The following is a 72,089-nucleotide window of genomic DNA, read 5'->3' as shown; positions in this document are numbered from 1 at the left end:
CACATTTATATACATAGATATAAATATACTCATATAATATTCAGACTTAAATATTGTTTTCCATTTTTTGTCCTATCATTCAATACTTTTAAAACAAAATATGTATTTATGTCCTTAACACTTTGATTATTTAAGGCGTATTGTGTAAGGGGAAGGTATAACAGGCACATGGTATAGCATAATGCAGCTAAATCTCCGATAAGGTCATAAAATGCAATATGCATTTCGTAACCATATTATGATTTGTCTCTCCATTTATCCAATTTTTGATCTCGCTGCCACGGCATATTTATTTGTATTAAAAATGACCTATTCTTTATACTCACGTTATTGTTACAGACTATAATAACGACCACCTATACTAGGTATTCATAAAATATAGTATTACTTTTTGTTATAAAGTTATTTATAAAAACTCATGCAGAGTAAAAATAAAATTGATCTTATCCTTTTATTAAAAATAAAGCCAAATAAAATAATGTTCAATACTTGTCTACGTCTTCGTGTTATATACTTTGACCGTATTAGTGGAAAGAAATATTAATAGCCCTTTGATGTTTATAAAAATAACAATATATACTCATACGTACATACTTATATATATTAGTTTTTCTTTTAATCATATACAGCTGTCATGCATGGTCTAGTGGTTGATATAAAATATTAATTGGAAAGTAACAGAGCTTTATACGAAAATACTTTTAGTTGAAGTTAGATCCAGATTTTTAATATTATAAAAATTATTTTATTCTTAGAAATGAGCTGAGGTTTCCATATTAGTTAACAATATTACAATCATTATTATTAGTCGGCCGTACCATAATATCCTACCAGACAAGTTATCACCATAAAATATAATAATCTTTCGGAATGTCACTCAACTCGTACGCAGCTTATATTTTTTAATTAATTGGTAAGAGGTTCGTTTTCCATTTAACTTATTTCAGTCTTGTGATGTACTAATAAACCAACTGTTATTTATTATAATATGTACTAGTTTTAATCAGTGTCATGATAATAGGTACGTGTAACTAATAATAATATTATTATTTTTAATTATTTAAAAACAAAAAACAATAGACCATATTATAATATAGCTACCTATTCTGCAGATATTATATGCAGGGAGATTTATCCGTCTCGTTTCGATAATTTTGGTGAAGGATAGTGGTGCGTATGACGTTCAATTTTCTGATAGCATTACAAAAATAATCACAAAATTGAATATTTTTAACTTATCATGACAAAACCAATATCCACATAAAATAATGTAAATATAATATTCTATACAATATATTTTAATTGAAATGTTTCTAAAAGAATAATATATAAATAATTGTTGTAAAATAAACGTGCCACACTTATCTAGACTATGATGGCTCTATGGCGGTATTGTACTAAATGTTATTGTAATACTTATAGGTACGTATTAAACTTCTTGAATAATTTATAGACAAATTTAAAATTCATGTGTAAAGTAGAAGTTTCGCAAGTTTTGATTAATATCTAGATCCTGACGCAGATGGAACAATTTCATAAGACCGGTGATCAATAATTCTTCTACGTCGCATTGTGGATAGAGCACGGCTGAAAAATAATACCACTCTAGGTATAGTACCTATGCATTTGAATGCGTAATATTCAAAGTTCTCCTAATCATTTGTTTATTGTTTTGATCTTGCTGACAAGTAAAAAAAAAAAACAGACGGCGGTGGCGGAATGCATGTATTAGATTTGCTGCGTTCCATACAGACTAGAGAAACTATTGTACTGAAATCTTAATAGTGTCATGGAAAGTAAACAGACAAGGTTGTCTAGATGTCAATGGGCAAAATATCTCAGTGCCTATATTTCATAGTAATAATTCGTGTATTTATTTTTTTTTCACTACGTTGTCTAGCTTAGTGATATACATATTTTTTTTTTTTAAATATTAATATTAATTTTTTCACAACGTATTCAATAAATCGATCGAAACGATTGTCCACTCTGCGTCGTCTCGCATTTCATCCGGTAGACCTATTATTTGTATGCATCTCGGAAAAAAAAATAATACGTATAATATGATATGTATGTATACTATTTTCCAATTAGAGTAACAATAGTCTATCTGACGTCCATCGCCGGTGCTCTAAATCGCATTGTCTAGACTCTAGACTATGCCGATTATGCGGCCGTCACTGACGCAACGTACGCCAATGCAACGTTGGATTATACAATATTGATACACAGAATACAGTGATTTGTTGTTCCGGTTTAATATAATGCATATTATGTTGATTTCGTTTTGTCTAGTGCTTATCTAAAACCATTATATAATAGTGTCTGCTCGCTGAGTTCATTTAAAAATTTATGTACGTGCGGGCATCCAGTGTTGCAGCAGACGTACACGAATTTACATTACGCCGGAGTCAAAAATCATTGTTTTAGACGCTTTTAGCATAACATTATAGCTGTATACCGTTTGCATAGCATTCTATAAGTGTTTTTACTATTGTAGTAACGATATAACAATAAGATTCGATTTTTTGCAGTCACTAACTATTTTAACGATTTGGAGATTAAAAAAAAAAAAAACTTTGTTTTATATTTATAAGACGACAAATCTCTAGGATACACTCCCCAATGGCCCAATCGGTATATACCTATGCATTTACCATGGATTAAGATGGCCTTAAATCTTAGGACAAAAACGAAATCATAACTATATAAAAAAAATTAAATTTTATCTACGAAAACAAACAAACGTCAATTGCATAATACATTATTATTATTTTTATATTCGTACATTCACTTTTATTTTTGGTTTTTTTTTTTAAATAGATTTCAGATTAATATGGGTAATAAATTAAATCAGATTGTGTCTTGGTAAATGGGTATAAGCCAATTTTAGGCCGTTTTCGATTATTACGCTATCTATGAGACGGTTTTTTCGTTTCCTGAAAATTAGTGGTTTTGATTTAAGGGTATTCAATATACCTATTGAATTTTAATCACATGCCGTATAATTATTATATTTATACTAATAGCTTAAAAAAATTCTCATAATGTCTATACTATCTAATTAATTAAACTTGAAAAAAAAATTATACACAGTAAAAATATTTAATTAATATAATATTGTAGGTACCTACACAATTTTGATTATAAACTCAAAAACTACTAATTTGTATTACTTATATTATCTATTATACTTTTATATTTTAATTAAGACTTCTAAACCCATAACTTATTACTAAATTCGTGTTCATCGACTATTTTTACTTATTTATTACGTTCGAAATCAAATTTCATAACTAATGCCTAAATACATAATTTAAGTTTTTACAAAATTTTTAGAAAGTACTATTATAATATGTATGATATACAGATGTAAGTATAAATAACATATTTTTAGATACTTAAAAAATATAACATTAGTTAGAAAACATTTATTTATACCAACATAAAAGAAACTATTTTTTCAGTAGGTATACGGTAAACATTTACATCGTTTAATTTCTAAGGAATAAAATCAATCGGTTAATTATAATAATAATAATGTTAATTTAAATTTAAAATAGTTACCTTACTTTTCAAATTGTAGAAATGCATTTCGTAACAGCTTCTGACGCATTTCCGCTACATGTGTGGTACTACAAACAGAAAACAACTAACTTCGTTTAAAATAAATATAATTTACATGACAATAATTTGGCACAACACTTTTGAATTAATTAAAATTAAAATAAAGCAAATACTTGGACGAGCGACTGCACTTTATCAATTTACGTCATATATATTACCATAAAATTGGAGACTCTTGACATTAGTAGCCGAAGCGTAAATGAGAATTGCATATATGTTTAAAACACGATGCATATTTAATACAGTGACCCGCTTTTAAAAATAAAAATATATAAATGTAAAAAATGATATAAATTATAAATACGCACTTTGAATCTAGGTATATAATAAGAATAAATATTATCAGAAGCATGGCGAGTATGCAATGGGAAGGAAGTGTGATGAACCTTGCAGGGATCCAGTAATCCATTGGCATTATACATTTTTTGTATTTTCTGTTGTTAAATTTATTATGATAACAATTTATTTATGTACACTGAGATTCTTGGGGGTGTCTTATACGAGTTAGGTAACTGAGCAAAAGTGTTGATTGACGCAGTTTGGCAGTTTTAAACTGGTAACTTACTAAACAATGCTTTTATATAATATTTTAATACAAATTCATAAATAATACAATTAATTTAATATAATTAATTATAATATAACTCATTATTCAGCATTTTCACTTCACTACACCATTTAGCTGATAACCAATATTTTCCTAAACGGATCAATATAAATATAAAGTTTAATAACTAATAAGTATTAGACTAAATATTATATTATATAGTATGTATTATAATATATACAACAATTAGTAAAGACTATTGTTCTAAATGTATACATACATATAATATTATAATTTAATAACACTTTTTTGAATTTTTATTTAAACGCATTTTAATTATGATAATTTTGTCTCATAATAGTTACAATATAAATTACACTAAACTATACAATAAACTATTCACAGTAAAAAAAAAGGTGATTCTCGTTTGAAAAAAGTAATTTATTTCACCAAAGAATTTTCCTTAAATATATCTTTTTTTATTTTATACGAAATTTATTCAGTAATTTAAATAATTATAACTTTAATTGTCTAAAAAATATCGAACAATAATATCTGTTTATTAAATATAATAGCAGCGTTTACACATGACGTAATAAAATCACATCATCCGATGTCTCGTTCTAAAATACATTTCTTAAAACATTTTATACTTCTTAAAATATTTGTTATTTTTCTTTACATAAAAATTATTTCGATATAGATATATAAGGGTTATCATTTTAATTAATTAATTATTAAATGAACATATAGGGTTGAGCATGTTTGGTAAATTACCTTGTACCTATATCAACAAGCCAGATTATATATTTATATGTGAAATACGAGTGTTTGGTAGAAAATAATAAATATCCTTGGGTCTTAGGGAATTTGCTTATAGATGCCAACATCCATTAACAATGTTTAGATATTTTGATATTTGTATGATAACGCCTTTCGTAAAGACCAATATGGTTATATATCGTAATAATATGCTTATATACCTATATTTTATTGAAGAAAAATAACAACATGCCATGGTGGTGAATGGTAGGTAACAGAACCCAAACCCCTCCCATCCTAGCTACGCCACTGAACATGTCAACAATATACAACAATAAAGCTATCGGAACTACGCAGAACCGTTGGAAAAATGCACTGTAATCGTTATTGGTTATTGCGTATCCGACGGTTTGTGGGTAGCTGTAATATTGAAGCGCGCAGTACCCTGCAGAGGGTGGACGATCGAAGTCGGCACAATGATCGACATACGACAACGATGATGATGATGATAATAATAATAGTAATAATAATAATAACTGATGATGAGGGTCGTCATCGTCACCGTCATCATCTTCATTCCCACGATGTAGAACGTCCGTTCTGATTTCTCAGAATCGACCACGGTATATATTTTGAGACCGACCCCGACGCCACCTAAGCGAAATGATCCGCGCCAAACTTTTGTGTCTACGTGTTGAATATAATATTTAACAACAATAGTTTCCTTCATCCGCATACAGGACTCGAACTGTTCGATCTTAAAATTACAATTTACTTATTATCGTTATTTTAACACATTTTTGGAACCCAATAAGTATGTTATTGACTTATTGTGTATAATATTGTACATTAATATAAGTTCATAACATACTATATAGAATACTCGAGATTATCGTTAAATTGATGCCAAAAGAATCTAATCGATCGATATTCATCCGGTACGGTTGTTGTTTGGACAAAATATTATATTTTATAATTTGATATTTATACCACTTTTTTGGGTACGCGATAATAACACGTCTTGTCATCCCGAGTACACCGTTATCATAATCGAAATTAATACTACCTGTGGAGCAACGTGGGCAAAGTTTTCATCAGATCTTCCGTTACACAAGCATTTGTCATCTGCCACCGTGAATGCCATTTGTTTGTGGGTACCAAAACCTACATTGATTACTACGCATTTATCTCAATAATATATTATATTTATTGTTTAATCGTCTTTGATACGGCCCCACTATGACGCAAAAGTAAAAAAACAAAGAAGCATATTAGACCAACAATGCTGCATTGTCTGTAATAAAAAAAAAAAATTCGCATAACGTCGCTCAAAAGATCTAGACTAGAATCTAAACTTATTCATAGAAAATTGATATCGTCAGCGTAAACATTATACGTAAAACGCGTTGTAACTGCTGTAAGTTGTCCGTAAGACGGAATTAATTTAATGGCTGCAACGTGAACACACTCGTTGCTCAATCTCATATAATAATACAAAAGTAAATCAGTATAGTTATATGTTTACAGCCTTTTGAATATTTTATGATAGAACTGATAGAGAAATACTGTTTTATAGTAAAAAAATAAATCTTAAGGTATTACGGTCGAATCTAAGAAGTTTAGAAAAAAAGTAAGCTTATGGAAATGTAAGAAATGTTAGTACCCATAACTCACGAGAACATATTTTGACTATAGGAAGTCTTGAATTTTAGTATATGAGATTTTTATTTTTCTTAAATTATTCTTTTGATTGGCATATAATAGTTATAGATTATGATCATACAAATTCATACAATTTAGTTTAGTTACATATACTGAATACTGATATACTATTTACACAAAAACTTTTAAAATGGAATTATATAATCAAAATCTGACTTGGAATAAATATATGCGAGCTCGACTTAAATTCTAACATTCTAAATGTACCTATATTATTATAGGTATGTCAAATATTGAGCTAAATATTGATACTTACTAAGATAAAAATTAAATAGAGCCGTTCGAACATTCTCATTTAGTACTTCTGTTGTAAAATTCAAACAATATTATACACGTGTATTTTACCTAATACATAGGAACTACACATTACACGTTAATATAGCGTATTAGTGTTATTATACATATTATTTTATTGATATTCATGTGTTTAATTACAAAAATAAATAGTAAAACAATGTAATAAACGTATTTAAGCTAAGCAAACAACTACACTAATCATTAATCAATGTAAATGTAAGTATAATTGTTGACTAATGACCTAACTGTAGAGGCCAGAAGCCTTTATAACTAATAAAAAAAATTAAAAAATACAAGATTATAACATGAATAACATCTTGTTTTTAATATCATAAACAGAAAAACAATGAATTCGTGTGCCAAAACAATTAAGTCTAGTATTTATAAAATAAAAATGTACTGCAAAAAAAAAAAAAATTGAAATACCGGAGAAATCGTTCTTCTGTATATTATGTGTCTAGTATACGTCTTCATTACTAAATTTAATTATATCACTGTAATGGTTGTGTTTAATTTTAATTGAATGAAAAACAAGAGTATAAGTCATAAGACGAAAAACGATTTTTAAAGGGTTTATCAGTTTATATTTCTAAAGAAATTGTATTATATATTTATTGCTATTAGTTATGTATTTTTCTATAAGTAATATGATACTTGGTAATTTGAACTATTCTTACCAAAAACAAATATACAAGTATTATATATTATATAATAATAACAATTACGTTGGTTTATACAATATTACTATCTATAGTTATTATTAACTTATAAGTCAATTCTGACGCATTTTGTCGAAAGATATGAATACCTACTTCAGCAATACAAGTTGCTTAAAATTAACCTAAATATTTTTTTAATGTAAATTTTTAAAAGAAAATAACTATGTACGTAATAGTACAATATTTATCAAATCCATAAAAATAATGTTTTTAAATTATAAGATAATAACTAATATTGTTTGAGGATAAATCGTTATTTTACATTTGAACGTCGATGCAATTAATCATAATTTTAACTACAATGTTCAACAACAAAATAAATGAATAAATAAAAAATAATCTATATCTATATTTAATTTTGACTTTTTAAGCCTAGTAATTATAACTTATGAGGAATTTTTCGTTCAACTTTTGAGCATAAAAATAGCTTTTAATATTTATTAAAAAAAAACCAAGTATATTTGGTAAAGTTTTCAAGGAGATATTGTTCATTTTTGAATTAGGTAAAACAAAATAATAAAATCAAATTCGTTCTTATATAAATATAAATATTTATTAGTAATTATTGTGTATTAGTTTTGTCTGATATTAAGGAAAAGTTTCATGAATTTTTATAATTTTGACTCCTAAAGTTTTTAATAAATAACAAAGAAATAAGTACATTATTTTAAAGCCAATACATTAATTTGTCACAGTCTTAAATTTAAAATACAACGATGATGACAACTTTCATTATAAAAAATAAATAATGAGTTTATGTAAATATCGTTTGACTTAAAATTTGTAATTACTGCAATTGCATTGTAATCGTATATATTATTATCTACTATTTTTTCATGTTTATAAAATAAAAAAATAATAATAATTACCAAACTTGGCAAAGATTTAGGTACCTATTGAACTATTACTTAATTGATTTGCAAACTTAATATTCTTTTCTTTTTGTACCTATAAAATATTTGACTGGTGATTTAAAATACCTGCAGGACACCAAAAACTTCAAAATCCTTTAACTAACATGTCCTCGGGAACCATTTATCCCGTCTTAATATTGTAGAAGAAGAAACGTCTATTTACCAATTCGGTGACAAGACTTCGATCACGGAAAAACAAATAATAAAATATACTCATTATACTTACAAAGTAATAGAGGATATAATTCGTTGACCGTTGTTAAATCCACCTGATGGCTGGTCGAATGTTTTGTTGTCTGTACTCTGTTTTATACATACTAGTACAGACTACAGACTCATAAATAAATGTATGTACCTATATCGGATTCCTATAATTTAGTATATGTATGTGCGTATTATACAACCTGTATGATTGTATATATTTTGTTAATACTGTGGATAATACTTGTCGTTGCATACGTAACAAGGTACACATTAATTTATAGGTAAACAATATTTATATTTACCTTTTCAAAATGTGTATAATCTTTTATCTGCTCAAAATGAATTGTAATCTGTAAATCATGATAATCAGATAATCAATTACAAGTTAATAGCCTTGTAATTATTGAAGCTGATGACATAATAATTAGAAAATAAAAATATTTACATTTAATTTAAAAATTAATTATTAAATGGTTTAGATATCATTTCATCATAATTGTTTTGTTCATTTTCCAATTAATCGATTTTCATGTCTACGAGTATTTATAAGTTCATAAAAATTTAACAGCGATGGTCAAGATATACACTTCGCAATGGCGTGTTAAAAAATATGATATGTTGTACGGATGTATATTTTTCTTGTTTAGTCCTTTGTAAATTGTAACACGGTTATAAATTCTATATAAATAAGTAATTTGCTTAATAATTATCGTTTATGATTAAAAATATCGACCCATTAATATATTATTTCATAAGAAAGTGGAAAACAAAGAGAATACGACAAAAAGTATTTTATGTGCAAATGGCCAATCACTGACCATCGTGGTGTATCGTGTAGGTATCTGTGAAATTAATTAACTTAAATAATAATATTATTATGATTGATCGGGTATTAGTGCCTTACCATTATTTAATTTTACATATTTCAGATCAATTAATAACTTAAAACTTACCGAACATAAAGAATTACTGACAATAAATGTCACTTTTTACTAAATACTAGTTTGAATAATTAAACTTAAGCATTAATAATAACACATTAATTAGTGTTAAGTTAATTTTAACTTAAACATATTTAACAATATATACTATGTATCTATGTACTATCAAAAGGAAAAAAATGTATGCATTGTCAAATACATACGGTGTTACATAAAATTATGTTAAATCGTGAAAACATTATATTTAAATTACCTAAAAATATTTTTCTTATAAATTATTTAAAAATAATATTATTTTTCAGCTAACAAACAAAATTAAATAGTTATAAACCTTCTTTGATTGTGTAGCCTATCGTGTAAAAATGCATTTATTCTATTTAGATATTTAAAATTTAAATTTAACGTTCTATTCAATATAAATTAAATAGGTATACTGAAGTTTGTTCAAACACTCTTATTTAATTTAAACATAATAGGTAATGACTTATTGATTAAAAAATGATAGTATTTTAATATTATAAAGGTAATACATTATTATAATCATATTATTTAAATAAGTGAAAATTGAAATATTATAGTGCGTAATAGTTATAATATTAATTGCATCATAAATGTTCAATAATGAATATGTAATGGTACATTCACAATTACCGGTTATTTTACGTTTTATGTTAGACGAAAAATTGGGAATTCTATTAATTCACAACTAGCATGCAATAGTTGTTAACGAATTTGACAAGTAGCCAAATTATTAATATATAATATAAATGTTTCTATGCATATTATGTCATTGACAGGTACCTACACCAATACTCGTGCGTTTCCTTTTTGATCAAAAGTTTTCAAAAAACAACCAAGTGACAAATAATTGTACATAAGTACGCTATTCTTTCCACGTAACAAGTATATTGATAAGTGGCAAACAATAACTCTGAAGTATACCAATCATGGGAACCCAAGTATTAAGAACCCTAAGTACTTAAATGATATAGAAATATTAAATAAGACTCTTTCGGACGGCACGCGTTATTGTAGTACTACGGAATTCAACTAAATATAAATATATTCAATCAGTCGTCGTTATTGTTATTTCATATCATATATTATCTTGTGTAGGTGGTGTGTCTGTATATGTGTACACACCGTGTCACTCAATATTTTCTACGAGTAGGACGTTTTTTCGAACGTTCCACCGCGATCTAGACGACGGCGATTGACGACCTATTCTCAAGCCTGCGAGCTGCAGCAACGTCTTTATTTTTGACGTTATATCCGAGAAACGAAAGGAAACCGATCGGATGGCAGTTCGTGCGGGCGTGAGGTTAAGACCAGAGAACTGGAGTAAAAAACAATGTCCCCATGATACGAAATCGGTAGTCGGGTAAAAATAACGTACCGGGTAGTCGCAGAGGCGGAAAGAAACAAATTAAATACTTTGACAGCAGCACACGACCCGTTACTATACGGGGGACTGAAAAGAGACGAAAAAAATGTCTTAAAAACATATTTTCAGAACACGGTTTGTGTTCCGTGGGAAGGTCTGCGAAAGGCGAGACTGGACCGCTACCACCGCGGGGACAATATAATATCATATTATTATTATTATTATTATTATTATTATAGTCTTTCGCCGAAAAATAAATCAAAACACGCACTCGGACACATCGCATACACACACACACACAGACACACACCCGCCGAGGACGTATATCCCCTGGTCCAAAGGGAGAGTCTGCGACGAGCGACAGAGAGAACGATCCATTGTCGCGCGTATTGCAACTCACACGCATCCCATAATAATAATAACATGTATATGTGATCCTCCGCCGTCTAGACGATTAAATGGTATTTTTCGCCTTTTTATTTTCATACCGATCGTACCGCATTTATACATCGGATACGCACACCACACGTGTGCCGTTTGCTCCATTACACACACACATATATATATATATATATAGGTACGTGTAAAACGTATTGTTGTACACGCGCACGCGCACGAGCGCAACAAACATGCACATTATAACGCATTTATTATCAAATATATATATATAATATATTTATTTGTGTGTGCGTATAAATCCGATCGGTCTGCGCCGCGGCCGAGGCACGCCGACGACAGACGCGTTATTCGCGGACACCCCGAAAATTCCAAACGCTTATAATAATATTATTATTATTATTGTGGCAGACCGGCACGCCGCCGGCGCGTAGTATTGTCGTTATAATAGCGCCCGCCAGACAGACAGACAGAGACGGTAGCCGAGTGAAACGAGAGAGAGGAGATGGAACGAGTGAGAGACGGAGATAATAATAATTCGTCATCCGCACACGATGTGTAGTAGGTTTCCATTTTTATCCGAAAAACCTTTTTAGTTTTCGCGCCCGCGCGCATTGTGTGTGAGAAAACGTATCGCCGTTTTGCCCACAATGAATGCGCGTCTGTGCGGTATGCGCCGCGCAGTTACCGAGAAATCGAAAATTCTCGGAAACCTGCATCGCGTACCTGCAGGCTGCAGACGCCACTGCACCGACGCAGCAACATCAGATGCGCCGAAATAATAATTAATAACGATAGTCGGCGGCGGCGGCGGCGGCGGCGGTGGCTGTGGCGACGACCACCTTCGGAGAAAAACGTTTTCATCTCGTCCGGGGCACCTCCCCGCGGTGTATATATAATATAAATAACACGTACAATAATAATATAATAATGTGCACAAACCCCGCCGGTGGCGGCGGCGGCGGCGGCGCTGTCACGACGCCCGTTTAGTAAAAATGTTGTGATCCCTTTCATTTATAATAAATATTTATTGTTATTGTCTTTTTCGCGTTTTTCCGCCCTCCATTCACAGAAAGCAGAAAAAAAAACACATATACACTCGCACGCGGTTCTCATTGTATTACATATCATAGTCGGCCCGGCGGCGTGCCGCGCATACCGTCGCACATATACGAACGAGAGAATACACAATAATACACCTATATAGTATATATGCGCACCATATACGCGGTATATAGGTACGCACACGCTCATTGACGGCGGAAACGCTCAAGGTTGGTCCCGCGCACGAGACTAGGTCGAAACCCGAAATAATAATATTATAATATACCCGGCGTTTTTAAATAATGGATGTAACGCGCGCGAATATTACCATCGTTTCCGGCTTCGAAAATAAAACAACGCGCGCGGTTCACGTAACTATAATAATATTATAATATATAATATAATATAGGTATCATGTCGCGCGTAATGTGGATTTCCGTTCGATTGCAATCGGTTTTCATTTTTTTTTCCTCTTCCCGTCGTTTTCTATTCCTGTTCTCAATGGTGCTATACGATATGTACTATACCTAATATATATATATATATTGTGATTATGTACGTTCAATAATATATTACGGAATAGGTATATACGTCGGTGTCGGGACGCCACGCGAAAATAGTCGTCAAAAATATTCAAATTCAATGCAACGCGCGTTATCGTAACCCCATATACAATACACTACATATTATTAAAATGAAAAATTAAATTGCCGATATCCGAACCCGAGTTTAATGGACGTGGGTAGTATACTATAACTATATTTTACGGATCGCGCGTGAACGATTCAAAATGTCCACGCTCTATTAATGATAATCCTAACCAGCCGACCGTATAATATATTTTTTATCTTATCGTACTATAATGTACCTACGGTAAAAAAATTTCATTCATAAAAACCGTGCGTGGTCCATTAGCATAAAAATGCGTGTATCTATAGTATACGCGGCACCGTGTTTGCCACAAATTCGACACCCAATTCATTCAAATCTCCCGCAATGACGTCATTGGCGTTTTTCGGCGGCGGGCGAGTTATTTTCGACGCTAAATCGATGCACACGTCAAATACGAGATCGACGGTAAACCACGTCGTGTCCGGTTCGAATGCTCAGTCGAATAATTCTTATGTTAAATTCATTTATTTATTTCCATTATTATATAGTGTGTATGTAATTGTACTGGAATTCACGCTACGCGTATAGACTGATGTAAAAACCCTTTGCATTTTGTTTTTTTTTTTTTTGTTACATAATACGTAAATGCTGAATAAGAAAATAAATATTTTATATGAAAATTCTCGCAATCTAAAATAACCGGTAGGTAAATAGAATGATTTAAAATGTTTGTCTTGATGTAGTTTATGTAGCACCTTCTTACCTAAACTAATATACCTAAAAATATATGTTAATTTATAACACAAATTTGAATGACAATTTATAGCTAAAAAATGAGAGTTTATGAAATTAAAAATTTAATTTGATTTGATTTGATTTTAACCTATCAAACCTTTCTTCAACTTAAGAACAATTTACAATAATATAAAACACTCCATGATGTCAATTTCAGCCTTCGTCTAATTGCCTCTGCGATTAGAGACTGTTTTTACAGAAGTCACAATTTGTCTTTAAAAAATGAAAACAACAATCAATTTGAATTTTTAAGATTATCAATAAATAGGTATTTAAAAATTAATTATCTAATTTTCACACAATATGAAGACGTGGGTGCAAAAATTTTACTAATTATTAGTAAACGTTCGTTATTTTTTTCCTGAACTTTTTTGATAGCGTGTTGTGAACTATAGTAATATACTTTCTAGTTTTTAAATTCTGTTAAATTGTTACTGTAGTATATTTAATTATTAAGAGGACTTCGTACCTGCATTTGTTGTCTCCATCTTACATACTTACGACATGGTAAATTTTCATTCACCAGTTTTATTAATATGCTATTAGTTTTGTAACTAGAGTGAATAACCGATCTTTTAAGTAAAAACATTATCCGATTTCTCTCCATGGTTTTTTAAAATATTTTACATTGTCATACCTCACTTAAAAATTAAAATATTGTAAAAAACTAAAAAAAAAACCATAGAGAGAATACAAACAATGTTCTTGCCTAAAAATTAGATAATAGATCAATTCACTCTATGGTCAAAACTAATAGCACACTAATAAAATTATTAAGAGTTTTTTTTTTTTTTTTTTGAATGAAAATTTACCATGTCGTACATGTGTAAGACGGAGAAAAACATATGTGGGTAAAACGTCCCCTTAAGAATTCCAAAAAGTAATAACATTTTTATTATGTATTTAATACACGATCATCATTCATCTAGTCTTCAAGTAGTACTATATTACATAATTACATCAACTACTTGCTTTAGAGGATGACAGCGCAGTATATATTTTATCTCTCAGACCCACGCGCGGAATATAGATAAAACGTATTCAAGTAAACCATTAACATATAACATTTGTTATACCTATAACAAAAATTATTGAAAATTATGTAGTCTATAGGGTTATATTTATATTATTAAAGGCTTCATATTCAATTTAAAATTAAGAAAAAATGTGTAGTTTTAAATGGATATTCGTATATTACGTTGTTTTGAGACAGACAATATTCATACAAATTAATACATTATACCCTCTTATGTATTATTCTTTATACTTTTTATACCTAATAGTGGATTTTATTTTAAGCTTACCCAAAAACAAATTAATATTTTGCGTGAATGCATTTAATGTACGTTGCGCGTAAACTAGAGAAAGAAAATAAACAATGCACTGTTATTCCTCTTAATTGATATAATTTTATAGAATATTGATCGTTAAAATACCAAGATAGACACTATCTTAATAACGCTGATTAATGATTTTGATGCAACATATGAATTTTTATAAGCATAAATGTATAACATAATATAACATATTACAAAACATCAGTATAAGCAGGTATTTTAACTATTTCTTTTAATGAATATTTAAAAGAAACTCATTAAGTTATTTGAAATTTTACAAATTATAACATAATATTTTAAGACTGTTGTATTTGAAACAAACTTATAATTATAAAATTATTATTTTAAATTTTATATCTATAAGCAAGACATACGTAACTACGTAAGTTATATTATGTTCCCGGGCCTCAAATAAAGAGATAATTTAAATTATGAATTTATCAGGTTGATAATCGTTTTATATATCCGCATTTTAGTCCATTATATGTATATTAGGCCTACCTATCTTATAGTGGTACTTAATATTATTATCTATAGGCTTTATACACCCAAAACTTACGTAATATATAATATATACATTATACATATCTAATATAGTTATGTAAGGTGTATACCTCATAGAGCATTTACAAATGAAGTATATTTTAATGTATTGTTCTTCGTTCATACTTATATTTATGTATTTAGAGTATACTATTCTTAGTTTCCATTTTTTACAATCATAAATTTAATAAAAAAATTTTGTGGTTTATTAAAATTAATTTTTGATATGATAAAATCGAAACTCAAAAAATATAAGTACATAATATTTATACATATTTAATGAATGAATATTGAATATAATACTAAAAATATAACTAATTTATGCCATTTTAACTAAAATACTTTACCTATATCATATTTATTATAAAATTTAATAATTATTCAACATAATATATTTATTCATACTAAAGTTTATCAATAGGTATTAATTAATAATACAATTTCTCGAAATTTCAGTATATTCAAAATATTGTATCATATTAGAATAGATAAAAATATTAAAAACTAGTTACGATTTAGTTTGAATAATGTATTTGAACAATAAGAAATTGAATTGAAGTACCTATAACAAAACAGCTTCACGAATAATTGACTATTGTAGCAGTGACAAGTTAACCTACAGGAACATAAAATGCATATTTTATTCAAATATTTAAATATTTGTAATAAGTAAGTTTTCTGCGTTTTATTGATTATTTCTTGTTAATCATTATTTTGTTGAGACCTATTAAGATAGTTTGATATTTTATCAATTAAGAAGTTTTTTGCTATATTGAAAAAATGTAAGATATTTTTATTCGAATTGAATTGAATTTATTACTATGACATTTAAGTATCTTAATTTATTTAAAATTCTGATTATATTGGTTTTACAATGATGTGTATTTTTTTGTGTATACACCAAAAAATGTCGAAAAATTCTTCAATTTAAAACTTTAGGAGTGGTTTCAGATGGAAAATTGAATATCCTTGGTGCATGCTTAAGTAAGAAGTTTCCAGCAGCTTTCAAAAAAATAGGGTAAAACATCAAAAAAGTGACAAAAAATCAGTTTTCGGTAAAATTGATTTTTTTTAGTTGTAACTCAAAAATGAATTTTAATACCCTTTATACTCTTAAAAATCTAAATACTTGAAATTCTCACTAATTTTTTATATTATCGTTATTTTATAAACAGGTAAATTAAAAATAAAATATTTTGGCTTTTGTGCATTTATAGATAGCTGAAGTTTTTGATTTTTCCCTAGTATTTTTTTTGAAGTGTCGATAAAAAAAAAATCAAATACCGTTAATCACAATTTTTTTTATAAACGTTTAAAGTTTAAATTTTTACGAATTTTATCAAAATCATGAAAATTCATAAAATGTTTAGTACTTATATCTAATGTTAAAATATTCAACAGAAAGTTTTCCATTAGTTTTTCTTCAAATAAAATATAAGTAATTAGCTATAAGTATATATAGAGAAAATTCAAGCGTCATTATAGAAAAAAATGTTATGAACGTCTGAATTTTAATTTTTTACGAAATCGCGTAACAATAACGATTTATCCTTAAACGATTTTAAATATTTGTTATTATTCAAGAAGTATTAAGTATTTTCTGTACATGATTTAATTTTGGGGTATGCAGATCATTAAAACATAAACCACCTTTTTCACCACCAACCGAAAAATATATCCAAGGCTGAAAAATCATCTCCATTCAGAATCGTTTTTCGTATACAATGAAACCTTTCATTTTTTTTTTTTTTTGCTATTAATTACCTTATTAATATATTTTACACATAAACTCAACAGTTATAACTATATTGTCAGCTGTCTGATTAGCAACAGTGTTTTTTTTTTTTGTATAGTTAGAACTATATTATTTAGGCAGTTTCGTAGTTTGTATATAATAATTGTAATATTATTTTAATCATCAATTGCAATCATCAATGCATGGATTTATTACATAAATACATTACAATATCCACAGAGGCAACCATGAGTAAAAGAAAACACAAATACAACAACCAAAAGAATGTCAACGAACACTAAACTTGTCGTTACTTGTGTGTGATAAATTTTAGACGGAGGGCGCACTCATAATATTAATAAAAACATGATTTAAACTCCAGTAGACTACCTATACATGGTTTACGTGTTATTATTTAACGCACCGTGACCGGTATTTCATTGAAACTGAATTGAAGAAGACGAAACTCTACACCCGCTCTACATCCTTTTGCCGACGTGCGTATATTGTTGTTTTCGCGTGACAATACGCGATTCACATTATATACATTATTATAATATAAATAATGTCTCGCCAATATAATAATAATAATAACATTATTATAATAAATAATAATATATTATCGTCATCGCGTGTCTGGTGTCTCGTCGCTCGGTATCCAGGCGTCTGGTCGAATAATTGAGGGAAATTTTTTTCGACACATCTCGAAACCGCCAACTCGATAAGAACACGGCAGCGACAGTGGCGGCATGTGGTCTACTCGGACGGGTGGGTGAATGAAGCGCGGCGGGCACGATGTACTGGAGACTCGGAGTCGTCGTCACCACCGTCTCCTTCGTCCTGATTAATTATTGAAAAATAAGGTATTCGCCTTATCAGCAAAACGAACACACGTAGCGTTGCAAAAATACGACATCACATATACCGCATATTATTATCGTTGTACCTAATTGTAAACGTTTTTGTATTTAATTTAACGTACATACAGTTATAAATTTCAGTTGGCGAGGTAGCACCTGCCCTGCGACCGGTAACTTACGGTGGGAACATTTTGTACAATAATGTTTATAGTTTGGATAGTAAATCTTAGCGTGTTCAGAACGTCATATTTATTCGTTTTAATTTAAGATTAAAAGCGTTGAATGCCTAATGCAATTTATTAATTTTTACAGTATTCTATGACAAAATTCAGTTATATATCTAATATTATATTGTTTTGTAGCGTTAGCCTTAGTACAGATAATGGAGACCAAACTATGAAATCTTTTGACAACGTGAAATTTTACTCTAGTTCTCTTATTTAATCTTCTTCTAATACCAGATCTGATATTTTTCCATTTGTAGGGGTTGTTTTAATTTTTCAGTAAATCGTATTATATATATAAAAATAGAAACTATACTTGGGTCGTCTACTAGTTCTTATAGTTTTTATTTTAAATGACAATGTACACAATTTAAATTTAAGGAATTATTAATAAAATACATAAAAAGTATTTTTTTTTCCACTCATTATTTTACTGGTAGGTATACCTACTACAACCAACATAGACACTTATATACCTATATATCTATGTGTGCTCCTATTATAAATGTATTGAGTTTTGATTTTAGAAAATTAAATAAGTTACATAATATGTATATTACCTGTAAAATATATAAAAAATACAATCACCGAAAATAAACTACACTTGTGATTAATGAGAAAATAGACGTCATGTTCAATAAATTTGAACATTATTGTACCATAGTTCCACGCACCTCATCGGTGAATGATTGAAATTGAATCTACTGAATGGGCTGTAGCCTCTAAACAGTTTTTGAATGTATATCAATAACACTATCATTATGATAATAATAATAATATATGGGTAACTACAGCAGCACAGCAGTAAAGAAAAAGATGCAATATCGGATTAATGGAAGTAGTATAAGACAGAGGAGAAGAAGAATAAGGCAGGAATGAGAGTTAGAAGAAAAAGAGGAGGAGAAAATAGAAGAAAAATAAGAAGAAGAATAAGAAGAGGAGAAGAAGAAACAAATCAAGTAAAAAGAAGAAGGAAGTGTGGCGTGGCGCGGCGCGTAGGTATACGTGACGTAGAGACGCGCGCCGCCGCCGGGTCCAAGGGTGGTGGTGCGACGGCGGCGGGGGCGGCGGCGCGGTGTATAAATGTAAACACTAAACACACGGATTTTACACACGCACGTCAATGCTCTCGCGCTCACGGGGTACACAACCCAGCCGCTACACTCACGCGTCTTCTAACGACAACGACGACGACGACGACGACGACGACGCGAAGCGCCAGAACGACGTCAAGTGCCAGAACGACGTGTGCAATCGCCTAAGCCGCACGGACAGCGACACATTAACCACTACAATAAAACATTAGTGTTTGTGTATTTTTTCTGTATTTTTCGGTTTCGATTCTATCGCGTCTTCGTTTACCGGTGTGCGCTTAGCCACCCCGAGCCATAAGCTCCCTCGAGACTTCACCGCACGATTTTTTTGCAAACGACAAATTTTCAATCAATTTTTCACACTATCTCACCCTCGCAAACCCACTGCTGCGGTAGAAGATTTTATAGTGATATTTCGATAATACATATTATTGTATTGTCCGGCGACATAAATTATAAACACCACCGTCGTATAACATAACACGTCGACGACGGTCATATTCATAACCGCCATAATGATGCTGACACCACGGTTACTTGTCACCATAGCCGTGCTGTGGCTGATCACTGTCACGGTGCAGTCCAGGCCCACCTCCGATTCCGGGGAACCGGAACTAGACGAGTCCGCGGAACCTTCAGTCGATCCCTCGGTCCTAATGGTGCCGGCACGCGTGCTCACCGACCCGGAATCGCCGTTTGGCAAGATGTTGCGCGATCGACTGCGTACCATGTCCGATCACGACCTGTCCGTCCTGGAATCAAATCTGCAGACCGGAACCAAAACTACAGACCACTTGGAAGACCAGGATATGATGATGGGGGATATGCCGTCGGTGGACGATCCGCAAGACTCGTCGTCTCCGGCTCCTTCGCTTGGACTAGTCACAGTGACGCCGGACGATTACACCGACGAGTTTTCGCGCAGAGAAAGGTAATAATATAACACAGCTATATACTATACTATAGTTAAGCATATAAATACAGCAGGTTTTACTGGGGTAGTTTTCACGGGTGGTTAACGGGTTAACGCACGTGATCCAAAATTCGAAATATTTATTACACTTCTACTATGGGTTCGTACCATTGATATCTTGATATCGTAATTGCTGCAGTTATATGGTTACAAAAAGATTTATATGCCTATTTACACCCGCAGTGCTAGATTATTTAGCGATAATGCAAGGGAGTGCATTTGTAATGGATATTTTTTAGGGGCATTATAGATATTTAAAAGTAAAATTTTTCTGCCTAGTATCAATGATCGATAATACTGGTTTTTTTTATAAAAGGCCTCCAATATTATATAGTAGTCTCACCCTGAACCTAGATTTAGCTCTGGCGATTTATTTCCTTGAAACATCTTATTCACTATCGTCCGACCGACTATATTTCGTATTCTATGAATAGAATATTATAACTATATTTACGACCCAAATCCCACGTGTAGGTATACACGCTTTAGGTGGTTCAATTTTATCATTATAGTTAATATGTTTATTGGCGTATTACCAGTATACCGTCACATCACCCTCGTGTTTGTCACGTTGATGGAATCAAACTTCATCTAATGCGACAGCTTACGTTTATTTAAAATATTGTGTTTGCGTCAATTAAAAAAAAAACTGAAACGCAGCCGAGAATTTACACGGCTTAGTTTTCGGTTTGCCGCAAACACACCGAGTTTAATCATACTTGAGCCCATATGTACATCGGACACACTAAATTTAGAGCAAAACCTCTCTGGGCGTGTCCAGACAATCGCGTGAAAAAAAAAACAACTTAATTCGATAGGAGTAAAAAAAAAATATATATAAAGGGAAAATGCGCATAATATACATACATAAATAAACGTTGGACAGTCAACAAAAATGAATCACAGTTGTGTACTTATATCACTACAAAGCAAACATAATATATTTCTATATTTCTTTTAAAATAACGTAATTTTCCAATGTCATTAACTTCATCTTAATTCGAAAAAACTCTACCAACCAGAATATCATATTAGCTCCTAAAAATAAAATTGAATACAAATATTGTATTATACCTTTTACACATTAAATAGAAAATCTAACCTTAGCCAGTAATCTCTGAAGAAATATTAAATACGAAAATTCAAATTCGAAAATGTATAGAATATTTAGCTGAGTAGAGAAAATATGTAAAATATTAAACATATTATCATCATCATCATTATTATTATTTAATAAATATGCTCAATAATTTCCATAGATCTAGTAACCAATATACCAATATTTCAAGACAATTTAACTATATATTTATTATTAATGTTATTATACATTCAAAACATATTATGATAATCAATTTAATAATATAGAATATAAAAGGGTTATTTTGTTCCAGTTTTAAAATCATAATATTATATTAAGTTATTTACATTTACTTAATTATTAATAATTTTCATAAAAACTCAAAATAATCTTATATAACAGAGATTATGATATCGATGATTAATTAATTTTTAAAAACAATTTTCATGTAATTTTATGTAATTATTTATAAAATATTTTTATTTTTTTGTCTGCAAACACAATTATCTTAATATGTGAAAAATAAAATAACGCCACTAGGTGTTAAACATTTACAAATATATGTATCAACCAAACTAAAATGAATTATGTAATTGTAATTTAAATGGAAACTCGTAAATTAATTCTACCTAAAACATCCGGATCAGCAACGTTGTTATTTTTAAGTTTGTGCATTATTCATTAATAATTGAATGTCTGGTTGATACCCAAAATCGATTTCCGTTACAGCACAATCTTATGGAATATCTAATTTACCGATTTCCAAATCATAAGATATCAAAAAATATTCAAATTTTCTAGTTATCCAAAAAAAAAAACTGTATAGTTATTATTATTACAGAAGGATAAAAATATTAATGTATTATTGTAATAGTTATATACCTATTTTTATAATGAATATACTAAGTACATATTATATAATTACAAGATCAGAGATAATTAATTTATAAACAATAGGCGCAATATAAAAAATGTTCCATTTTTTAAGTAAACACAAAAAACTAGTAAAAATAAATGTGGACGGATAAATTAAAGTTGTTAAAACTCCAACTTAAGCGAAATTTATTTTTATTTTATTTTTTAATGAGACCCCAGACGCCCAGACGCTCTCTAAATTACAAAATGTTGGGTACTTGTACAGTGTACAGTGTACAGTGTACATCGTACAGGTAATGTTTGACGATTACGCGTGTATACGATTTAATTTTTTTTTCGTCTCGGCTTCTTAATTTATTCGTCTGGACCATTATGTTTTTATTTATTTTGAACCGAAATTTAGGGGGAAATGCACTTGACGACTGCATTTCCAGACAGATTTTAATGCGTCTGCTCGGACGTTTTTTAAACGATTACAGGTTTTGTTGGTTTCGGTTTTTATTTTTCGTTTTTGGTTTCGTTTGTGACCCGGTTAATAAATCGAGACAAAAAATAAAAATAAAAAAACCTAAAGTACACGCAAGTAAAGAGGTGCATTTACAATAAATCTGACTTGTTCTCTTGGCCGGTAATTGCGCGACGATCTCGGTTTAATGGGATCCGTCTACATCTCGGTCTCCGGCCTTGGGTCCCAGACAGAGCTTAAAACGTGACCATTAATATTTCATATCTGATTTATATTTGCTCACGGAGTTTAATAATTTTTCGCGTCATATTGTACTAACACTGTTAAAATATTTGGGGTTGGAAATTATCATAAACAAAAATGATATTTTATCGTTCACATAACACTTGCATTTATTTTTAATTTAATCGTTTATACTCCAATGAAATTTATTTATTCACAGCCCTGAGTCTGCAGATCCTGAGGTCAGGTATGTTGATTCATCAACGTCGTAAGTGTGCGTGTGTTTGTGATAGTATTTATTTTCTCCTATAACCCGATGTTTTGTGTTTATTATAATCAACCGTAGCTAGTGTACTATTATTGTTATTAACACGTAATATAATTACCTGTATGCTATCATTTCCGTTGTTGTTTTATCGATTGCATAAAACCAAAACACTGTTTAATGCATATCTCGCTTTGTTATTGTAGTGATAAAAATCTCAGAATTGAAACCATTCAAAATCAGATGATAAACTTTATGGGGACAAGGTTTCCTCAAATACTCTCGCCAAGTCCAATGATGAAGACGGGTCCGAATCCAGTAATACCTATTCAACAAAGAGATGCCATAAGAGTATTTTACAACAACTTAAATAAATTTCCAACCTATCCTTCTGATACGTATATTGAAAAAACGCAAAGCTTCTATCCTACTTGTAAGTTAAAATTTTATGTAAAATTTTTGATTTGGTACTTTAAACCAGCACAGTATGACATGTGACATTATATGTTGTGGTTTAAACTATACGCAGGTGAATTACCAAAGCACACAAGTGAAGGCGTCTGGAATACAAAGGAATCAATGAATTTAATGTTTAACATTAGTTTACCCAAATCGTCTAAGGGAATATCAATAAACGTTAACATGGCTAGACTCAGACTCTACAAACAATTCGTAGCTTGTTATTCACAATCGAGTAATGAGGTATGTGCTCATAGATTTCATTATTATTTTTATTGTTATTTTATAGCTAAATGTTTTAATTTTCTAATCTCTTTATATACAGACCGATGATTCTCAAGCATGCCCACAGACATTTTATGTAGAAACTATGAAACAATCCAGCACTAATTTGTCTACAGCTGGTGTAGTACCGCTAATAATGGACGAGAGACAAATTCGCGTATCAGTTTATGCGTACACCAGATCACTTAAGAGGAAGAGAGGTAAAACAATTTAATGAGTATATTTTAATATTTTAAATTACTTTTAAACTAACGAAATTCATTATTTAGCAGTAAAGAGGAAATTGTTGGATAGTCGTATGGTGCCATATTACAGTGAGAAATGGACAGAATGGAACATTCGTAATGCAGTAAAGATTTGGCATAAGAACCCAGTTCGTAATTACGGAATCAGTATTGAAGTTGAAGATGAAGATGGCAACTTGCTGCCGGTCAGCAAATTTTTCAGACCCATGAATTGCTCGGGCGACGCTCAAATGAGTAATAATTTATTTATTCTCCCATTATAATAATAATTAGCGAACCAAAAATGTATACTATATTAATTTTATAATAAGCATTTTACTATCAAAAAATTGTTAGTGAATACAATATATAAATATATATGAGAACTAAACTAATTTCCTCAAAAGATTTATGTTTTTCGAAAAAAATATATATATACGAATAACTGTGCTCATTGTGTTAGCTATAATTGTGCAGCTCAACACAACCATAATAGTATGATACTCGCATTCACACTGATAGCGTCTTGTCTATATGTAATTTTATTTAATGATTATTTTCTGAAATGTTATAGTAATTCCGAAGCCGGTACCTGGGTTCATAATGGAGGCAGTGCACAACGGTTACTCGGACACCGTCACGACTAACAACAGTAACGCCAACACGGTCGACGCGTTCGCGCTCAGCTTCAATATGCACCGGTATCCGATAATGGACGTTACCACGGTAGAAATGCCTGAATCGGAGGTGAACAACGCTATGCTTTACCAGTACGCGAAGAACGCGTTTGAACAGGTGGGCGACAGTGGCACGGCGGCCTACTTACCCGAGGAGCAGGAAGACCAGGGTAACCAGCATCGGATCCGGCACGGTAGCCGGCAGCACCGGAACAACGGAACCATACCCGGAAGTCTGTCCAGAGATGGCCACGAGCTCCGCGATCAGATCATCCCGCAAGGCGTAGTCCAACTGCACAAACCATCGACCACCGAGAGCCCGGACAACAGATAATTATGGCGGAATTGGTCGATGATCAACTGCTGACACGTCGAATCATAATATATTATACGTGTGCACAGTGTGTTTTCAAAACATCTATTTTAGGCTCGTCGGTGCAAATAAGATGATAGCTGGCTTGGGTAAATTTTAACCACTGCTACAAACAAACAATTATTTAACAGTAATCTTGAACCGCCTACCATCCTAAAAAATAGTAATTTGCGCTATTTTAATTTTGTAACTTATTAGATATATTTAATTTATTTTAAAACCATATTTTTTTAAATAGTATATAAATTGTTAAAGCCCAAAAACTGCCCCAATAATTGGATAAAATATTGTCTGCTTACGATTGAAAAACATTACTCTATATCCATGTACTCGTATAACACATAATCTAATATAAACACATCAATATAATATGATACATGTGCAATTCCACTTTTTGGCCTATTAAAACCATTAATTTATGTAATAAACATCAATTAAGCAACCGATAGATCAATAATGTTTAGGTGTAAAAAACACATTTTCGAGCCCTGTCCGTTTTGACCTAAGTCCGTATATGACAAACACACACACACGTTTCTTTTTATACATAGCATAAACACTTCAAACCCAATGATAGATTTTTTTTTCGTGTTATATATTATTATATTGTTGAGGTGGAGGGACATAATATTATTTATTGATGTATGTACATACGTGTACGTATAGTGTGTCGATTGGAAAATAGATTTAGTATAACTTTAATTTATATTATTATTATTATTTTTACTACTATTATAATTGTACTAACACTATGTAAAATGTTCCTATAGTTTTTATAATTAGTGACGACCAATATAAAATCAGTTATGTTTTAATTTCGTAGTCGACCTATATCAACAAATTAGATATTTAATTTGTTAAAATCTTGACTACGCCATCAGTGAAATAGAAAAATACAATAACAGCAATAAAAATTAATACTCCCCGCACCATTAACATTGTTGTAATAATCCATGCCTCGATCGTACACATTATTCGTTAGGTACCTACATATTATTATTATTAAATTATTCAATTTATTTTAGTAATTTATTACATTTTGTTAAAATATTAATTTATTTCATACAGACTAAGCGACGTACGTATTTTTCTTTTTTTATGAACAATAGGTATTTATTATATTATTTACCGGTACCCACTAAGTACCCCTAATTACGTGTTATGTTTGTTAATGCGCAATATATTATTCATCTTATCTAGAGCGATGTCTGCGGACATCCGAATACTATATTTCCGCATACTTCTATCAATAACATATTTGAACTATTAATTTATTTATTAGTCTTAAGTTTTTTTTTTATTTTTGTCTTTTTTTTAAAAAGCTTTCATTACGAACATATTCGTAATGTGTTTAGACATAATGCTTCTTAACGATGTACCCTTCTTTTACATGTAAATAATCGCTGTACTTTGTTTTATTTATATTTATATATATATATATATTTATCGTATATTATGTGTGTATGTGTTTTTTAATTTTTTTTTAAATATATTATAATATAATTATTACTGTAAACGAATAGAGCAATTTTATTGGTTGTAATCACCGTGCATGCACACTTTCGTAGTTAACAAGTAGCTACATAGTATGTGTAGATGCGTTAGTCCTTGAGTACAATGTTCGAAGAACGCTGCATAATATGCTCACTTAAGTACTGACTGTTACGCTGCGCGAGTACCTATAGTTACACAGATATTTCATGAATTAGTTTGTTTCGACGACCGGTTGAATCGACGACAGTTTCAAATATAAAGTTCGTTTTAATTTTTAAATGTTTTTGTTTTGTATCAACAACTTTTATTGTGCGCTGATGACTACGTAATAACCAATAACTAAGGTAAGATATAGTATGCATAATAGTATAACGACTTATACTATGTATTATACGAAAATATAAAAGAATCACAAATTTATTTTAAAATTAAATTATAAGTAGATGGATATTCTGTTTTTTGATATAATCAAGAAAAATAAATAAAAACAACTTTGGTTTTACACAAAAAAAAAGGTAAATAAATATAAACTCAAGATGAGTATATATTTATTTTAACTTTTATCTAGTTAATAAAAGCAGCAAATTTTATAGTTTTAAAAGAAAAAATAATTTATCAAAAATACATGAATATATAATCTATTTTTTTTTCTTTCGTTATTGTAAGCTTAGAATTTTACCTCGACTTAATTTAGTGTTAAATAAATATTATTTTCAAATAAGTAAAAACAATAACAATTATTAAAATGTATATACATTTAACAAATTGATTATGATACCTTCTTCATAGATATATAATTTTAGAAAAAAATACTTTCATTCGCTCTTTTTATTGATTTAAACCAGGTAAAAACGAATTGTTTTATCTACTAAACATTTATTTATTCAATAAATTATTTTATGACTTCTAAAAATAGTAAATTTTCAAGTATTAATATGCAATAAAACTTAAAAAATATAATAATTCCATTATTATTAATACACTTTGTCACTAGATTTTTTACAAGGTTAACCTAACCTTTTTTTCATTGTTACGTATATTATAAAAAATTTAAGACTATTGGGTCAAAAAAAAAGTTTTATGTGGTAAAAACGTAGTTACGTAAGTTTATTGGCTTCAAATTGAGTAAAGAAATTCTTTTCATAAGTAATATTAAATAAAATAAATTGACATTTTATATTTCACTAAGTAAATATTAATCAACCTGAGATGTGTAAAAATAATTTCAAATTTTTAAATGCACAAAAATAATATGATTGTTCAATATTATAGGTGTTGTATAATATTAAATAATGCGTTATACTTTTGTGTTTTTAATTCTTATAGAATGTAAATTCGAGTGCCTAATCTCAACTATACTAACCTACCCGCAATTACCGTCAAGTAATGTAATGTTCTATTTTATTATGGTATAACAGAACGATGAAAACAACGAGGCTATAAAATACTAATAAAATCATTAGATTATTATACATATAAATAATTTTTGTAGATAAAATAGGTACAATTTCAATAACGCTTTTTTTCGGTGCCCGTGTAATATAGTGCCTATTTAGTTTTGTACTCATACAATCATGTTATTATGTTATTATTTTTCACCGGTGGCTATAACATTTCATCTGTATCATCCATAGCCACCGTTGCACGGTTTTTGGTCTATTTCGGTTTCTCGCGCTCGTCGCGGTCCACTGTACGTCACAATCCGTTTTCGAACTATTCTTCGTCGAGTGACAGTTTTCTATTAGTGGTCGGGCGTACTACAATGTAAGCTACCTACGCATAACACCACAATGCATTATGTTATCGTTTTTAACGTTCGCCGTCTTTCATCAATGCAATATAATGTTATAATATGACTGAACTGTGTTGTGTAGTTCGACCTATATTATTGTCGCTTTTGATCAAAAGTGTAATATTATTATTTAATATCACATGACTGAGACACCCGTTTTCGTGGAGTTTATCGTTTTGATTATTTCCCACACGTGAAAATAAGGTAGGCACACAGCTTTAATCTCTATAAGCTACCTCTTATACTAAATACATAGGTATATTCGGTATAAACGTATTGTATGAATCACGATATATCTAATATTTCTATTCACTCGTATTTCGTCTGTTTGTTTGCTTGTTATTATTATTATTATTTTTTTTTTTTTACTCTCCAAGGTCGTCTCGTGTAGTAGGTAATATTATGTGTGTCCACAACACATTTAATCGTTGTCAATAATTATATTGCTGGCATATCATAATATTATTAAAATTATAGGAAAATGTCTTCATACTTTTACTAAGAAATTACGGCGCTTACAACTACGAATTACAATATTTGTGAAAACCGTTTATTTCAATGTACTATAATGATAATATAATCAGTATTTAACGTTAGTGTAACTGTAGTGCTTGGAATTAGTGTTCTTTTCTTTTAGTTTTAATTATTCTGATGTTTGGTAATTGATATACTCATTTATTTTCTTAATATTGTATGTGGTAGATAAGTACCTATGTGCTCGATAACTATATAGGTTTAAATTACCTTCCATACAATTCGAATTTTTTCAACTATTGTCTGCTTAATAAACAGGTATAACTGATATGTGAATTTTTCATTATACAAAAAGCAAGTATAGTATAATGTAATATATATTATTTTATAGTAGTCAAAACTCGATGTTGACAAAACAGATAAATATTATAAGTATATTTTAAATTTTTCCAAGAACTAATTCATTTGGTCAAGTTTATTAAAATATTTTTACAGACGATCAATACGATTTAATCAGAAATTAATATGTTTTTGTAGTATTATCGTGATAATATAATATTTTTCTATTATAATTTTTTATTAACTATTAAATCTCACACCTATATATAATCAATTTACATTTAAATAAATCTCTATAGCGTTTTACATTTACTGAGAACAGTTTAAACTATTTGTCTGTTTTATCTTACTTCTCTGTTTACAGACCTATGTAATGTATATAAATAATATACTAATACACATTATGCATATTATGAAATTAAATCAACATTTATAGTTTATAAATATATAATTTAATCGTATTATAACGTTACATGTTAAATGTACCATAAATGTTATAATAAATATGAAATATTAAAATAATAAACTCCATATAATTTGTGTCAAGTAAAATAGCGATACACAATATAATATTGTGTTTTACACATATTTTTTATTTACATTTGGTTGTACTTACCTTACGTTGTACAACAGCTGTTAAGAATTAAATTCCTATTTGAACACTAAAGTATAATGTTATATTTTCCTCGTATTAAGCAATTTAGCGATTGAATACAAATCAGGTTGTTTTAATAGTAAATTAGTAATTTTTTATGTTACATTAATATTTAATAGTTTTAACATTGTGTTGTGAAAAAACTAATATAGGTAGGTACCAATAAACCAGTGATACTCTATAATTAAACACTTAAATAATCTTTTCGATTAAAATAGTTTGTTTTAGGTATCTCATCAATTAAATAGGTAATAAAAAAAAATTATAGATGCTTACATATTCTTGTTTTATACTATGCAATAAAACCAATATATTCATAATATTTAAGGATAGAAATATAAAATATCATACTAAAAGTACAGTAATTATTAACTTTATTACCTAGCTATATATTTGTGGTGTGGAAATAAGAGATTTGTTTTATCGATCCTTAAAGAGATTATACTTTTTTTTAATATTATTGATTAAAAAAATTCCACTTCAATTATTAGAATTAGTTTTGTTAAGTTGTAATTACGTTTATAATTTTTTGTTCTGGGAATATTAAAATATTCCATTTTGGATAGAGGGGATTGGCTTAAGGTGCTATAGGTATTTTATATTTCTAGTTTATTTATTGTCACTAAATGCCTCTTTCCTTCACGTCATCCAATCATTGTAATTCACACAAACACAGATTTGCATTGTTAAAAGTTTTGTCTTTAGTTACCTATTTAATACAAAAAAAAAATATAATAAATATTTTACAATTATTGTCAATTTTTTCCATTTATATGGGATATTTTGATAGTATGTGCTTTATAATAAGAGTTACTTCACATATTTCGCATATTGATGAATCTTTTTTGGGCATAAGAAAACGATTTCTATAAATATGTATAATTTTTATTTTATATAATATATACCTATATATTATACATATTTTATTTAATAGAAGAATGCAAAATTAATTAACAGTTAACCGGTGTTAAAATTATATTTACATTTAAAAGAACAGAAAATATAAAATACCGATTTTAAGGTTACATTTCGGTTTTTTAGTAATCATTTTATAATAGCGTATAATATAGCTACGTTGATTCGGACAGTATAGTAAGTGCAATGACTTACATGTATAGATATAGGCATATAGCGATGATTGCATGATAAAATGTATATGTTAAATAACGTATTGATCAATACATTATGACTAAAAAAATGAAATTATCTAACTACTATACAATTCTTGCAAGTATATCAGAGAACATATATTTTCTGATAGCGGTATAGGTACCTATTATATGATGGCCCCCTCATATGAGGTTTGAATAATCTTCTTTCAATACACAACATCAGCAGGTGTCTTTAACCCATAACGGCCGGCCTATCTTTATTTGCAGACCACCAACACATTTTAAGCATAGCATGTATTTTAGAATACATTTTTTTAATCATTTAATGAATGTTTTTATTATGAATTTACGAATGTGGTCTGCAAAATTTAAAAAAAAAATTAAGTGACCCGTGGCTTTTCATAAAAGTTAATGACTTATATATTTTATAATAGATAGAGGTACATTTGTACTTCATAAAGAATAGTTATACGATATATTGTACCTATATAATTTTTTTTTTTTAAGAAATAAAATAAGTTAATTTAGAATATTATTCGATTTCCTAATTATAATGGAATAGTGTAATTTCCTATTTTATGAACAAATAAACAATACTATATTATGCATTTATTTTAAAACTTTGTACACCTTTTTAACTGATATTTTCTTTGAAAAATAATACAAGACACATATCATATTAAATTGTTAATAACTGTATAATTGCATAAATAATATTTAAGTAATAACTACTATTATTAATTACAATAGGTACAATACAAAAAATGTAAAATATGATTCTTCGACATTTTCACCTGAAGTTGTTAATAATTGCTATACTGACTAACCAAATTTAAACTGTAATATTATTAATATTTATTAATCATAGTCCAACGTGTACACTGAAATTTTTTATCATTGTATATTTTAGTTTATTGACTCTCAATGGTTACAAATTACATATTGTTAATGATATAATTTTATTCTACGACTTCCATACAACATTGATGCATCGATTTGGGATTCATAAAGTCCAACCATATTAATACATTGTAAGTATTACACTACAGTTATTTATGTAATAATCAATTTTGTTTTTATTTAATCATATGCTAGTTCAGTTTTTCGAATAATTCCAACTTATTAAAATACAGAATGACCGGTATAGTAAATATATTTTACGTAATATACGAGTACTGTATTACACAGATGGCATATTATATCTATACTATATAGTATATAGTATACGGTATTATAGTATTGGTATCAACCATAAACATATCATTATATTAAAAATGTGTTTATGTTTGCTTAAAAAATTCTCGAAATAATTCATTATTATTTAAACTAAAATTAAACATTTTATAGAAATATGTTGAAGACTTCATGATTATATGAAATTATAAACAAAAAAGGATATATTCACTTCAGTGCATTTTCAAATATCTAAATGTGTTAGATGAGTTTTACACGATTGATTAAATCACAAAACTTTTTAAAATCGTGTTTACTTAAACCGGTAGAACACGTGTATATACAGTACTCTGTAGTCGATAGATAACATTAGCTTAACATGGTCGTCCAAAATTTTGCGTTTGGCGGGGATTATGATTTATGAAATCCCCACCATTTTTTTTTTAATTTGAATATTTGCATGTTTACAGTGTACACTAATACCGTGAAAGTGATTATTGTTATAGTGTTATACTACTAATGTAAATACTAATATACTATACTTGTTGCTTAGGATTTATTACGCATTTCAATATACTATATTATAGTATTTAATTACTAAACGTATATCTATAAATTTATAAAAATAGTAAGTATAATATTAGTCTTGTAGATATATATATATATATATATATAATATATTTCTTTTTTTTTTTAGTAATTATTAAGTCTAATCATGGAAATGGCGACAAACACAGATAATAAAACAAATGTAGACGAAAGCAATCAAGGCTGTACCACCATCTCTTTCGAGACCCACGTATGTATTGAAACAATTTATTTGTAATTTTGCATAAGATTCTAGAAAAAATAAAAATTGCACATGGATTGTATATAGGTACAATTATATGTAGGTACATTACGCACTATATTTCATACGACGTTAATTTTTTTATTCATGAATTATGATTAGAACAGTATAAAAAACAATCTCTAAGAATGTACGTAGTCATACACTTAATGTATCTTCATAAATTCTTCAGGCCAAGTCCACATTATCGTGTTTGACATGATATTATGACTAAATTAATATATGTTATTTATTTACCATAATATACAATGAGCAATTTATGTACGACTTTAATCAGTCAATGTTTTACTTAGAACTGAAAGATTAACATTCACGAAATATTAGTTACAAGAATATGTTAATCCAGTCGTTTTATTAAATTTTATTTTATTTTTATCATTTTGAAAAATGTCACAAGTATAAACTAGCAGACACGCCGTTGTGTATAGGTTGAGTAAACTTCACAAACTGTGTGATATCGATGTAAACATGATACAATAGGTTTAAATAATAAATAAGTTCTTTTTAAGTGTATATAGGTAGTTACCAGACGTGCATTGAATATAATATTATTAAAATTGAATTGGTTTGGCTGTGTTTCCGAATAAACTTATCGATATTGAACAGCGATAAAAACGCGTTTATTATTACAGAACACAATATTATGCAGCTGAAGGAAACATAATATATTTTTATCGTGGTTATACATTTTTTTAACGATACGATTTAATATTACATTTCATTTTTGTTCACGTAATACAATCAATTATTTTGATTTTTTTTATAATTTTTATCAGGATGATAAATAGAAAAATTATTTCCATAAGCTGTTATGTTTTTAATTTGTTAAATTCGTAGATATATTAACATATTATTATTAAAGGAAACTCATCCGAAAACGTGCAAAGAAGGATTCGACAACAAAAGAAATTGGCTTTTTCCACGATTGCTGATAAGTAACAACAAACAATTTGCACTAAAATGTCTGTGCCATGGAATGGTCTTGGCTTATATATTAGCTGCCATCAACCATTGGTATTTAAGCGGTGTGTACCTAATCACATATATATGCGTATGATGTATAATAATGATACAGCTTTTGTCATTGTCGTCATCTACGTGTTACAGACGTAAAAGACGTCGGCTGGAAAAACGGATTAGGTCTACTGATCATCGTGACCACGTGTTATTACGGTATACAGCCCGTCAGATTCCTGTTCACGTTGATACCTACTGTGAAGGTGTTACCTCACGCACACTTCAAGTAATACTACCTACAATAATACATTATTATTTTAGAAATATGTGTACAGTTATGGTTTATCAGTAATATTATCATGTTAATCATTGTCACCTACCTACTTCTATTAAGTGTTTGTTTATAAATACTTATACCTATCTAGCGATCCTTTTTTTTTTTTTTAATTAGCAGGTTATATTTTTGAAATACATGAAACGATTTACTAATTTTCGTACTCCTGAAATATGTAATCAAAAATGTATATTGCTTTAGTAATGAAAAATTGTGTTTTCCTAAATGCGTAGATATTACAGGGACCTGGGACATCGTAAAATAACCTAATTTAAAAGCAAGGTCATTCTACAAAAGTATCAAGTGTTGTTTTTGACTTTAGACACACTGAACCTATATACAATGTATTATACACGAGTAGCTTACAATTACTCGATTTATTATCCACGTCAAATCGGCCATGGTCAAATTTGTTGCCATGCGGTAAAAACTCGGTCGTTTGAAAATAGTAACTGATGTGTACGTGAAAATTATGTTAATACGCGACGAAAATCTTTCAATACCATAGTAAACTCCATACAGATGTGATGTTGAACAAATAAGTTAGGTTACCATACCATAGGCATAATAATGTAAATACCTACTATCTTTAGCATAGTGACTAAAAAATAAAACAGCAATAACCTTGTAGTATACGGAAATCTATTATTATTGAATGCATTTTTTTAAAATAGATTAAAAGCTTTAATGTTTAATTATATATTTAAGAAAAAAAATTTTAATTCATGATTTCGTTATTTTAATACATTTTTTTTTTTTTATCGAATAATATTATTATTTTAGAGTCAGAATGAATGGTATGTTGTGTTTACAATGATTATTTAATTATTATTTATCTTTTTTCTAATTACGCTGTTTTTAAAGAAAATGATTAAAGGTTTTAAATAGGTAGTATTATAAACTAATTGATTATTTAATCTTGTTAATAATTTTAAAAGATAATTTTTTAGAATTCATTGTCCATTTATCTCCCTAAATGTGTTACTTAAAGATAAAACAGTTACTAAGTAATTATATTAGTAATTATATTATTTATTATAAATAAAAATAAAAATAAAATAATTACAAATCACAGTTAACCAATCAGTTTTATAAATTATGATTTGTCATCTACTATCTATAAAAAAAAAAAAAAATTGGATTCTAGTCATTGTATTATTATGATGAGTGTGTATTTATATGTTACACTTACACAATATTTTTAATGCACCTATCTATAAAGACATAATATAAATTAAAATTAAAATATGAAATTAATATAAATATTTTTTATCACTCATAACACTTCGTAGATAGTTTTAGTATTTTATATTTATAGCTAACCTTTCATGTTGTTTATCAGATATTGTCTTGAACGGATATACGTCACAGTATATCCATATCCTTATAGCCCTGTATATTAAATGATGACAGTTCAAGAGTTGTATGTCATCCCACATCAATGTGAGCTAAGGAAAAAGAAATCCATCGTTTGAATAATTATATTTATGTTATTTTTAACTGTTGATAAAACTAATGTTCTCTGTGCCAAAATTCTTGAAAATTTAAAACAAAATCACATATAAGTTGTTCTTGTATCTATATTATGAAAATATTAAAAATACATAGACTCCATTATTTTATATGCATTTAAAATTCAAATTGTATATTCAAAGTTGAACAAAATCATATGTTTATACGATAAATAATATGTTCTTTGATATATTTCATAATAGTTAAAAATAATAGTCTTTTAAAATTTAAAATTTCTAAATTTTTACATATACCTAAGTACTATAAATTTTACTTTACGCAATGATAATTAAAATATTTTTATTTTAAACATTAATTTTGAGATATTACTTAAATAAGTTATTTATTACAATGTAAGTATATTATTTAACACATACCTACATTATCGTTACTCACTTGACACCTGCTATACAATAGAGCTACTCACTTCGCAACTTTTTTTTCATTACATTCTTTTGGGGGTATGAACTATTCCTTGTTTTCATTAGTTATTAGTGTTACCTACAACCTACCTATTACTTGTCACTTATTATAATTTTTACTAATATGAAATAATTCGTGCGTTATTTATATTTTTTCTCATATAGAATCGGAGTGCTGTGTACTTTCTTAGGATCATTCGTTTTATTCATTTTCTTCGACACAAAAAATAATCGACATAGGCTAGTGCCATTGGCTGGACTTAGCGTATTTATTCTCCTTGGATTCATATTTTCCAAACACCGTAGACATGTGAATTGGATCACAGTTGCGTCCGGATTAGCCACTCAGATAACTATAGGAATGTTGACAATCAGATGGCAAGTCGGCCGATCTATAGTCCAGGCAGTTGGAGAATTGGCCGATAAGTTTTTCTCCTTTGCGTACGTTGGTGCTAAGGTGACGTACGGAAATGAACTAATCGACAATTATGGTGTATTCGCATTTAAGGTTAGTAATGTATGATAATGTGATAATATTTAATTTGATTCATTAACAAACCATGAATCAAATTTAATTGATAATATGTACACTATAAAGGTACCACTGTAAACTTTCAATTTTTTGTATTTAAATTACTTATTGAAACACTATAACCTCATTATTTTGTATCGTTGGTCAGTACGCATGAGTTTATAATGAAATATTACAAAATTATACCTATTTATAGAAATTAATGCTCAATGAATATTATACATTGAATTTTAGACTCTATAAGCATATTATTTCATCTGTAAACACTCTGCTGGAAGATAACAAAGCTTCACGTATATAACAGTATAGCACCGATACAAAAACGTTTTTATATTATATGATTAGGTACATGATTTTTTTTAAGTGATTTTTTAAATATCTTTCTATGAAAACACTAGTACTCATTATTTTTCTTTACAGTTCACCTATGTAGCGTTGAATAGTTATTATTATTCGACGAATAATAATATCATAATTTAAAATATTATACACAGATTGAACATTTTAACTATATACTGTAACATTTTGATTTTATTACAGGTGCTTTCAGTGTTATTTTTTATGTGTTTTATAATTGAAATACTATTTTACTATGGAATCATACAGACGGTAGTTATAAAATTAGGATGGTGCTTGCAAAAATTACTAGGAACGACAGCAGCCGAATCAGTTAATACCTGTGCTAGCGTGTTTTTAGGCATGGTAAGTGAATTTATTAAATACGAGAAACTATAAACTTATAACGTTAGATAATAATAGACATACATTTTTTTGTTTCTGTGGCTATTGGACGTGAAATTACATTTTGATGGATAAACATTATTTTTTTTATAAAAGTTTTTGTTTTAAAATTTTGAATATTTTTTAGAAATTCGAAAAAAGTATTAATCAATTAACTGTTTTTATAATAACTACTTTTTTTTGTAGTTTATTAAACTAACAAAATAAAAATAATCATTATTCGTACATAATATATAGTAGTATAATAGTATAGTATAGACAGTATAGTAGTTATCTGTTTAGAAATTCGAGAAACATATTCACATGTTATTAAATTATAAAGTACGAAATATTATAAAATATACCGTGTTTTTTTAAAAAAATATGGTTAGTATGAAATATATGTTCGAATTATATTTAAAATATTTATAATTAAATATAATTATATTATAATTATATTGCACGTAGTAAACAAACAATTTAAATAAAATTCTTTTTATTTTACCAAATCTTGTAATAAATAATCTTTGATAAGTATATCATAATCTTTAAATGGTAGTAAAATAATAAAAATAATTTTAAACATATATGTTTAATTAAAATTTAAAACGTTTCATAGAAAAAATATTTATTTTTATTTAATTTAAAGTGAATAAAAATATAATATTTAGTACATCTATCTAAATAAATTTTAAATTCGTCGTGACAATTCTTATTAGCTATAAATTGTTTGAATAAAAATAGTAATGAATAAATGAACATTGTTATTATCGTGTTGGCTTCATTAAATTAAATATGTTAAATGATTAAGGAATTAAAAATTTCAATTAAATCAATAGTAATGAATTAATAACTGCTAAATGGATATAAGAATACTATATTTTCAAAATATAAACTTTTGTTTTATTTACTTAAGAAAAATTGTTGACATCAATACATTATACATTATTACAACTATACGACGCATTATATTACTTATAGGTACTTGTATGTGATATGACGTCCTTTATTGGCACTTCATTAATCATAAGATTATTTTATTTGACAAAAAAATAAATCACGTGCATTAAATTTCCTTTGATGTTTACTTATTTATTTACTGAATTGTTGTATCTATACAAATAGTTTTACAAATAATGTAAATATCACAATACGGTTCTCACGTGCTAATTAATATAGTGTCTTTCAAATTTAGCTTATAAAATACCGGTAAGTTACCTAATGTATAAAAATTACAAAATTTGAGTAACGTAAATTAAATTAAATACAGGAAATGTATAAATTTATATATCCGTTAAAAACTATTGAAGACAATTTTGTCCACGTGCAGTTTAAAATTATATTTTTTTATTAAATTAATTCTCAAGGAAATCTATCAACTTAAATAATGCTAGAATAAAAAAAATATTTTATGTTAAACAATAGATCAACAACATAATATTGTAATAATCATGTGCATTGAGCGAGATAACTATTTCGTATACAAAAAAAAAAAACATAACCAGTATTATTTTAGATAAATGTTATGTTAATATTATAAATGAAATATTTTGGGTAGCTATTGGTTAACATATTATTATACTATACCACTTTAATCAATGACAATATTTGTGTAACGATTTCAATACAAACTAATTTTTTTCTTTTATTATAGTCAGAGGCGCCTATTATCATCAAACCATATTTACCTGATTTAACAGAATCTGAAATCCATACCGTTATGATGGGAGGATTTTCAACAGTAGCTGGTATGATTAATCTTATTATAAATATTGATGCAATACAAATTGGGTCTATCCTCAAAAAAAAAAAACATAAACAGCGAAATTGTTTAATGATTTTTACTTTTTAATGGACATTCAAGTTTTAACTTCTTATAAAAGTGTGTTTGCTGATATTATAACATTCACATTAGTTTTATGTTTTATTTAGGCACTGTATTTGCGGCATATACATCATTCGGTATAGATCCGGCTTACTTAATTACAGCATCAGTAATGTCAGCTCCAACTGCGTTGAGTTTCTCTAAACTGATTTTCCCAGAAACTGAAAAATCATTAAATAGTATAGATCAAATATGTACTAAAAAGTAAGTGTACCTTATACGTGTAACGATGAGGGTGAATTGTTTATTTTGTCGGAGAGTCCCATTACTAAAATTTGAAGAAATAAATCGTTTTTTATATAGAGGATAATAATTGTAAATATTATAAGCGCTAACTAGCTCATTTTTGTATTAGAGTCTAAAACAAGAATATTGTTAAATAATATTATTTTTTTCATGAAAAATTTACAATATTATAACCAAAACTACTCATATTACAATGGACCCATTATTGATTTTCTTTTAGTTGTACTCGCTTGTTTATATTACTGTTCTGTGAAAACTGAACCTATTATTCTAATCTAATTCTAATACCCTTCTAAACATTATAGACTATAGTAATACCTTTTTTCAAATATTTTTCAATACCTATTCAAGTCTCCTATAGTAGTTGTTCGCACTGTAGTTACATTTATTCTATACATTTCAATTTCTGTTTAAAATATTGGTATTATTTTTTCGATTCACCTTATACTTAAATTTGCCGTGTGAATATTATTTTTTGAAATACCAAACAGTTTTATTATTTTTAAATAACATTATTAAATACATGATAATATTCTAGTGATTGATGACTACAAAGCTTTTGTTTTAATATAATATAGGGCTCGAATTTTAAAGCATATAATATGCTTCTTTTTTTATAAATGAGACAGAAATCTAATTTTTATACATAAATTCTTTTCACGCGTCATTCTGATTCCCAATAAACCAATTTATTTTTGCTTTTTTTCAATTATTCCAACTGTAATTTTTTATATGTATATTATGCTATTGTAATAATAAAAATAAAAAAATAATTATTAAGAAATGTAAAAACCCGAAATATGGGTATTGGATTATTATTGTATTCGTTATCGGCTTGTTTATTAAATGTATTAAACGTATAGATTATTGATCTACATAATATTATACCTACCTATATCTACCTATACGGTCAGTATACCTATAACATCAATATGGAACATTTCAAAATTTAAGATTTAGTGTTGTAATTAATTATCACTTCAGTGGATGTAGAAAGTTCGTTTTCTACGTATAATAATATTCTGTTCTGATAATAGAGTCAGTTTCACTATTAAAAATCTAGGGAAATACATGGTAGTAAATTCTTTTTTTAACTTAAATTTATATTTAAAATTTGTTTATTCATTTTTAACTAGTCCATGTTAATTTTTGGTCATGCTTTTTTTGCTTTTTTTAAAACAAACATGTTTCTTTTTTTATCAAAACAGTCGTGTGCTTTTTATTTGCTTGTTGTGCTTTAAAATCCGAACAATATTTATATAACATATTAGCTGGACCACAAAATTAGAAATTGTAGATACAAAATTCAATATTTGGTTTCATAAATCAGGTATATCAACAATTGTTAATATGTAAGCAATATTGCCAAGATCAACTACAAAAAAAAAAAAAAATGAATCCTCACATATTATAGTAGTATTATATTATTATGATTATTAACGCCGTGTTAATTTTGTATAATATTTTACAGGACTAACGACGAGGGTAACGTGATGGACGCGGCTTGTAAAGGAGCCCAGTTTGGATTGAAAATAATCGGAGCGATTGTCGCCAACATAGTGGCGTTCGTGTCGTTTGTTGCGTTCATCAACGCAATAATAACGTGGTTGGGACATTTGGTCGGATTCGAAGATCTATCATTCGAGGTTAGCCAAAAAAAAACATAATTTGGTGTATAAATTGTATCGATTTTTGATTTGTATTCCATTTTCCGATTGTCCACAGTATGTATTGGGCAAGATATTGATACCTGTCACGTGGCTGTTGGGCGTTGATCCTAGCGAATGTGAAGCTGTCGGCAAATTGATCGGCTTGAAAATGACAATTAACGAATTTGTGGCGTACAAACAAATGGGCGATCTAATTAAAGAAGGCAAGCTTAACGTAAGTGTAATACGGTCGTGCATTGTATTTTATAGACATCATATTCATATTCCAATATTCCAACTACATTGAGAGTAGAGGGGGGGATTGTAACCAACTTTCTTAAAACACCTTAGGCCTGACAAAAATAACACGAAAGAGCCAATATGACTAAATTTTGATAATAATTAATAAGGTATACATTTCCCTGGATATATATTTGTAAATATATTTTTTAATTTTCAAATACAATTTGCCGTGGTTCGACTGTTGACCAACACTGAGTGAAAATTAAAAACAGTTATAGTATACATTATAAATTAATAACTTAAAAAAAAAAAAAACATAATTTAAACGTCTCAAAATATTGTTGTTAAAATAAATTATAACCACGAGCTATATACTAATAGTCCTAATCGTTAAATCGTGATAATAAGAAAAAACAAATTAATAATTACTTCTATCTACCAAAATGGTAAAGTATTTTTTTTAATCAATCTAAAAATAGCACTCTCAGTCGTTTATATAATTATATTTCAAATACCATCGTATATTTTATAATATTATCACAGATTAAATAAAAATATCTGTGATATTATACCTATGATATAACTATTTCGAGTAAACAGTTGCCTAGTAATGATTTTATAATGGCCGTAAACATTTTGGCAATAACAATTCAAAAACTGAAATGACGCACTTTACTTCGGTGCGAGACTATAGTAAACTTGATTGGTTATAGTCATGTACCTAAATAGGAACCATGGTGTATTTCTATCAAGCGTATTGCTTGATATTTACATTTTTAATTAACAGTCACCATCCACTCACTCACTCACTCGCTCACTTACTCACAACTCACTCATTTGACTGAAATAATGATGGTTTCAATGTTTTTTGCCGAATCAACAGTGACTTTTTTTAACCACAGCCCCAGGGATGGGTGAAATAGTCGTAGGTCTTTAATCGATTTGTGCTGAATCGTAAAATTACGAACGTAAGTAACTTTAACGATAATTCGTCTACGGGTTCGGTCACGGTAATGGTAGTACTATCTTTATAAACACTAAACAGTGAGTGAAAAACCTCTTATTGCATATTATGCTCACCGTTAGATAGCGCTGTTGTACTTAATATTTATTTGTTTGATTTTTAGTAGTTACAAGTTTATAACTAACATCAATGATTCTTCTTTTTCCTATATTTTTAATTGAGTAATTGACTAGTATAAGGTATAAGGTATAAGCTTGTTTTTATTATGAATATGACAGACATACCTACTTCGCTTATTTGATTTCTAATATGAAATTTCCTAAATCTTACATTGAGTTAACTTTATAACTTTAATAGTATAAATTAACTTTATACCAACCTTTAGAGGACGCATGAAGCCTGCGTGTTTTCTAACCGTTTTACAAACGTACCACAAATACAAGTTTGCGTTCCTCAAAATCCATTCTACTTGCTGACAATCTATTGTATAAGAGTAGTTTTTTTTTATTTCTCACATATTTGATATGTTGCGATGTTGTCATAGGTATTTTAGACGTTTGCAGTTTTACCGCAACCTTTTCATACAATTTACAATTTTATTACATATTATGATTACGTTTTACGTAACACGTTTACAGCTAGAAAATTTTAAATTTCCTTAATATTTTGGAAGGGATACTTCCTCTCCTTTTGGCTACATCCCTGCCGGTGCATCCGAATAACATGCCAAATAAATAATCATAAATTATAATGCCTAAATTTCACCTCTTGAAAGGTATGTCTGAATTGCATGCTATACATACTTTTTACTTATCACAACTTAATTTTTTTATTTTCTAATTTTTCAAACAACAAACTATAAATCAATCGACATTTTTATCAATATATTTTTTTATTTATTCAAAATATAAAATTTACCTATTAATTTATTAATTGTACCTAGATTTGTAAACATAAGTGCATGATAAATAAAATTGTACATGGCATGTAATTCTAACAAACCCTTGAAGATGTGGCATGCAATTAGGACAGACTCTAATAAGAGGTGCCGTGTAATGCAAATGTGACCGTCATTGCGTTTATCGATTTATTTTCACACGTATTTGATTTTCAGCGCAAGTCGGAAATCGTCGCCACTTTTGCTTTATGCAGTTTCGCCAATCCAGGATCAATTGGATCGATGATTGCCACATTGACGACTTTGTGCCCTACACAGCGATCATCGATAACCAAAAATGTATTTAGGGCATTTCTCGGTGGTACGGTCACTTGCTTTTTAACGGCCGCTATTGCTAGTAAGTATAATATTATTATTATATTAGATATATAAATTTAACGGTACTTCATAAGTTCAAAGCGAATGAAAAATAATACCGTTTGTTATCCCCTCCTCCTCCCAAACACAATACCACACCGTATAAAATGTTTCTCTCTAACACCATCTGTTGTATCCAGACATTTATTTATTTTCCGTTACGACGTGGTGTTTGGTCGACAAGTAATAACTAATCAAAAATGTTATTTTCCAGGTTTATTAATGCCCGACGAAGGATTACAAAACTAAAAGCAATAAATTATCTTTGTAATTTTTGTATATGTAATTTTTTATATATATATATAAATGTATGTGATGTATTATTGCTATCTACATAATAGCAAACTTACACATACCCATTTATTGGTATAAATTATACCAATTATATTTTTATAAGTAATATAATATATTTTATTATTGTTTTGAACATTCATCGACGAAATTCTCATTTTCTTTTGTTAATCATGACTATATTTTTATATTGTTAAATATAGGTACAAGATTATACTTAATTGATAATATTATGTAAATATTTATAAACACAATGTGAATAATATTTTTTTAATCAAAAACCAAAATCGATAGTATAAGATAACTAAATATTATAATATGAAAACAAGTTTCACTCATGTGTACTATATATTATATTATATTTAAAAAATTGTTCTATTACGAAATATGTATAAAGTTTAGGTACCTAATGTAAATATGATAAAATAAATATACATTGTTACATCGCAATAATTACGAAGTGACTATACTATATTAAAGTTACGAGTTTTCAGACGTTCATAAATAAACATTATAAACTATCTAAAAAAAACATTATTTACTATGGCGGCGTTGTAGTAGGTCTACAACCCCTAACGGCCTATAATTATAGTATCTAATATAGTAACTAGTAGAAAAAAAACTAATACACATATTATTTTGTAAATGATTACTAATTAAATCCACGTATTAGTCCACTGTGGCAACATCTAACCTCATATTCATTTTGTTTTATTTTTTTTATAATTTTATATATTGTTATTATATGTAATTATAAATTAAATAAATATTTTACTGGACTTATTTAATTACACAATATTTTAGAAATCATTCCGTTACCTTTATGTATTTTTACTATGCTAATATTTCACTGTAAATTTTTGTTTCCTAATGTAACAATTTTTTATGATAAAAATTTATCAATAACTTTCATAAACATTTTATCATATTTTCTATACTTACTAAATAATAATATGCTACTTTAAGGAATATTATTATTTCTATTACTACCCTGTAGAGTGTAGATAGTTGTATTACTATGTTTGTTATATGTATAATGTATATATTATACATATTACATATATCATGTTTCTAAATATATATTATTAACTTACATAAATTTGTATATTCTAAGAAATACACAAGGAGAACAATTTTATTATCTTCTTGAGAGTATTGATCTTTTTAAAGTCTTTTAATACTCGTGTTCTAGTTAAGGAATACAAATATGAAATTATATTTAAAAAAAATATTTTTACAGATTGTCTTTAAGAGTATTAGAAACTAATTTTTTTTTTCTTAAGTAGTTTCATCAATATGAATGTAATTATATGAATGCACCTATGTGAACTTTTTAATTAGGTATTTAAAATATAATTTTTATCTAAAAATTAAATAAAAAAAAATTCTCAAATCATCGTTTGGTAAAACTCAAATTATTTTATTTTTTTCTAAAACTTTGAGACACAATTGCATTTTTATCATCATCACCTTTTGAAAATAATGATTTAAGTGTGTATTTAATGTTTTGACCACCACTTTTTTTCAATAACTTAAGCATTTCAGTGTAGATAGGACATCAGTGCTTAGCTTCTCCATTCTTTAATAATCTTCAAACCATAGCTTATTGCTCAATTTGAAAATTTTAACTATAATTAAAACTGTAATCTGCAAGTAACTTGTTATATGATTCATGAAAAATTTTTAAAATTAGTAAATTAAGTAAATTATGAATTTATAATTATTAATTATTGTAGTTTTATTTAAGTATTTAACTCTATTATAAGTTATTATAAGTTGTAGTTTAATTTATAAGTGGCTATGATACTAATCTTACGTTTAATAAGCTAACCTTTAAGTTACCTTTTTTACTGTCACTAGTCCAACACTTAATATATGAAATAATTTAATTATTAAATATAAAAATTTACTGTATGTGGTAAAATAATTAAAAATAATTTAGTAATTTCAGTATGTATTTTATGATTTTGATTAATTAATATATTACCTATTGTGTTTAGACTTTAATACAAATAAACAAAATAATTATTTTTTATGTTACACAATGTGTTTATTTTTATGTACTTATAATTTGTTACAGTTAGATGTACCTATATTATAATAGTATTTATATGATCCTCCTTTTAAGTACTGTACTTTACATTAGTTATGTACTTCTTACCTTTGTTATGAAAATAAACTATATTATCATTTGAGCAGTCTGTATCAATTATAATTTGTGTTTGTGTTTCAAAATCTGTAATTGTTATCAGAGCCGTAGCTAGGCCAGTGGCGCAAAACCAAAAATTAAATATACCATTTATTATATACTATGTTATTATTAATAATATACATTTTATTTAGAATATATGCACAAAATAGTTATTCTATTATAGCAATATATACTGTGTGTCTATATTACAGTGTATTGTGTATACCGATTGTTAGTTTAAGAACTGTTAGTAGCCGATGTGTTTTTATTTTTATTTATAATTGCTTATACCACCACCTGACCATGTAAGATGATAATTAACATAATAATTTTAAAAATCGATTATTATTATTTATTATTAGCTCAAAGATGCAATTAAAATTAGAATTCTAAATATTTTTTATTTTAAAGACTACCGTCAATGTAGAAATATTTAAGGATGAAAGATACGTGCTCTTATTTCAATAGGTAAGTATTTAGTCTTTTTTTATACATTTGTAAATATCTAGTACATAAAAAGCCACTATTACCATTTGTTGGTTTTCATCAATAAAATAATTTGAACTTAAATAATGTAAAAACGTTTTAATTTATATTTTAGTTTTTTTTGACACAATAAAAAAATAATAATAATAAAAATTATCTATATCTTATTTGCAGTTAAGTAAAAAAAATAATATTAGTCTAAATTATCTTCATACCAAGTATCTATTTTATTTTATTTATTTTAAACCTACGAACTATATTAATTAATAATCAAAGTTCACTTGAGTAATTTGGATAACTGGCTCAACAGTGATATTGATAAAATAATATCTTTGAGTCATCGATTCAAATGGTTCAATGTTCAAGCACAAAGCTATTTTTTTTATTATTATAATATCTGTTAATAAGAAAAAATATTTGGTAACCATCTAAATTAGATTTAAATAAAAATAAAAAATATTTACTTCAAAATACGTTTTTTTTCAAATGATTTATTATTTTCAGTTATATAATCATGGACTTATTTTTAATAAAATTGTATTATGTAGAACATACGTATTTATTTTTATTTGAACAATACCTAGTATAATAATTAATAACATATTTTTAAAAAATAAAGACTTAATTTCAATATAAGTTTATTACCTAGTACACATATTTAGTGAAAAAACAATTTTCTTTTTTCGGTCCATATGCAAAATATGCAATTTTTTCTTTTTGCAACATAAAATTGACATTTTCTTGAAAATGATAGTTGTATTTTTTATTTATATAATTTTCAATAATTCCGTTCTTTTGGAGTTGGCAAAAAGTGATTTTTTTCGTTAACCCTTTCTTTGGGGGTTAACGAGCCAAAAGGCGGCGTACAAAAAATGATAACTGTATGACACGGTACCAGTCGAGGAAACGGAATCAAGAACCTGTTGAGAGACTCGGTCGGCTGGCTAGATACAGATGTTACCGTATCGCAGCAACCAGTTCCACAATCGATGGATATTCACCACGGCTTGGAAAAGCGTCAGACGGGGTTTGCTACGTATGTGTTGCATCTGAAGCGATGTCGCGTATGGACCAAAAAAGGATTCAATACTTAAAATGTATGTAGCTATGATGAATTATCTGGGAAGATATTATAATATGTAAGTATATATTAATTGTCTAAAAAAATTTTAAATTACGAAAAATAAAAAATAAGTTAATGAAGATTTAAAAAAAAATAAGGGGTGAGAGTTTGACCCGCGGACACTAATCGCTTCGGATGCAACATTTACGTAGTAAAACCCGTTTAATGCTCTTTCAAGTCGTGGCAAATATCTGTCGACGTGAAGCAACCTGCTGAGGTACGCTAACATCTAGATCTATATACAACCGACCGAGTCTCCCAACAGTCTTCGATTCCGTTCCCTCGACTGATACCTTGTCATCTACATTTACCATTTCATGTACTCTTAGTTTTGGCCCGTCAACGAAAACGTCAGCAGAAGGTCCTTGTTCGATTGTAGATTTGACCGAATTCGCAGCCATTTCCGTTGACGGCACGTATTCTTCGGGTAAAGTCTCATCGTCACCGCACACTACCAACAACAAATCTTCAATTACGTCTTCGACGAACTCGTCAACGTATTCTTTTGCAGTAGCTCTTGCGGTATTAATAATATCTGTTATAAATTCATCAACTGCTCGTTTGTCGATGTCTATCATTTGTGCCATATTTCTTGACTCTGATGAAATGTTAATGAATTTAATTTCAATATTTTCTGATACCGAGAAAAACAGAAAATTGAAAATCTCTTAGACGATGATGAGTTCAGTATTAGTTATTAGTTTATTACCAGCCATCAATGACCGTTTTGGGTTATCAAATAATAAATTATATTAATAATAATTATATTGTATTATATAAATATTAATAATAATATTTTTTAAATAATAATAAGTTATATTTTAATAATCCTTCGTCATTTAATTATTTTGTTCATCACATTTTGTTTCTTTTAAGAAATAATTCATCGCCAAGTAAATAAATTATTAAAACAAAAAAAATTTACTTAAATTCAATATACTTAGCATTTATTCATGATATCATATCTTTATAGTGCTTAAACATCTAATAACTTTTTTTTACTTAGCCATTTTTATACGTAGTTCACGAAGAGTTTTTGTTGTGATATCACTAAATTTTATCATCAATGGCCAATACAAATAATAATAAAGAATTATTATCTATGGCGCCAACGACGCTAGAAACGGCTACCGTGATTTCGAATTTAATATAAATTTCCATTAAGAAGTTCGCACTTTTTCATTTATAACATAGTTTCTAAACTTACGATTTTGATGATTTTTACAAAAGCACGTTATCCACAATATTTCTGATGTTTTGGAGTTTGTTGAGAGTTAATTGATTTATTAGAAAATTAGTTATATGGTATAACATATTTGTCTGTATTTTACACAGTTTAAATGAGCAACTTCTGCTTCGATTTGCTATACACACACCTTCGTGCTGTTTTTTTTTTTTACTTGACTCGCTCCACAACCGCGGTGCTATTTTATTTTTTCAATTTTTAAATCTACTTATCAGTGTTATATATTAAAATAAAACATGTAATTATAGTTTTGGATTTAAACTTTTCTTTTTTAGATACTTAGCTCAGAAATAAATGTATTACATTATTTTAATTTTGAAGTGAATTACGTGCTTTTTGAAATATATTAGTTATCAATATTATTACTTAGTCTTCCAAAACTGTTATGTTAGATCTCAAATATATGGCCTATTACATTTCTTGGTAGCAAAAGTACCTTCTACCTCTCAAATGAGCATTTAACACGTATTATGTTTTACTCGAACAAAACAGTTTTAAAAAGGATTAACAACTAATACTTGTGTGTTATCGGTCATTGTTCATTGGTGTTAAGTTTTTCCCTTATCAATTCAATATATGACTGTATGTCTGTATGAACATTTGATATACCTAATAGTTAGTATTATTATTGTTTTCCTCTACTTCAATCACGACTAATATAATCCTGTATTAATACTTTTTAAAAATAATGCATTAGTGGTTTTTTTTTTTTTTTATTAAATACATTTGATTTTATACGTAATAGATTATAATATAGATATCATAGTGCCTATTTAGAGTGTTATTGCTTATAGGTACACCACAATACACATATTAGGTATATCAATTTGCAGCTACAATCTATATGGTATTATTCGAATATATAATATTTAGTTTCACGTAAAATAAAATTATAGTTATAAAATATAATTTTAGTCATACTTAGATCTCAAAAAAATCATCTATACATTAAGAAATTTAGATCTTCTTTCCAAGGTAGATAATCATTGTAAATAAAGTATCCAAAAATGAATGAAACGCCAATATTTCTTAACATTGAAATATACTGCAGAAATTTGAGTAATTGGACAGTGACTATTTCTATTAATTCAAAGATTAATTAATTTATGAACAATCTGTTTGTTTATTTTCTATTTAATATACAAAATATATTCCCAGTAAAACATTTAAATATATGAAAACGTACTTATATCAACTTTAAAATTTATATTTACGTTTCCTAACAGTACTTGTATAGCAAAGTTTTTTTTTATTAACACTTCAGCAAATTGAAACTAATTTTAGAAACACCGTGAGTTAGAAACATTCAAATGGATTTACAGACCTCCACATCTATAAAAATTAATATTTAACGAATTGTTACATTTTTTGTTTAATATTATTAAAATTATTAAGTATCAGCCGTACTGCTGAGAAACTAGTTTTATAATATTATATAATATATAAGATAACGAGCAGTACATTATTATATTTCAAGAATAGTTAAAATAAACGATACACGAACAAAAATACGTTTTTTTTTATTTTTTTAACAAATAAGTATAACAATTGATTAAAATTGTTTTCATTTCTTTCTCCACTACAGCCATTAAGTTCATTCAGTTATAAGAATCACTTGTACTGATATAAAAATAAGTGGTGTCCACTGTACATTTATAAAATGATAGATTAATGTACCTATAAGAATTAACTAGAACATCTTACTTAAATATTGCCCGCGTACTATCAATTATCACATTCATATAACTATAATGCCTATTTAATTTTTAATTCTTTAAAAGTTCATTTTAGTTATAATTTTTTTTTAATTATTATTTTATATTTTTTTCTTTCATTTTACAAAAAAAATTTAAAAATAAATTGGTGAATTGTATTTTTATATAAAAGTTTAAAAGGCAATGTAGGTACTTATGTTTGTAGTTTATTGACTCAAAAGTTATGAATGTTTCAGAAATTGTTTTATAAAGAAAGTTTAAAGAGTTATTTGAATCACATATCAATAAAATTAGTTCACAACTTGAGGCACATCGATGTCGATTTGCCCGTGAACTGAGGTACACTAAAACCAAGATACATCAATATAGCAACGCGTTCTATGTTTGTTCATTTTTCTCCAGAAGCAAGTCAAATTATACACCAATAGTGAAAATAAATAATTAATAAAATACTGTTTTAAATTATTTTATTCAAAATAACCCTTAACAACAGCAGCCGTAGGAACTGTTTTTACATAATACTATACTCATTTGTATACAATATATAGATTACTTAAAAATCGAAAAATGGTTAACGATTGCGACAGTAATGAGTATGTAAATGGTTAAGAGATATTTTGTTACGTAGATTGGCGGCAATAATTAAACTGATGGCGGCGGAGGAAGAAGTATATTTAACTTTATTTACCAACTTGTAGTTTAAAAGTATTACGATAAAAGATAGTATAAAGTACTTAGGTGGCCACATAATTAATTAAGTGCAATAAACAATATGAATATACTTGTTTTTAAATCAGTGTTCGTTGAGTGATAATCGGATAAACTGATTCAATTAAATATTTTAGTTAATATCTAGTGATCTTTTTTAGAAAATTTTATATTTTTTTTCAAATTTTCTGTATTTTTAATATTTAGAAATAATTAATTTGAATGTACTAATTGCAACAAGATATACGGACGAGAAGTAAAATCACTTTATTATTTTTAAAAATCATAAATTTAAAGAAAATATTAAAATCAATTGTAATACATTTCGATGAATTTAAAAGACATATATTTATAAACAAATGCAATTGAATTTAAAAAATTAAATCAACATTGTCTAAAATTTAGCTAGAAAAGTACATTGATATGTATCATATATTGTGAGTAATATTAAAAATAAATTTAAAAAAAATTTTAAAATAATATCACCACACTTGCAACTTGTAAAATACTCAGATTTATGAATATTCTGTAACTACCTAAAGATTAATTTTTCCATAGATATATTTATATTTATTTTAAATTATAAATTTATAAAGGAATAATAGAGTGTGTTAAATATAGAAGTGATAAAAAACTGTTAAGCATTTTAAGTAGCTACTTAAATATTAGATTATTTTAGTATGTTTATATTGAATTTATTTAATGAATTGCAAAAAAATTCTCTATATTCTTTAGCAAATTAAATTAAATCGATTTAATACATTCTTTGTTGTTAGTTGACTTTAATTATACAATCATCTTTTCAGGAATTGTTATTTTTTTAATTTGTAGAAAACAAAACTATATCTTCCAATAATATGGATGAAAATATTAAAAATTATAAATATGGCATAAAATCAACTTTAGCTCAAGTAAGTAATTTAAAATCAATAAATTAATTAATTAATTCAAATCGTGTACCAATGATAAGTTATCTGAAAAGAGTTATAGTAATTTATATATCATGTGATAATTAAAGAGCAATAATTTATAAAATGAACAAATTTATACGTTTGTAAACAGTGTATGGCAATATCAGGAGTATGGTTTTTGCAAATCGAACTCGGTGCAATAGTCATGGTACCAACTATAGTTATTGGAGCCTTAGAAAATAATGCATCCAAAGACGTAAACGAATTTTTGACTATGACAAGCGAAGAAGCGTCATGGTTCGGTGAGTACAATATGAAGATTAATAATCAGTTTAACAACAAAGCTCTAAAGTATAAACTTTATACTTAGTTTTAAGTAAAACACATGGTGATAAATTAAAAAAATAATGCTTTAAAGTTTAAACTCATTCAAAACACTTAAAATACACGAAGATACCAAATTTATAAATACAACATATTAAACATAAATAAAAAAATCTATAATATAATTAAATAAATAAATAATTAAACTATAATTTTCTATATATTATTAAATATTTTTTTTTTAACTGAGCTTCATATTCATTGAATTTGAAAAATATTTATTCAACAAATAAAAATGTTAAGTCACTAAATAAGTAACATGATATAGTAACATGATCAAAATGTTAGTCCCCTAAAGCTTACATAATCCAGTTAGTAATATTACAACAGTATTTTGAATACGATTTTAATATATATATATTTATATATATATTTTATTATATATATATTTTTATCAAAATAAATATTTAGAAAAAAACATTCATTCAATTACTTTATTATCTGCTTTAAAATACATTTAAAATTTGACAAATATACTTCTGACTATAGTAGGTAGTTCTATATTATGTATTATTTTAAATTGTCGTGTCATAAAATATATTTTATCAATATTTCAGCTAGTCTACTATATTTGTTCACGCCTCTGGGAAATCTTTTATCCACATTATTACTGGACCGTCTCGGTCACAAGAAATGTATGATACTCACAAATATACCGTGCCTAGTAGCTCATATAATGTTGTATTTCGCTGAAAACATAGACATTCTGTACGCCAGCTCAATCCTAATGGCGTTGGGTATGGGATTTTCAAACGCACCGAGTCTTGCATACGCCGGTGAAGTATGCGAGCCGAAACTAAGAGGCGCTTTGACTTCAGCACTGAACATATTTTATTATGGCGGATCCATAACATTGACCACGTTATACAGCTATAATATGCAATGGAGATTGACGGTGCTAATAACTACGGTTTTTCCAATTTTGACCATTATTATATTAATAGCGGTAATTAGATTCGCAATTGGTAATGCTAACCACATAAAAAAATAACCAAGAATTATATGTTTTAGACTCCAGATTCTCCGATATGGTTATTGGCCAGAGGAAAACATTCAAAAGCACATCGAAACCTCAGCAGATTGAGAGGAAAAGTTTCGTATGAGAAATGTGAAAACGAATTTCAAGAAATGGTTAGATACAACGTTCCCTCTAACAATGACGAACAACGTAATATTATTAATTAATTGTAGTTAGAAGAATTATTTTGCTCTATTTGATCAAACAGTAAGTTTAACGAGTAGTGGATATTTTATAGATCACAAAGAAAATACAAATATTTGGAAGCAACTTTTGGAGCCTGAAGTACTAAGGCCTTTACGTTTAATGACGATATATTTTTTCTACATGAACTTATTATCTGGATTACCATTATTACCATATTTAGTGGCAATATTAAATACATTTGCTGCACCTGTTAACGTCGAATGGACAATAGTATGTTATTTACAAACTATTTTATAGTGCTTTAGTTATTTTATTCTAATTTTCCTCGAAAAAATTATTTAAATATAATATTTATTAATTTTTATACAATTTTGATTGTATTTTCAGTCATTTTCGATGTTCCTTTCTGTAATAGGAAGTTTAATGGCAGTTTTTCTGATACGTAAATTAGGCAAACGAGTTCTTACGCTAGTTACGTTATCGGTTTGCTCTATTTGCTATATACTTATTGGATTCATTGGTGTTTATTGGAAAAACACCGAATCATGGACATCATGGACAGTACTAATACTCTTTCTAACTACTATCTTAGTTTCATCAATTGGAATAACGCCCGTTTCGTGGACTCTAGTCACCGAAATATTTCCCGCAAAGTGAGTTAAAATGGTATCAAAAAAATTAATTAATAGTACATGGTGTTTTTTCTACTTCACGGAAAAACATTGAAACATGTTATAAGCACAATTTATTGAAATTTTAAGTTTTTTTATTTGTAAAAGTCCACAATTTTAAATATTTAATCAGAATTTTCCTTACATTTAAGGAGATATAATTTTTAAGTTGACTTAAAGTAAAACATTGAATTATTTTTTTATTTTAAATATTAATTTTTTATTAAACATCAATCTTGAATTTATTCATTTTATTTTGATTTCAGGTGTAGAAACATTTTATGCAGTATTGGTACGGGTGTTTGTTTTGTTATTACCTTTTTTATGACAAAATATTATCCAGAATTTTCAATTCTAGTGGGATTTTTTAATGTATTTACTATTCTTGGTATTTTTGGTTTATTTGGTTGTATATATTTTTATTTTTATCTACCAGAAACAGAAAACAAAACTTTACAAGAAATTACAGAGTTTTTCAAATAGAATCACACACTCAATCAAAATATTTTTTCTCAGTGTATAATTGTAATGATATATATATAATTATATATCATTATTTAAATTTTAATAAACTATCCATACAGCTACAAACACAGAATACCAGAATATACATTATCATGAATTTAATTACTTTTAAGATTAAAGAAATAAGTAGAATATTATTTGCATGACTGTACAAAAATTAATCAACAATAAAATTACAAATAATTAAATTACTCTTAGATTTAAAATTTATCACATTCTTTGCAATAATACAAAAATAAATTATCTAGTAAATTACTAATGATCACACACAAAGGAGCAAACGCCACAGTCTCCAAATTCAATCACAAACGTGGCATATCATGCCTATAAAAGGACAAACAACAATCAATTCCATGCTCAGTCTTTTACCTAACATTGTATCAAATTTGTGTCAAAATGTTATAAGTTATAATAATTTTAATTCACTTTAACATTATATTTCTCGACTTGTTGAATATAATATTCTTACATACCTTTTTTCACCCTGGTCATCCAGCATCCACTACATCAAGTCACATCAAATACAATTTCACATTTCGAATCATTCGAAAGGTAAGTGATAATTCATACAACTGATATTTTCCGTACTTTAATTTATTCAAAATGAAAAATTATTTTACACAACCCCGTAGTTTATCTTACGAAGTGAGGAGTTAAAGATAAATATTAAAAAGTATATAACATTTAAAATACCATCTCATAATAATAATTATATACCTTATTCTTAACTCATTACATAACCTTAATGAGGTGTATTTACTAAGGTTTTGCAAATCTATAACTATTTTTTCATAGCGAATATTTATATTTTGAATTATGAAGGATTGAAGTATAAAAGCTAACTATTCTTTAAATAATAGCATATTTAAGCTTTTTAGTTTAAGCACATTTAAGTCTTTTCTAACCTTTATTTGTTTTATTATATTATATTGAGATAAATGATGATAGAATTGTTGATTGGTGATAAACATTTTATTTTTTAACTGAAAAAAAATATCCATAATTATGTAATAAATTAGCATTGAAATAAAAATGGTCAATCATATACATAACAATGAATTATAATGGATTACAGACGAAATAATGTATACTATATTATGTACAGAAGCATAAAATGAGATTGAGATAGAAATATTTTTCGACTAGTACTTAATGTTGTTCCACAGACGTTCATTAACATCAACCGCCACTTAGCGACACAAACACCGTGACTAAGACAACTCTTCCATCATATCTAATTATAGTAGTGAAGGAAGATTCATATTTTCATTTAATTGTATTTAAAATACATGTTTATTTTTAAATTTGTTTATTGTAAAATGTATTTACAAATTGTATGTATTAAAAATAAAAGTTAAAAAAAAATTAAATAAATTTGACATATTTTGTTCTTAAAAAATTTAAAACGATATTTGATATAAAAAATAATATGTTATATAGTGTATACAATAATTAACTTGATAATATTAGAAAGTGAAAAAAATAAATTAAAACGATTAAAATAAGTATAAATTATTAAATAATCCATCTACCACGTGTTTTCCCAATAATTTGTGAATTGTAAAAAACATAAAATCGATCGATAAGGAATACGCCGAATACGATCAGTTGATGTCAATCGTCTGTTGGTATGTGTGTTACCATCCTGTGTCAATATAATCAATATAGTTAGTGTAATATTCAAGACATCTAGACTAAGTATATAGTTTTTTTTTTTTTTTTAATTCAATTAAAAATACCTAATTTAATAATAAATGAATTTGTTAATTTTTGGTTTTCAATAAAAAATAAAATATTTTTAAAAACATATTTTTTTAGCGTTTTTGGCATTTAGCAGGTATGATAATTTTTAACGATATAAATGTAATCATATTTTTAGGTTTTTTAGAGCACGAAAACGCGTTTATTTCAGTAGTAACTCAAGATTTAGTTTATCCCGACATTTGGTATTGAACCTTGCATAATAAAACATTATAATAAATAATCATTTATTTTATTCATTTACTGTAATTGCTAAATGTGGTCATCAAGAATACATCTTTTGGGCAAGTTTGCACATGGTGTACTTTCTTATTACAAACCAACATATGCCACCGGTTAGACCTGTGCCATGACTAACACAAGCATGATTTGCCATTAACCAATATTTATGCTGTATAATAATTAATACTTATAGTACTTAATCACGCGATAGCTGATAAAAAATAGTAAAAATTTTAAACACTTTATGTTTGTAAATGATTACGTGATATCAGAGCAAGTTAAATTATATTCACACAAACTAATTCGATTGAACATGTTATAATTAACATTTAGTATCTAAGTATTTAAAACTATATAACTTACAATTAAAAATTCCATTTTTTAATATTTAACACGAATTCTTAAATATAAATCAACAATAAACTTTTAACCACAGAATATGTCGTAATGTTAGTTGACGAAATATATGTTTATATAGTATTTTAAAATACACCTTATATACCTCATGGTTTATAAACCATAGAATAATCTACATCAAAATACTGAACATAATAATAAATATCCTAAATAAAATTAGGTATCTAAAATATTAAAAAAAAAAAAAAACAATGAAGTGGTTTTTACCACCAAAATAAATTATGGTTTATATGTTTTGTAAGAAAATATTGTTGTAAGACTTACAGACCATCAGTAAAATTATTTTCCCATAATATTTGGTTTGAAAAATAATATAATTACCATGAAATTAACCAAGAGTAAATTGAGTATATTAAACAGATAAATATTACGTGCTAAAATTGCATGGTTTTTGGTTTTTTTTTTTATTTGTTTCTTGCTTACCATTGAATTATAAAAAATAAAATATGAAAAAAAAAAGTTTATTTAAATGTATTAAAAATATATTTTGTATTTATTTGTTAGAAAACAAATAATATATTTCATATGAGTAATATTTAACATTATACATTAATTTTTTTGAATTGGTTTGATTTTTTTTTCTACACTTGATGCTAATTCTTTTATAATCGATTCATAACTCATAACTTTTGACAAACTACATGTGGTACTGCATTCATCCGTGTTAGTTGGTTTCTTAATTCTGAGACCACATTTGATGAAATTAATTTTCGAAAAGATTAACACAAAAGATTGACAATGCTATCTTTAAAGTGTAATGACTAATGAGAAATGAGTTTCTGGAATAACAATTCATACTTAAAAGTATACTAAAAGATATTACATTTTAATAAATTTCAAATTTAATCGATACAAAACATTCATTTTTTATGTGAACTTGATAACTAATTTTTCTTAAAATACTTTAAAACAAACTGTTTGCTTTACTGGATATTATTCTTAATTATAGAGAGCTTAAGAATAACCCCACGTCCAAAATTATGGAAGGAATTAATAAATATAAATATGGATTTAAATCAACAATAGCTCAAGTAATTATTTTTAATTTATTCAAATCACATTCCTAAGGTTGTTTTTTGAAGAAAATAGTAAATAAATATCATGTAATTAATTAAGTATATAAGTATGAAAATATATATAATTTAATAATTTAAACGACAAACCATTTATGATTATATAATAGTGTTGGGCAATATCAAGCATATGGTTATTACAATTTCAATTCGGCATACATGTTGCAATATTTAGTATAGTTATAGGTACCTTGGAAAATAACAGGCCAGACGAAAATGAATTTTTAACCATAACAAGAGAAGAAACATCTAGGATTGGTAATTATATCAAAACTCTATTGAATATAAATGCACAAATTGTGTTTTTAGTTATTAACCAAATAATAAGTACGTATAAGTATTTTTAAATTATTAAAAAATAAATAACATTTCAGATAGTTTATCACATTTGTTCACACTACTGGGACATGTCTTGTCCTCACTTTTACTGGACCGTCTTGGTCACAAAAAATGTATGATACTGACAAATATACTGTTCCTAATAGCACAGATTATGTTGTATTTTGCTAAAAACGTAGAAATGCTATACGCCAGTATGAGCCTAATGGCGTTTGGACTGGGATATTCAAAAGCCCCGAGTCTTGCATATGCCGGTGAAGTATGCGATCCGAAACTAAGAGGCGTCTTGATTTCATCATTGGATATATTTTATTATGTCGGATCCATAATATTGTTTACTTTATACAGCTATAATGAGCAATGGAGATTGACGGTGCTAATAACTACGGTTTTTCCAATTTTGACCATTATTATATTAATAGCGGTAATTAGATTCGCAATTGGTAATGCTAACCACATAAAAAAATAACCAAGAATTATATGTTTTAGATTCCAGATTCTCCGATGTGGTTATTGGCCAGAGGAAAACGTTCAAAAGCACATCGAAACCTCAGCAGATTGAGAGGAAATGTTTCGTATGAGAAATGTGAAAACGAATTTCAAGAAATGGTTAGATACAACGTTCCCTCTAACAATGACGAACAACGTAATATTATTAATTCATTGTAGTTAGAAGAATTATTTTGCTCTATTTCATCAAACAGTAAGTTTAACGAGTCGTGGCATTTTTATAGATCACAAAGAAAATACAAATATTTGGAAGCAACTTTTGGAGCCTGAAGTACTAAGGCCTTTACGTTTAATGACGATATATTTTTTCTGCATAAACTTATTATGTGGATTACCGTTATTCCCTTATTTAGTAGTTATATTAGATACATTTCCTGGACCTGTTAACGTCGAATGGCCAATAGTATGTTATTTACAAACTATTTTATGGTGCTTTAGTTATTTTATTCTAATTTTCCTCGAAAAAATTATTTAAATATAATATTTATTAATTTTTATACACTTTTGATTGTATTTTCAGGCATACGTGATAATCCCTTCTATAACAGGAAGTATAATGGCAGTTTTTCTGATACGTAAATTAGGCAAACGAGTTCTTACGCTATTTACGTCATCGGTTTGCTCTATTTGCTATATACTTATTGGACTCATTGGTGTTTATTTTAAAAACTCCAAATCATGGGCATCATGGACAGTACTAATACTCTTTTTAACTACTACCTTAGTTACATCAATTGGAATGATTCCCGTTTCGTGGACTCTAGTCACCGAAATATTTCCCGCAAAGTGAGTTAAAATGGTATCAAAAAAATTAATTAATAGTACATTGTGTTTTTTCTACTGCACGGAAAAATATTGAAACATGTTATATGTACATATTTTTATGATTATTAACTATGATATTTTCATACAAACACACATGATTACAAGAGTAAAAAATTAAATGAAAGAAAAAATGATTCAAAATTATTATCACAAACCTATAATTAAATATTTTTAATATTCCGATTGAAAAATAATTTAAAACTAACTTAATAATATTTAGACAAAGATTGTTATTTTTATTTTAAATAGGTAAAACATTCATTTTGATTTTTAAAATGCACATTTTTAGATTAACTTAGAATTTTCAATTAAATATTGTGCACTAATATTAAACTTTCATAGAAAATTATTGAAATATGTAGAATAATGCTTCAATAAGTGCTTTTACTAACTCCTTATTTTTTATTTTTTATTTATGATTAATTTATTGAAAATTTAAGTTTTTTTCTTGTAAAAGTGCACACTTTTAAATATTTAATCATAGTTTTCGTTACATTTAAGTAGATATAATTTTTAAGTTGACTAAAGTAAAACATTGAATTATTTTTTCATTTTAAATATTAAATTTTTATTATACATCAATTATTAATTCATTCATTTTTTTTTTTTTGATTTCAGGTGTAGAAACACTTTATGCTGTATCTGTTTGGGTGTTCACTTTATTATTAACTTTTTTATGACAACATATTACCCAGAATTTGAATTTCTAGTGGGATTTTTTAATGTATTTACTATTCTTGGTATTTTTGGTTTATTTGGTTGTATATATTTTTATTTTTGTCTACCAGAAACAGAAAAAAAAACTTTACAAGAAATTACAGAGTTTTTCAAATAGAATCACACACTCAATCAAAATATTTTTTCTCAGTGTATAATTGTCATGATATATATATAATTATATATCATTATTTAATTTTAATAAACTATCCATACAGCTGCACAAACATAAATTAGAAAATCATATATCTTTCTTCATTAATATGCACAGTAGATTTAATAAAATAAATGATAAATTAACTGTACAACTATACAAACACAGAATATCAGAATATACATTATCATGAATTTAATTACTTTTAAGATTAAAGAAATAAGTAGAATATTATTTGCATGACTGTACAAAAATTAATCAACAATAAAATTACAAATAATTAAATTACTCTTAGATTTAAAATTTATCACATTCTTTGCAATAATACAAGAATAAATTATCTAGTAAATTACTAATAACCTTAATGAGGTTTGTTTACTAAGGTTTTGCAAATCTATAACTATTTTTTCATAGCGAATATTTATATTTTGAATTATGAAAAATTGAAGTATAAAAGCTAATTATTCTTTAAAGTATAGCATATTTAAGCTTTTTAGTTTAAGCATATTTAAGTCCTAGACTTAAATTAGACTTCAATAAGTGCTTTTACTAACTCCTTATTTTTTATTTTTTATTTATGATTAATTTATTGAAAATTTAAGTTTTTTTCTTGTAAAAGTGCACACTTTTAAATATTTAATCATAGTTTTCGTTACATTTAAGTAGATATAATTTTTAAGTTGACTAAAGTAAAACATTGAATTATTTTTTCATTTTAAATATTAATTTTATTATACATCAATTATTAATTCATTCTTTTTTTTTTTTTTGTTTCTTGCTTACCATTGAATTATAAAAAATAAAATATGAAAAAAAAAAGTTTATTTAAATGTATTAAAAATATATTTTGTATTTATTTGTTAGAAAACAAATAATATATTTCATATGAGTAATATTTAACATTATACATTAATTTTTTTGAATTGGTTTGATTTTTTTTTCTACACTTGATGCTAATTCTTTTATAATCGATTCATAACTCATAACTTTTGACAAACTACATGTGGTACTGCATTCATCCGTGTTAGTTGGTTTCTTAATTCTGAGACCACATTTGATGAAATTAATTTTCGAAAAGATTAACACAAAAGATTGACAATGCTATCTTTAAAGTGTAATGACTAATGAGAAATGAGTTTCTGGAATAACAATTCATACTTAAAAGTATACTAAAAGATATTACATTTTAATAAATTTCAAATTTAATCGATACAAAACATTCATTTTTTATGTGAACTTGATAACTAATTTTTCTTAAAATACTTTAAAACAAACTGTTTGCTTTACTGGATATTATTCTTAATTATAGAGAGCTTAAGAATAACCCCACGTCCAAAATTATGGAAGGAATTAATAAATATAAATATGGATTTAAATCAACAATAGCTCAAGTAATTATTTTTAATTTATTCAAATCACATTCCTAAGGTTGTTTTTTGAAGAAAATAGTAAATAAATATCATGTAATTAATTAAGTATATAAGTATGAAAATATATATAATTTAATAATTTAAACGACAAACCATTTATGATTATATAATAGTGTTGGGCAATATCAAGCATATGGTTATTACAATTTCAATTCGGCATACATGTTGCAATATTTAGTATAGTTATAGGTACCTTGGAAAATAACAGGCCAGACGAAAATGAATTTTTAACCATAACAAGAGAAGAAACATCTAGGATTGGTAATTATATCAAAACTCTATTGAATATAAATGCACAAATTGTGTTTTTAGTTATTAACCAAATAATAAGTACGTATAAGTATTTTTAAATTATTAAAAAATAAATAACATTTCAGATAGTTTATCACATTTGTTCACACTACTGGGACATGTCTTGTCCTCACTTTTACTGGACCGTCTTGGTCACAAAAAATGTATGATACTGACAAATATACTGTTCCTAATAGCACAGATTATGTTGTATTTTGCTAAAAACGTAGAAATGCTATACGCCAGTATGAGCCTAATGGCGTTTGGACTGGGATATTCAAAAGCCCCGAGTCTTGCATATGCCGGTGAAGTATGCGATCCGAAACTAAGAGGCGTCTTGATTTCATCATTGGATATATTTTATTATGTCGGATCCATAATATTGTTTACTTTATACAGCTATAATGAGCAATGGAGATTGACGGTGCTAATAACTACGGTTTTTCCAATTTTGACCATTATTATATTAATAGCGGTAATTAGATTCGCAATTGGTAATGCTAACCACATAAAAAAATAACCAAGAATTATATGTTTTAGATTCCAGATTCTCCGATGTGGTTATTGGCCAGAGGAAAACGTTCAAAAGCACATCGAAACCTCAGCAGATTGAGAGGAAATGTTTCGTATGAGAAATGTGAAAACGAATTTCAAGAAATGGTTAGATACAACGTTCCCTCTAACAATGACGAACAACGTAATATTATTAATTCATTGTAGTTAGAAGAATTATTTTGCTCTATTTCATCAAACAGTAAGTTTAACGAGTCGTGGCATTTTTATAGATCACAAAGAAAATACAAATATTTGGAAGCAACTTTTGGAGCCTGAAGTACTAAGGCCTTTACGTTTAATGACGATATATTTTTTCTGCATAAACTTATTATGTGGATTACCGTTATTCCCTTATTTAGTAGTTATATTAGATACATTTCCTGGACCTGTTAACGTCGAATGGCCAATAGTATGTTATTTACAAACTATTTTATGGTGCTTTAGTTATTTTATTCTAATTTTCCTCGAAAAAATTATTTAAATATAATATTTATTAATTTTTATACACTTTTGATTGTATTTTCAGGCATACGTGATAATCCCTTCTATAACAGGAAGTATAATGGCAGTTTTTCTGATACGTAAATTAGGCAAACGAGTTCTTACGCTATTTACGTCATCGGTTTGCTCTATTTGCTATATACTTATTGGACTCATTGGTGTTTATTTTAAAAACTCCAAATCATGGGCATCATGGACAGTACTAATACTCTTTTTAACTACTACCTTAGTTACATCAATTGGAATGATTCCCGTTTCGTGGACTCTAGTCACCGAAATATTTCCCGCAAAGTGAGTTAAAATGGTATCAAAAAAATTAATTAATAGTACATTGTGTTTTTTCTACTGCACGGAAAAATATTGAAACATGTTATATGTACATATTTTTATGATTATTAACTATGATATTTTCATACAAACACACATGATTACAAGAGTAAAAAATTAAATGAAAGAAAAAATGATTCAAAATTATTATCACAAACCTATAATTAAATATTTTTAATATTCCGATTGAAAAATAATTTAAAACTAACTTAATAATATTTAGACAAAGATTGTTATTTTTATTTTAAATAGGTAAAACATTCATTTTGATTTTTAAAATGCACATTTTTAGATTAACTTAGAATTTTCAATTAAATATTGTGCACTAATATTAAACTTTCATAGAAAATTATTGAAATATGTAGAATAATGCTTCAATAAGTGCTTTTACTAACTCCTTATTTTTTATTTTTTATTTATGATTAATTTATTGAAAATTTAAGTTTTTTTCTTGTAAAAGTGCACACTTTTAAATATTTAATCATAGTTTTCGTTACATTTAAGTAGATATAATTTTTAAGTTGACTAAAGTAAAACATTGAATTATTTTTTCATTTTAAATATTAAATTTTTATTATACATCAATTATTAATTCATTCATTTTTTTTTTTTTGATTTCAGGTGTAGAAACACTTTATGCTGTATCTGTTTGGGTGTTCACTTTATTATTAACTTTTTTATGACAACATATTACCCAGAATTTGAATTTCTAGTGGGATTTTTTAATGTATTTACTATTCTTGGTATTTTTGGTTTATTTGGTTGTATATATTTTTATTTTTGTCTACCAGAAACAGAAAAAAAAACTTTACAAGAAATTACAGAGTTTTTCAAATAGAATCACACACTCAATCAAAATATTTTTTCTCAGTGTATAATTGTCATGATATATATATAATTATATATCATTATTTAAATTTTAATAAACTATCCATACAGCTGCACAAACATAAATTAGAAAATCATATATCTTTCTTCATTAATATGCACAGTAGATTTAATAAAATAAATGATAAATAACTGTACAACTATACAAACACAGAATATCAGAATATACATTATCATGAATTTAATTACTTTTAAGATTAAAGAAATAAGTAGAATATTATTTGCATGACTGTACAAAAATTAATCAACAATAAAATTACAAATAATTAAATTACTCTTAGATTTAAAATTTATCACATTCTTTGCAATAATACAAGAATAAATTATCTAGTAAATTACTAATAACCTTAATGAGGTTTGTTTACTAAGGTTTTGCAAATCTATAACTATTTTTTCATAGCGAATATTTATATTTTGAATTATGAAAAATTGAAGTATAAAAGCTAATTATTCTTTAAAGTATAGCATATTTAAGCTTTTTAGTTTAAGCATATTTAAGTCCTAGACTTAAATTAGACTTCAATAAGTGCTTTTACTAACTCCTTATTTTTTATTTTTTATTTATGATTAATTTATTGAAAATTTAAGTTTTTTTCTTGTAAAAGTGCACACTTTTAAATATTTAATCATAGTTTTCGTTACATTTAAGTAGATATAATTTTTAAGTTGACTAAAGTAAAACATTGAATTATTTTTTCATTTTAAATATTAAATTTTTATTATACATCAATTATTAATTCATTCATTTTTTTTTTTTTGATTTCAGGTGTAGAAACACTTTATGCTGTATCTGTTTGGGTGTTCACTTTATTATTAACTTTTTTATGACAACATATTACCCAGAATTTGAATTTCTAGTGGGATTTTTTAATGTATTTACTATTCTTGGTATTTTTGGTTTATTTGTTTGTATATATTTTTATTTTTGTCTACCAGAAACAGAAAACAAAACTTTACAAGAAGTTACAGTGTTTTTCAAAAATAATCAAACACCCAATCAAAATATTTTTTCTCAGTTTATAATCCTAATAAGATTTGTTTACCAAGATTATGTAAATCTATAACTTTTTTTACATAGCGAATATTTATATTTTGAATTATGAAGGATTGAAGTATAAAAGCTAATTATTCTTTAAATTATAACATATTTAAGCTTTTTAGTTTAAGCACATTTAAGTCTTTTCTAACCTTTATTTGTTTTATTATATTTATATTGAGATAAGTGATGATTGAATTGTTGATCGGTGATAAACATTTTATTTTTAACTCAATGAAAAAATAATATCCATAATAATGTAATAAATTAGCATTGAAATAAAAATGGTCAATCATATACATAACAATGAATTATAATGGATTACAGACGAAATAATGTATACTATAATAATATGTATAGAAGCATAAAATGAGATTGAGATAGAAATATTTTTCGACTAGTACTTGTTGTTGTTCCACCGACGTTCATTAAAATCAACCGACACTTAGGAGCACAAACACCGTGACTAAGAAGACTCTTCCACCGTATCTAATTATAGTAGTGAGGTAAGATTAGAGACCGATTTGAGAAGTTGGAGAAAAAATAAAATTTGAATTGAATTCGTGTTTATGAAAATTTAAGTTTTTTTTATTCCTAAATGTGTACATTAGAATCCAAATTACTTAGTATTTAAATCGATTTTTATTTTACTAGCACGTATTGGTTAATAAATTTTACAATGTATAATGTATTCCAAAATGATAATTCTCTTATCCTGTTTCTTTTATCTAAGGTCAATGACACAATGGAGAATAAATACCAATAACGTACAATTACAATGATTAAAAACAAAGTTTTAAACATAAAACATATTATCGGAATAAATATAAGTAGTAAAATTAACTATGGATGTCGGGTAAACAAATTAAATAAAATGTTAACAAAAAATGAAAACATAATTTTATTATAGTATTAATTATCATAACAAAAGATTCAGGAATGATTTACATCACTTGCGTGTATAAGAGTTATCTTAATATTATTTATATAAGTAGTATAATCATTTAAAAAAAATTTAATTTCATATTTCATTGTGAAAAAAATTTATTTTTCACTTTTTTCAGCAACTAAACTAATAAATAATAATAATAAACATAAAACTCTAATATCAATTAATAATTATTTGAAGTATACTAAGCGTTATATTTTATAATTTCCAAAAGTTATACAAGAAATGGGGAGAGTGAACTAGTGATACTAATACTGTCATAAAGGCAATTAAACACAATATTGAACACAGTCCTTATAATTTTATCCTTTGGGAACCATTGAGGCTATTGAAATATTGAGGGCGTTTTATTTTTAAAATCATACATTATGTTGCCAAATATTAATGCACTCAGTTGTTTAACTATAATACAGATAGTATAGTAGATAGCACTACCTACATTTATAACATTTTTCTAGCTACCTTGAACAGTTACTTCAATATTAATAAATAATTAGAACAAATACACAAATAATAGTTAATATTGATACAAATTCTGTTTTATATATAACTTAATGAACAATTCATTGTCTTATTTGCCTACATTTTACTAAAATTGATTAATTTTCAAGTACATGTAAGATAAAACTAATCAGTAATCACGTCATGTATTATGATAATTTTACTTTCTAGTGTACTATTTTTTATTATTATTATTATTTATTTATAATTATGTTTTTGTAATATTTAATATTATACATAAAATTGGCTGCATATTAATACCGAAATTTTAAATGTGCTCGATAGTTTGACAAAAATGGTAAAATGTGTTAAATATGTTTAATCATATGATTGCTGATAAAAAGGTAGTATAAACAATGAAACACTTGATGATAATAATTTAATCAAGTACATCAAACATTCAAACTACATAACCCTACGTATTTTTATTCAGTACAATATGTTAAATGTTATTCATATAAACTAGTTATTTTAAAATATGTTATAATTAAAATGTAGTAAGTTTATTTTATACAATGATTAATGAGTAATTACATTAACAATAGATCTTTTTAATCATGAGTGAAGTATAGTGTCAATTTACAAAATCTATGTAAGTTTTTACATAATTACGAATACTTGATAAACACATCTTATAGACTGTAAGTTAGTATTTTTGACTACCTAACAAATTATTCCATCAACAATTTAATTTATAATATTTAGAAACAATAAACTAGATTGGACAATAAATTTAAATAGATATGTAATTTTCAATTTAATAAGACACTTAGGTATTACAATTAAACTTACATAAAATTATTTGCGACTAAAAATTATACTGAACAGTTCATCCAACATCTACTTTAATATTAGTTGGATTGTAGTATGTTTAATAATAATTATTAGTTTAAAATTAAATTGTTATAAAAATATTGTTTCGGCAAGCTTCTGACTTCTAAGTAGACTGTACTTTGTTCGATTAATTTCATTACCTAACTTTCCATTAATGGTTAATGTTTGTCCTTGTAAAACCACTCATGTGACTGACTGGGTTTGCGCTTCGTACCTGTATTTAAAGGCGCCGGCTATTCTATTTTGTCGGAAACTCGGCGGCGCTTGGTAGTGTTCGGAAAGCACATGCACTGCATTCATCCGTGTTAGTAGGTTTCTTAATTCTTAGACCATATTTGATAAAATTAATTTCTGAAAAGATTAACACAAAAGATTGTCAATGCTACTAGCTTTAAAGTGTAATGACTAATGAGTCTCTGGAATAACATTCCATACTTAAGAGGACGTTATACCGCTGATTTTCAACGGTAAAAACATGTCTACGCAAAACGATCATAACTGCACAAAAAAGTGGTTTTAGAGTTAAAATAACTATGATAAAATTTATGTAGAACAATATTTCCAAGAAAATGTCATATCTGTTTTATAAAAAAGATACAGCTAATTAAAAAACGTAAAATATGTATATTTTGTACTTTAATTTGTAAATTATATACTAGCAATATTAAAAAACGCATATGATGTTGTAATAACGCAAAAATAATGAAAAGAAAAAAAGAAAAATTAAAAATATAATATATATTAGGAAATATATAAATGTATTTGTGATATTAATATTGAATATTGGGAGTGGAATAGTTGTTAAAATAAATGTAAGGTAATCACAAGGGACACAAGCCTTGAATGAATGCCTTATATAAATTTATAAGTTATTAGATATTTTTAGTTATTTTAACTTATGACTTATTATTTTAAATTTGCATAATTACCTTTCTCCTGATCGTCGGATGGCTCTCGGGGTCGTGATTCGAGAACGATCAAGTATACCGTTGATAAAATATTAAGTGAATTATTAATTTATTGAATTCTAATAAATTAATAAATAAAATATGATACCTATATAAAATTATGACTATAGGAATATCGATGCGCATGCACCTTGCTTTATCCGTAGCTGTCTGAACACGCAGTCGACGTAATAAGGAGAAAAAGAATTATTTTAAATACTCAAAAAGAAATGATTGAACATTGATTAAATTTCGTTTAAAAAAAAATGAAACAGCACAGTTGTCGCTCGCAGGATCTTTTGAGTATGTGTTTTGGCTATCTGCGATGTGATTCTGCACTTGTCTGATTGAGAGGTGCTCGTGCACTTAACTCTTTGGAAGGTGCTCATGCACTTATGAGAGGATACGACTTGGTCAAGCCAGCAAGAGTCGCAGGCGGCTCCATCAAAGGTCTCTGTGTTACCAAGAAATTGTCTTTATTATCGGCGACACAGACCCTTACTGCAGGACCATCCATTATCTCTGGCAGCACACGAAATAGATCACACATGTTACGCTACACTGTCACAACTATGTATAATATCCTACGTGACCAAATAATATAAATCGTTCCTTTCATCAGTTATTGAAGATGTTTATTGGGGTTTATTATGTACGTGCGACAACTCGACCGTTATTTATTTTATTAAATAAAAATAAGAAATTTACAATCATGATATGTGAAAGTGAGCATATCATTACAATGTTTTCATTATCATTATATTGTTTTATTTTCGATTTTATTATAAGTGTTTTTTCTCTAAAGCTACTGTAAAACGAGCAATTGCAATTTTCCGTAGTTTATGTTTTAGTTGTGAATTTGTGATATTAATGATATTATGTTTAATTTATCATGCCGTATATGCTGCTTCTAGTGGATAGTTATAAAAATAAAATTTCCAATTGACCGTGCGTGAAGGGAGGGTAGTAGATGGAGGTAGCACGTGCCGGCCGTCGGTATCGTCGTCGGTGTTATCCACAATATTCTATGAATAGTAATAGCTAATAATTATTGTCTATTACACGCCGTATTATTATTATTCGTCCAGTACTTATTCGTATGACAAAAAAGAATTAAGATTATTTCATTTTTTGGTTATTATTATTATTATTATTATTATTATGATTATATTACAATATAGTCATTCTGAGTTCTGACGTGACTCGTGGCAGTATGTATAAATAATTTATAGGTCTAGATTATTGTATTTTATTTCCTCTGGTGTTGTTTATAATAGTAATTTAAAAATATGGAAAATAAAAACAACAAAATAATAAAAAGTCCGTGTAGGAAACATATTACTAATAACCTTATTTTAAAGTGTTATAATAAAAACAAAAGGTAAGTTTTTACAAGATTATTACATTTTTTTTGATATGGAATGGTTAAAATAATTAAATATTATAACACAGTAACACGGTTTATAATTTATATTACTGAACTCAAATAAAATTTGGAGAAAATGCAGTTCAGCTACTACGAGATGTTTGAATTTTTTTTTTTCGAAACTTATGTAAAATGACGATTTAAAAACAATGGTGCCAAAAAATCCAGCAAATTATTAATAGTTCGCTATAAATTATGATGATCATCACGACGTTTATTGTATAATCATAATTATGAACATGATTTATTTATTAAGTATTGGTATAATAGGTACCTGACTACCTAAGTATTAAAATGTATCCCTACATGTTAAAAAAATTAAAAATTTTCAAAAATCGAGTGGTAGATAAACAGAATTTATATCTAAACTTTATTCGATTATTATAAAATATTATGTTTCATATTTTATTTTGAAGTTTTTCCTCTAATCCATTACCATTTGGTAAGACGTCAAATGAAACTGATATTTTGACTGCGTTGCAGTTGGGTCCTAACAGGTTTGTTAATTTTTGGTACCTAATACACTCATAAACTCATTATAATTTATTTTAATTTTTATACCTGCAAAAAGATTTTTTATGATTTTTCATTGAATTTTGATTAGATTAGTGTAGCTAAATATTTTTTTTTTTTTTTATTTTTTGGTA

General features: G+C 27.1%; 5 protein-coding genes across 19 annotated transcripts in view; all 5 read left to right on the top strand.

The window, feature by feature from the left end:
- The first annotated feature begins 19,774 nt into the window (after positions 1–19,774).
- Positions 19,775–27,106, top strand: LOC114125230 (uncharacterized). 3 transcript variants are annotated; one of them, XM_027988787.2, is made up of 7 exons: positions 19,775–20,688; positions 23,593–23,619; positions 23,844–24,070; positions 24,167–24,339; positions 24,422–24,581; positions 24,654–24,860; positions 25,180–27,106. In XM_027988787.2, exons 1-7 carry the CDS (start codon positions 20,273–20,275, stop codon positions 25,614–25,616), a joined length of 1,647 nt encoding a protein of 548 aa, XP_027844588.1. In that variant the 5' UTR covers positions 19,775–20,272; the 3' UTR covers positions 25,617–27,106. The 3 variants fall into 3 exon arrangements, with proteins under 3 accessions (XP_027844588.1, XP_027844587.1, XP_027844589.1); XM_027988786.2 differs by having other exon boundaries at positions 19,776–20,688; positions 24,651–24,860; XM_027988788.2 differs by lacking the exon at positions 23,593–23,619 and having other exon boundaries at positions 19,776–20,688; positions 24,651–24,860.
- Positions 27,107–27,256: 150 nt separating this feature from the next.
- Positions 27,257–45,424, top strand: LOC126549374 (sodium/nucleoside cotransporter 2-like). Of its 3 annotated transcripts, XM_050198313.1 has the most exons (14): positions 27,257–27,493; positions 32,432–32,552; positions 33,248–33,322; positions 33,392–33,493; positions 34,407–34,569; positions 34,652–34,787; positions 36,935–37,277; positions 37,842–38,003; positions 39,676–39,769; positions 39,954–40,110; positions 41,624–41,798; positions 41,878–42,036; positions 44,123–44,303; positions 44,538–45,424. In XM_050198313.1, exons 4-14 carry the CDS (start codon positions 33,410–33,412, stop codon positions 44,570–44,572), a joined length of 1,689 nt encoding a protein of 562 aa, XP_050054270.1. In that variant the 5' UTR covers positions 27,257–27,493; positions 32,432–32,552; positions 33,248–33,322; positions 33,392–33,409; the 3' UTR covers positions 44,573–45,424. The 3 variants fall into 3 exon arrangements, with proteins under 3 accessions (XP_050054270.1, XP_050054269.1, XP_050054271.1); XM_050198312.1 differs by lacking the exon at positions 33,248–33,322; XM_050198314.1 differs by lacking the exons at positions 32,432–32,552; positions 33,248–33,322.
- A 6,732-nt stretch (positions 45,425–52,156) lies between these two features.
- LOC114125209 (proton myo-inositol cotransporter-like) lies at positions 52,157–66,828 on the top strand. Of its 11 annotated transcripts, none has more exons than XM_050198334.1 (9): positions 52,158–52,339; positions 52,890–52,994; positions 53,146–53,296; positions 53,936–54,324; positions 54,390–54,546; positions 60,286–60,464; positions 60,582–60,847; positions 66,516–66,621; positions 66,686–66,803. In XM_050198334.1, the coding sequence occupies exons 2-9, from the start codon at positions 52,941–52,943 to the stop codon at positions 66,770–66,772; spliced, it is 1,389 nt and encodes a 462-aa protein (XP_050054291.1). In that variant the 5' UTR covers positions 52,158–52,339; positions 52,890–52,940; the 3' UTR covers positions 66,773–66,803. The 11 variants fall into 11 exon arrangements, with proteins under 11 accessions (XP_050054284.1, XP_050054291.1, XP_050054290.1 ...); XM_050198333.1 differs by lacking the exon at positions 66,516–66,621 and adding an exon at positions 61,505–61,610 and having other exon boundaries at positions 66,686–66,800; XM_050198331.1 differs by lacking the exons at positions 60,286–60,464; positions 60,582–60,847 and adding exons at positions 54,635–54,813; positions 54,931–55,196 and having other exon boundaries at positions 52,164–52,339; positions 66,686–66,787.
- Positions 63,083–65,716, top strand: LOC126549380 (facilitated trehalose transporter Tret1-like). Its single transcript, XM_050198351.1, has 7 exons — positions 63,083–63,148; positions 63,301–63,448; positions 63,565–63,953; positions 64,019–64,175; positions 64,264–64,442; positions 64,560–64,825; positions 65,483–65,716. Exons 1-7 carry the CDS (start codon positions 63,098–63,100, stop codon positions 65,697–65,699), a joined length of 1,407 nt encoding a protein of 468 aa, XP_050054308.1. The 5' UTR covers positions 63,083–63,097; the 3' UTR covers positions 65,700–65,716.
- A 1,833-nt stretch (positions 66,829–68,661) lies between the features above and the next one.
- LOC126549379 (facilitated trehalose transporter Tret1-like) overlaps positions 68,662–72,089 on the top strand; it is a 17,388-nt gene continuing 13,960 nt past the window's right edge. The window contains exon 1 of the mRNA XM_050198345.1: positions 68,662–68,827. The gene's annotated coding sequence lies outside the window, so the exon portion shown is untranslated. The remainder of the gene's footprint in view (positions 68,828–72,089) is intronic.

Source organism: Aphis gossypii, chromosome 1 (assembly GCF_020184175.1).
Source record: "Aphis gossypii isolate Hap1 chromosome 1, ASM2018417v2, whole genome shotgun sequence".
NCBI classification, from domain to species: domain Eukaryota; kingdom Metazoa; phylum Arthropoda; class Insecta; order Hemiptera; family Aphididae; genus Aphis; species Aphis gossypii.
This window is presented reverse-complemented; position numbering and strand designations above follow the sequence as displayed.

Bases quoted from the DNA above. Each gene is read 5' to 3' on its own strand.
- LOC114125230 (XM_027988786.2), top strand. From the start codon at position 20,273: ATGATGCTGACACCACGGTTACTTGTCACCATAGCCGTGCTGTGGCTG. The intron at 20,689-23,592 runs GTAATAATATAA...ATTTATTCACAG, and splicing joins GAGTTTTCGCGCAGAGAAAG to CCCTGAGTCTGCAGATCCTG. The intron at 24,861-25,179 runs GTAATAATTTAT...GAAATGTTATAG, and splicing joins CTCGGGCGACGCTCAAATGA to TAATTCCGAAGCCGGTACCT.
- LOC126549374 (XM_050198314.1), top strand. From the start codon at position 33,410: ATGGAAATGGCGACAAACACAGATAATAAAACAAATGTAGACGAAAGC. The intron at 37,278-37,841 runs GTTAGTAATGTA...ATTTTATTACAG, and splicing joins ATGGTGTATTCGCATTTAAG to GTGCTTTCAGTGTTATTTTT. The intron at 38,004-39,675 runs GTAAGTGAATTT...CTTTTATTATAG, and splicing joins CTAGCGTGTTTTTAGGCATG to TCAGAGGCGCCTATTATCAT.
- LOC114125209 (XM_050198327.1), top strand. From the start codon at position 52,941: ATGGATGAAAATATTAAAAATTATAAATATGGCATAAAATCAACTTTA. The intron at 54,325-54,389 runs GTAATTAGATTC...TATATGTTTTAG, and splicing joins CCATTATTATATTAATAGCG to ACTCCAGATTCTCCGATATG. The intron at 60,848-66,515 runs GTGAGTTAAAAT...TTTTGATTTCAG, and splicing joins ACCGAAATATTTCCCGCAAA to GTGTAGAAACACTTTATGCT.
- LOC126549380 (XM_050198351.1), top strand. From the start codon at position 63,098: ATGGAAGGAATTAATAAATATAAATATGGATTTAAATCAACAATAGCT. The intron at 63,449-63,564 runs GTAATTATATCA...ATAACATTTCAG, and splicing joins AGAAGAAACATCTAGGATTG to ATAGTTTATCACATTTGTTC. The intron at 64,443-64,559 runs GTATGTTATTTA...TTGTATTTTCAG, and splicing joins TTAACGTCGAATGGCCAATA to GCATACGTGATAATCCCTTC.